Source organism: Musca domestica, unplaced genomic scaffold (genome assembly GCF_030504385.1).
Source record: "Musca domestica strain aabys unplaced genomic scaffold, Musca_domestica.polishedcontigs.V.1.1 69, whole genome shotgun sequence".
Taxonomy (NCBI): Eukaryota; Metazoa; Arthropoda; class Insecta; order Diptera; family Muscidae; genus Musca; species Musca domestica.
The window spans coordinates 224,207-296,295 of record NW_026712380.1 but is presented as its reverse complement, the minus strand read 5'-3'; the positions used below and the strand labels follow the sequence as shown (position 1 = coordinate 296,295).

The following is a 72,089-nucleotide window of genomic DNA, read 5'->3' as shown; positions in this document are numbered from 1 at the left end:
AAAAAAAACTGCGTTGATAGTTAGGAAATTATTTTTTTTTATTTTTTTCTGTTGTTTATTTATTGCTATTAGTTTTTTTTGTCACATACATACATTTAAATATAGTTAACAAAACAATTGAAAATGCATTGAAACATTCTGCTTACACGTGACATAATAAATAATCTAAAATAATTCCGATAATAAATGAGAAAAAAAATATTATTTCAAGACCAACCTATAAAAACTTAGTGCTAAGGTCAGATTCTGCAGGAATCCACCATAATACAATAAATAAAAATACTCAATAAGTACAAATGAATCTGTCAGTTCTGCCGAAATTATATATCGGAATACAAAGTGAAATGAAAAAACTGCAACCAACTTCAGACTGCTGTCATTTCTAAGCCCCTCCTCCGACAGCTGTTAAAATTATTCCAGTGACAGCTCGTTATATTGTTTACAAGCGAACAACAAGTTATTCGTGATGGAATTCAAGCGTGATATTGTGTTTTCTTTATATTTGGCTGGAAAACCACAAGTGGCTATCGTTGGAGCGATCCAACATGTAAATGTGAATAAGTCTTTTGTGTCTCGTACCATCGCTCGTTACCGTGATACTGGTAGCGTATCCCGACGTTAAGGAAGTGGACGGAAAAAACAACAACATCAGAAGAAATGGTTCGAAACGTAAAGAAGCGACTTGATCGAAAAACGCGTCGCAGTGGTCGAAAAATGGCTCGTGAGCTGAACATATCACAATATTTCATACGGTAAATATTGAAAAAAAGAGCTCGGAGTATAGCCATTGACATTCAAAAAAGTGCAAGAACTTACACCCCAACAGAAAGAAAATAGACTCAAAAGAGCTAAAGAGTTGCTTCGCTTAGCCGAAAGTGGTGAACTGCCGAATTTGGTTTTTTCCGTATCCGATGAGAAAACATTCGTTGTACAGCAGTTTGTAAGCAAACAAAATGATCGTGTATATTTGCCAAAGAGGTCAGCTGGCAATGTGCAACTTTGTTTAGCCACCAGAACTCAAGCGTCGGGCGGTCTCTGCTCGTATTAATCGAACGTGGCATCAGAATAAATGCCGAATATTATCGCAAAAATATTCTGGAGGGTGTACTAAAGCCCTGGGGACGCAAACATTTTGGCAGCAGACCTTGGACATTCCAATAGGACTCAGCACCATCGGACTCAGCACGTACCACCCAAGAAAGGTTACAAAATGAGGTTCCTCGTTTCATTTCCAGCACACAATGTCCACCAAAATCTCCGGATACCAATCCGTTGGACTATTGTGTCCAGAGTATTTTGGAATGCAAGGTTGGCACTAAAAAATACCAAAGTGTCGATCACCTCAAGCAAGCGCTTCGCCGGGAATGTGCCAAAATACCGCAGAGCAACATTCGGGCAGCGTGTGGCGATTTCATGGTCCATTTGAAGGACATAACTCTAAGGAGGACTTATTCTAAAATTTTATGCTATTTCCGACATTTTTTGCTTTCATTCAATTAAATTAAACAAAAAAAATTTAAAAATTATGGCGTTTGACTTTGTTGCAGTTTTTTTATCTCACCTCGCATAAATCGCAATATAATTGTTTTGAATAAAATCCATTATTTTTCAAAATGTTGGTCCTCTTTGGGAAGATACCAGAAATATTTTCGTACAAAACTTTCTAAGCCAAGACAGAGCAATTAAAATGGTCACCATAATTTGCGGTAAAATAACTCAGAATATCTTTAGACAAAAACCAAGGGAACTGATAAGGATTGGTGGCTCTTTCCGAAAAAAATGCATTCCCTCCATTACCCCCTGGTAAATACTACAATCTTTCACCGCTAATAAAAAAATTTGTTTTTATAAGCCTAACTATTTTACAATAAATAAATGTAATGTTGACCCCTTGTGGGTGAGGTTCCAGTAGAGGTTCGCAGATATATATCAACTTCACAGCAGATTTTGTGTTACCAAATATATTTGGATGTGTGAAATTTGAAGAGAGTTGGATGCTTATTTCCTTTCATTGAGAGTTTTGTTTTTCAAAATCTTGAACTATATGTGAGGGAGGTACCAGAAGAAATGGTGCGATCTCTACCATCTTTATAATAGATCTTGTGTTGAAGATGTACCAATTCTTAATGGAATCGGATGTTAATTTCGCGTTTGATGATCTTCATGGATATTCAAAATGTTGACCCTTTGTGGGGAAGGTACAAGAATGTGTAATCCGATATATTCCATCTTCACACCAGATCTTGTGTTAGTAGAATAATTGCGATGTGTGAAGTTTGAAAAACTTATTTCCCATTATTAGGACTTTTGTTATTAAAAATTTGATCCCTCTGGGGGGGGAGGGGGGAGGTACTAGAAGGAGTAGATCGATATATCTCATCTTCACGCAATATCTTGTGTTAATAGAAATATTGGGATGTGTGGAATTTAAAGAGAGTCGGATGCTTATTTAACATTTTATGAGAGAAATAATTATTCCAAATTTTAACCCGTTGTGGGGGAATTACCTGAAGGAGTGGTCCGAGAGCTACCCTATTTTTTACAGATCTTTTGTTGATGAAAATATTGAGATCTACAAACTTTGAATGGAATCGGATGTTAATTTCGGATTTTGTTCTTGTTCTTGTTATCGAAAATTTGGCGCTTTGTGGGGAGGTACCAAAAGCAGTGCACCGATATATTCCATCCTCACAGCAAATCTTGTTTTTGTAGAAATTATGGGATGTGCGAAATTTTAAGAGAGCCGGACCCTTTGTCCCTTTGTGTGGGAGGACCAGAAGAAATGATCAGGTGATGGAAATATTGAGATGTGCCAAGGCTGAATGGAACCGATTATTAATTCCGCGCTTTATGAACTTCATGAATATTCCAAATTTCGACCATTTTGTGGAGAAGGTACCAGAAGGAGTGGACCGATATATCCCATCCTCACACCAGACCTTGGGTTAATAAAAATATTGTTATGTGTGAAATTTGAAGATAATCGGACGCTTACATCAACAATTATTGAAAAGGTTCACCCTTTGTGGGGGAGGCTCTTCATGGAGTAGACCGATGTTATCCATTTTTGGACCTGACCTAGCACTGACGAAAATATTAGAATTTGCAAAGTTGGAGCAAAATCAGATTATCGTTTCTCTTTCTGCGCAGTAAATTATTTTCTTTGAAAATTTTGTCATTTTGTAGGGGATTCACCAGAAGGAGTGGACCGATATTGCCCATCCCCGAACTCGATCTAAGTGTGATAATAATATTACGATGCATCAAGTTTGGAACAAATCGGATAATACCTTCGAGAGTTATCGTTCGCACCAGCTAGCCAGACAGACGGACGGACGACAGACATCGCTATATCGACTCCAAATATCCTGAAACGGATTTGGTCCAAAGAGACCTAGAGTATTAAACCGTTATTTCTATGAGGCACATTTTGGCCGTATCAACTGATATATACCTTGAGGGTATACAAAAATTGGAAGAGGGGGAAAGTTGCCCCCCCTCAATTTGGGCTGTTTTCCGATGTAAATTTTCGAAGCGCCGATACGGATTGTCCATAATTTAAAGAAGGGAATTTTGTAGCACAGTGCTATTCTTGGCTATTCTTGACAGTTTAAAAATTAGCTTTTTTCCTATGACACGTCTATGTTAAAATAATTAGTTACTGGTGCCAAAATGTACTTAAGAAACTCATGATTTGGTCAACATATTGATTATTTCGAGTGGCGAGCACCTGCTAGGGTAATAGTTTGGTCAACCGCTAGGTTATGAGACTTTATGCTGAGAAGGTCCAAACGATGGGCACAAATCAAAATAATAGCTCCAAATCCAACCAGTAAGGGACTTGCGAATATGCATTAAGTAAAACCTCACACCAACAACTTTTCGCATCGCGGAGAGCTCGACATGTGGGATTACGTTATTATCATATTCATACTCATATTTCATGGTGTTATTCCGTAATTTACCCTCATCCATAAGGCTAGAGAGGGTATATATCATTTGATACGGCCAAAACGTGCATAGTCGAAATAACGGTTTTAGACCATTTGGACCAAATCCGTTTGAGGACATTTGGAGTCGATCTAGCGATGTCCGTCCGTCCATCTGTCTGTCTGACTGGTGCGCACGATAACCCTCGAAGGGAGTATCCGATTTGGTCCAAACTTAGTACATCGTAATATTATTATCAAACTTATATCGAGTTCGGATATAGGTATTATCGGTCCACTCCTTCTGATACCTCCCTACCCTTACAAAAGGTCGAAATTTTCAACAAAATATTTTCTGCACAGAAAGAAAAAGGATAATCCGAATTTGCTCCAACTTTGCAAACACTAATATTTGGGTGCTAGGTCTGATGCAAAAATGGACAGTATCCAAAAATTTATAAAATTTTCTAAAAATGATCGCATTTTAGATAAAAGTTGGTTACTTCTTTCTAGTCTTCTTCTAGTCCAAACCTGGTAGGTCGCAATATAAATATAATATTTATTTGGGACCGATACGAAATGTACAATATTGACCCATTCCTTCGGAACTTACTCCATAGAGAGCCAAAAATATGGATAATCATAACAGAAGTCCAAAAATACTTCAATAATCGAACTTTGGCTGAGGGTATACATCTGTCGGCAAATCCGACTGATACTTTTCAACTTGTTTCTTTATTTCCAAAAAATTTATTTGCCTTTAAAAAAAATTGACTTTTCGCCTCGAATACTTTTTACTACAATATTTACCATTGGCTGCTATAATTTTCACCCTCGCTGCCATCAACAAGTAGCTGCTCTCTTCTTACCAAAATTGAAATGATTGAGAACGATATGCCACAACTCATATTGATTAAATAGCTATCGCGTTGATGAGATACAACAAAACAAACCGGCATCCCCCGACAAAAATCACTTCAGTTCGTGTCAACGCTCAGAACACGGCGCAAATAATTGCGGAGAAATTGTGCCAAATTGAGAATCACAAAAATATAAATTCAAACTAAAAACACGTTACAAATATATAACAACAACAACAATAAATAATATATCTTAATCGGTAATAATAACATTGTTGTTTTTACAAATATTTGACGTCACAATTTCAAGAGCGGGTTGATAATAAATTAATGTATTTTCATTGTTTAATTATTATACGATTTTCTGTTATAAATAAATTTGTTGCTGTTTTTGTGTTGGGGACTTTTTTGTGGCGGGGGTGGTGGTGGTGTGGTGGAATTGCATAAATTGTGTAATTCAATTTAAATATTGCTCGAAAAAAAAATTAACTCATGAGACAATATAACGTTCCGCATATTTCACCATATCTGTGGCGGTAGATAATATCCGAGCAATTGTGAAATCATTATTTACCCCCTTTCCCTCGTCCACCACCGCCACCTTGTGAGGGCGGGATTGTGTTGTGCGGCTGAAGAGTTAATGATAAATCGAAACATTGTTCCCAGACAGCAATTCAGTGATCGGGAGATAACAAGTTTATTGTAAATTTTAAGACCTATAAAAAAAGTAATAAATCGTCGCTTGAATTTGAATTTGGCGCTATAACGTGTCTTAATAAAGATAAAATTATTAAAAAATCAAATTTCAATTTTAAAATATGTTACCTTTTCAGGGACGGGTAATCAGCTAAACATAAAAAAACAATAAATCCAAAAGATAATATTTTTATGGTAGGCGGCGGGAAATACACCCCACAAATCTTTATCATTTTTCATAATAAATATTAACTGTTCCCATTCAAAATTTGTTAATAATTTAAAAATTTTGAAAAAGTGACAATATTTTTGCCGCCTAGTTATCTAAAAACTACTTCAAGTTACACTCAAGTGTTTTATTTAATGAAAGTGCCATTGTTCTCTGTTTTACAGAATAACCCAATGCCAATGTCCAATAAAAATGTCCGAAGATAAATCTAAATTGAATGTAACCAACAATAACAACAACAACAACACATCAGTTATCTACAAACAGACAACAAAACCGAAAAAGTCAAAACATCGCGACAAAAGTAATTTAGGACCAAATTTTGTGGCGCCCGATGGCGGTTGGGGCTGGGTGGTTTGCATCGCTACTGGCTTAAGTAATGTAAGTATTAATATGTTAATATAAGAATAAGTAAAAATACATCGGCCGGACCGAACTTCTCCACCATTGGGTAAAGAAAACATTTTTATGCAAAAGTATCTGGATTCAAACGTGTTCCAATTTATACTAGAAATGTCAGTAAGATCGGTAAGGGAATGGTTGTAGCTGTTATAGACAATTTTATACTACAACGCTTGTAATCTATTGCGTGTCTTAAAAACCGAATTTGACACAATTTCGTGGGTAAATGTGATTACAATGACTAGGACCAATATGGATAATGTTTAGACACAGGTTGTAGAGTCCCCTATGAAGTACAAATACCAAATATCACACAAATCTATTGGAAAATGTGACTTAAATCGTCCAAATAGCGAATATGCGAAGGAACTGTTAGAAAAACGTAGAGCCAGATATTCGATGTCCTGCCACCGGAGCTAGGACCCACTGCGAACTACAAATATCAATTTTAAGACAAATCCGTGGGAAAAATATGGGTAAAATCATCAAAATACCGAATATGGGGAGGTATCGTTATACGTGAGCAAAAACTGTACCTCCAATGTTCCCTATCGGAGCTAGAACCCATTACGAACTACAAATAATCCTTTGTAAATGTTACCAAACTTGGGGTACTTAAAAATAAAAATACGATTTTTTATCGGTAGGAGGTACTGTTATACGGAAGCTATACGAAAACGTGAACATAGAACCCATAACGAACAACGAAAACCAGATTTTAGAAAAATTGGTGGAAATGTGTGGCTAAAAATATCAAAATACCGAATAGATATCGTTATATAGGGGCTATACCAAATGGTGGACCTTAATCGTGGACATACAATGTTTCGCCACCGGAGCTAGAACCCATTATGACCAACAAATACCAATTTTTAGACAAATCCGTGAAAACATGTTGAAAAATAATTAAAATACCGAATGTCGGGAAGTACCGTTATATGGGGGCTATAACAAAGCGTGGACCTATACATAGAATGTTTTGCCACACGAACTAGGACCCATTTTTATATGAATTTTCAGACAAATCCGTAAAAAAATGTGGCAAAAATCATCAAAATACCGAATATCGGAAGGTACCAAAACGTGGACCGATATATCTCATTTTCAATACCGTCCATCCTAGACACAATAAAAATTGTTCTGCTAAATTTTGACGAATATTTATATCCAATTTTATGCGAAATCATAAATAAATATGGAATATATTGGACCACTCCTTCTGTTACCTCCACCACAAAAAGGTCAACATTTTGAATAACCACGAAGCTCATAAATCGCGAAATTTACATCCGATTCCATTCAGACTTGGCACATCTCAATATTTCAATCAACACAAGATCAGTTATAAAGATGGTAGAGATCAGAAAATTCCTTCTGGTATCTCCCCACAAAGGGTCAAAATTTGGAATAACCAAAACGATAATAAACCCCGAAATAAGCACCCGTTTCTCTTCATATTTCACACACCCCATTATTTGTACTAACACAAGATCTACTATGAAGAAGGAATGTATATGCTCCCATGGTCTGATGTGAAGATGGAATGTATAGGTTCGCTTCTTCTGGTACCTCCCCCACAAAGAGTCAACCTTTTGAATATCAACGTTTGAAACTTGGCAAAATTCAATATTTCCATAAAGACAAGATCTGGTGTCAAGATGGAATGTATCGGACCACACCTTCTGATGCTCATAAAACGCGAAATTAACATCGGATTCCATTCAAACTTGGCGAAACTCAATATTTCCATCAACACAAGATATGGTATCAAGATGGAATGTATCGGACCACACCTTCTGGTACCTCCCCCACAACTGGTTAAAATTTTGAATAATTATATCTCTTATAAAAATAGACCTTCTTAAAATTACACACATCCCAATATTTCTACTAACACAAGATATGGTGTGAAGATGATAGGTGACGGCCTACCCCATGTGGTACCTCCTTCTTAAACGATCACAATTTTAAATTCCAAATCTCTCATAACATGCCGAACAAGGCAGCGATTCCATTCAAATCTGGTATGTCTTAATATTTCCCTCACTACCTCCTCCCCCACAAAAAGATAAAATTTTCATTTCCCATAATTCGATTAAATTGAAAATAAATGTTCGATTTTCTTTGCATTTCGCAGGTCTCAATATTTTTTTTAGTGTTCGCAGAATTTCAGAATTTTGGTAAATTGAGCGACATTTTTCACCCAAAATGTTTCAAATTTGCCATTTGAAGTTCATAATGGGTACTACAGCCTATGGCAGAAAATTGTGTGTGCAGGTCCACGCCTTAGCATAGCACCCATATAACGGTACCTCCACATATTCCGTATTTTGATGATTTTAGCTACAGTATTCACAGATTTTTTTCAAGTTTAGCTTTTGAATATTATAATGGCTAATGACAACAGTTGCCTATTCAGGTCCACGTCGTCGTATTGACCCTAATATAACGGCAAAATAAGATTTTAATATAATTTTTAACGGATTTTATTTCTTTGAATATTGCCAAATTCGCTCAAAATGTTAGAGAGTTTTTTACTTGTTACTTATACTCTATACAAAATATTGTACACAATTCCGCCGTATAGTATTCCAGCTCTGCATGTACACTCTATATGGAATATAGTACCGGTTAGTACTTTTCCAGTCGTTAACCTAATAACATATCGTACCAAATTTGGTACTTTTAGTACATTTACAGTTTCCAATAAAGCTTTAGTACATCTATTCTCCACCCCATCAGAGGCCATCATTTCAAATTTCAGATCCATGGTTTGCCCAATTTTTGTACTTTTTAGTACTTTTAGTAAACTTATGATTCGAAATTACAGAAACCTCCCTACACACCAACATTGACCCACATGAAAAATTTCAAGATTTTGGCTTCAGCCGTTTTGCCTGGGCATTGACGAATAAGTTAGTCAGTCACTGATATATTTTCAAGATACATGTCGCGAAGTTTGTTTACTAAAACAGTCGTAACTCATTAAACAACCGATCCATCCACCATTTATGCATATAAACCTTAATATTGATGTCACTCTTCAGATAAAGTTGGCGAAAACAAAATCGGTTCACGCATTCCAGAGAACATCAATGACTAACACATTAACCTCATTTTAATTTTATTTTTTTTTTTTTTTAATTAAATTTTTTTTAAATTTAATTTAAATTTTTTACCAGCTATCGCTATTCCCGCCACATCAGCAGTATGGCCTTATATATCGGCAGCGATTGGAAAACTTCGGTTTTGACGTCAAAGAAATCACGACAATTATTAATTCAGAATTTGCCATATCTTCGCTAGTGGGTCTCATAAATGGAGCCATGTTCCGGAGATTTTCCTTTCGACAGGTGGCCATGCTGAGAACTTTAATGGCATTCACGGGAATCTTTTTCTCGGCATTCTGTGAGAATTTCCTCGAGTATTTTGTGTGTTTCTCGACGATTTATGGTGAGTGGATTTAAATCCTTTAACTGAAATATTGAAGCAAAAAATCTATTTCCTTTATTAGGGTTTGGTCTGGGTTTAAGTAAATCCGCCAACTCATTGGCTGTCAATACATATTTCAAAAATCGGCGAAGAAGAGCCACGGGATTTGCCCTGACCATCACGGGTTTGGGGTCCGTTGTCTTTCCTCAAATTGCCATCCTGCTGCTGTCTCATTATGGGGCACAGGATTCGATTCTGATATTTGCAGCCTTGATGCTCAATGCATTTATGTGTTCGCTAACGCTGCAGCCGGTTTTATGGCATTCAACCACAAAGACGACTGAAGAAGAGACGGTAGAAGATACCAACACCTCTGCCAAAGAGGATATCAACTTCAAATGTAAATATTGCCAAAATAAGGAGAGAGAAAAAGACATGGAATTGGATGTGGGAGAATATGAGATAACAGAGCCCTGTGGCACCCCTCTCATAGCCCGTTCCAATGATGGCTGGTTTGGCTCGAAATTGTCGTTAAATAAGGAGGCGCGCTACTATCGCACTCGACAAATAAGTGAAAGTGGAGGAGGCTATGGCATGGAGGAAAATCGAGATAAATGCTTTCCCAAAATTGCCAGCAAGGCAAGTATATATTCCAAAGCTGACAGGGAGTTCCTTCCAAGCTGTACCTGTGCCGAGGAGAAATTGTTGCTGGAGAAAAACTTTGAGAACACTAAAAAGGGACAGGAGGCGAAGCAACCACATCCAAACTCGAAGGAGCAGGAACATGAAAAAGAAAATGCGGAAAGGGAACGTCTTTCCTTGTGCCAGAAGATTGTACTATTTTTCGATTTGGACCTCCTGCGAGACTTCACCTTCGTCAACTTGGCAGTCGGCATGGCCATAATGATGTTTGGCGAAATAAATTTCTCCGTTCTCACCCCGTTCATTTTAAACAGTTTCGGCTACAATGATCGGCAAATATCACTGGCCATGTCACTGCTGAGTGGCATGGATATAATTGTACGATTCTTTGGACCTTTCGCCTTGGAAAAGGTGAAACTATCGAACAGTGTTCTCTTTGCCATCGGCATTTTAATTGTCATGATTGGCCGTTTATTGGTTACGCTCACCAATTCCTTTGAAGTCGTCTTGATGCTATTCGTGGTAATTGGTTTTGGCAAAGGATTTCGAATGCTCTTTGCACCGCTCATCGTTCCCAGTTATGTGCCATTGAATCGTTTGCCAGCCGCATCGGGATTGCAGCTGATTATCACATCGATTACCTCATTTACATTGGGTCCTTTGTTGGGTAAGTTCGATCGGATTGTTTGGATTTTTTTAAAGATTTATTTGATATTTTCCTATTTTTCAGGATCCATTACCGATAAGTTTGGCTATGCAGTGACTATTCATTGCATGAATGCCCTGACCTGTTTGATGCTATTATTTTGGTTACTAGAGTATTTGATTAGGAGTAGAAGACCGAATATGAAAATAAATAGATAATAAATAAAAAAAATCTGAGTTTTTTTAACCAAGGCACGAGGTTCCCTCCGGAATGGATAATTATTAGAAATTTCATTTTAATCGAGAAATCCCATTTCTTTCTGTTTTTACCCTCCACCATACAATGGAGGGTACATTTAATTTGCCATTCCATTTGCAACACCTCGCAATATTCGTTGGAGACCCCAAATAGTATATACAGGGTGGCATGAAAAATCTGCAAACAACTTCAGACTGCTGTCATTTCTAAGTCACTCGTCCGACAGCTCTTAAAATTATTCCAGTGACAGCTCATTATATTGTTTATATTATCGCGAAGATATTCTGGAGGGTGTATTAAAGCCTTGGGCGCGCAAACATTTTGGCCGCAGACCTTGGTCATCCCAACAGAACTCAGAACCATTGCACACAGGGCGCCCTACCAAGAATGTTTACAAAATGAGATTCCTCCGTATACCAATCAGTAAGACTATTGCTATCGTTAGAGCACTCTAGCATTTAAATGCGAATTAAATCGTTTGTGTCTCGAACCATCTCTCGTTACCCTGGAACTGGTAGCGTAGCCCGACGTCAAAGAAGCGGACGGAAGAAAACAGCAACATCAGTAGAAATGGTTCGAAAAGTAAAGAAGCGACTTGATAGAAGCCCGCGTCGCAGTGGCCGAAAAATTGCTCGTGAGCTGAACATATCGCAATATTCCATTCGGCAAATATTGAAAAATGAGCTCGGCGTAAAGCCATTGAAATTCCAAAAGTGCAAGAACTTACCCGCAACAGAAAGAAAATAGACTCAAAAGAGCTAAAGAGTTGCTTCGCTTGGCCGAAAGTGGTGAACTGCCGAATTTGGTTTTCTCCGATGAGAAAACTTTCCTTGTCCGGCAGTTTGTAAACAAACAAAATGATCGTGTTTACATGCCAAAGAGGTCAGCTGACAATTGTGCACTATCGGTTGGCCACCAGATGGTGTAGGCCGTCATAACAGCCGATGATCGCTCTCCGCTCGTTTTAATCGACCTTTGCATCAGAATAAATGCCGAATATTATCTCGAAAATATTTTGGAGGATGCATAAAAGCCTTGGGCACGCAAACCTTTTGGCCGCAGACCTTGGACATCCCAACAGGACTCAGCACCATCGCACTCAGCACGCGCCACACAAGAATGGTTACAAAATGAGGTTCCTCCCTTCATATCAAACGCACAATGGCCACCAAAATCTCCGGATACCAATCCGTTGGACTATTGTGTCTGGAGTATTTTGGAAAGCAAGGTTGGCACTAAAAATACCAAAGTGTCGATCAACCCAAACAAGCGCTGCGCCGGGAATGGGCCAAAATACCGAAGAGTAACATTCGGGCAGCGTGTGACGTGACGGTTGCATTGGCCATTTGAAGGCCGTAGTTCGTGCCAAAAGTGACCAATTCGAACAAATCTACACTTATTCTAAAATTTGATGCTATTTCCGACATTTTTTGATTTCATTAAAAAAAATTTAAAAAAAAAATTAAATTATGGCGTTTGACTATTTTACGTTTTTTTTATCTCACCCTGTATAGTATTAATAAAAACCAAATTCTAATTCTCAAGTATGTTAACTTTGCAGAGACGGGAAACTTTTTCCCGTTCTCGTGTTATCAGCTAAACATAAAAAACAATAAATCCAAAAGATAATATCTTTATGGCAGGCGGCTGGAAACAAGCCACAAATCTTTGTCTTTCGTCGTTCATTTAGACAATAAATATAATATTAACCGATCCCACCCATTAAAAATTTGAAAATTTTAATAAAATTATTGCCTTCTATGGCATAACAGTTATCTACGAAGCTCTTTACGTTACACTCAAGTGTTCAATTTAATGAAAGTGCCATTGTTCTCTGTTTTACAGAATAACCCAATGCCAATGTCCAATAAAAATGTCCGAAGATAAATCTAAATTGAATGTAACCAACAATAATAACAACAACACATCAGTTATCTACAAACAGACAACAAAACAGAAAAAATCAAAACATCGAGATAAAAGTGATTTAGGACCAAATTTTGTGGCGCCCGATGGTGGTTGGGGTTGGGTTGTCTGCATCGGTACGGGCCTAAGTAATGTAAGTATAAATATGTTAATATAAAAACAAGCAAAAAACATTAAGTTCGGCCGGGCCGAACTTTTAATACCCTCCACCTTATGGTATAGGAAACATTAGAACCCATTATGACCCACAAATACCAATTTTTCATGGGAAAATGTGCCAAAAATCATCAAAATACCGAATATCGGGAGGTACCGTTATAAGGGGTCGTGGACCTATACATACAATGTTTCGCCACCGGAGCAAGAACCCATTATTTTAGACAAATCCGTGAAAAAATGTTGCAAAAATAATCAAAATATCGAATATCGGGAGGTACCGTTATATGGGGACTATACCAAAACGTGGACCGATAGATCTCATTTTCAATACCAACCATCCTAGACACAATACAAATTGTTCTGTTAAATTTTGACGAACATTTATATCCAATTTTATGCGAAAACATAAATTTCGATAAATTACATATTCATATCAGATTTCCGGTTAAGTGAAATATTTTTTATACCCTCTGCCATATGGCTACAGAGGGCAAATATCATTTTATACGGCCAAAACGTGCCTTATTGAAATAACGGTTTTAGACCCTAGGTCTGTTTTGACCAAATCCGTTTCGTACGTCTGCCTGTCTGGCTGGTGCGCACGATAACTCTCGAAGGAAGTACCCGATTTGTTCCAAACTTGCAACATCGTAAAATTATTTTCAAACTTAGATCAAGGTCGGAGATGGGCAATATCGGTCCACTCATTCTGGAATCCCCCACACAAAATGTCAAATTTTCCAAAGAAAATAATTTACTGTCCAGAAAGAGAAAGGATAATCCGATTTTTCTCCCACTTTGTGAATCCTACTATTTGCATCAGTGCTAGATCAGGTGCACAAATGAACAATATCGGTCCACTCCAACGAGTACCTCCCCCACAAACGGTAAAAATTTTAAATATTTACAACTCTTATAAAATGTGATGTAAGAGTCCGATTGTATCCAAATTACACACATCCCAATATTTTTATTAACCGAAGGCCTGGTGTTAAGATGAAATATATCGGTCCATTCAGACTTGGTACATCTCAATATTGCTATCAGCACAAGATCAGTTATAAAGAGTGTAAAGATCGGACCATTCCTTCTGGTACCTCCCCTACAAAGGGTCAAAATTTTCAATATCCATGAAAGTCATAAAACGCGAAATGAGCATCTGATTCTCTTTATATTTCACACACCCCATTATTTCTACTGACACGAGATCTGTTGTGAAGATGGAATATATCGAATATATCCACTCCTTCTTGTATCTCCACCACAAAAGGGTCAACATTTTGAATAACCATGAAGCTCATAAAACGCGAAATTAACATCCGATACCATTCAGACAAGGTATATTTCAATATTTCCATCAACACAAGGTATGATAAAAAGATACAAGATATCAGACCATTTCTTCTGGTATCTCCCCCACAAAGGGTCAAAATTTGGAATAACCAAAACGATCATAACATCAGAAATAAGCATCCCACGCTCTTCATATCTCACACATTCCATTATTTTTACTGACACAAGATCTGCTGTGAATATGGTCGGTTCACTCCTTCTGTTACCTCCACCACAAAAGGGTCAAAATTTTAAATATCCATTAAGCTCATAAAACGCGAAATTACGATTCCATTCAGACTTGGCACATCTCAATATTTCAATCAGAGATCAGAAAATTCCTTCTGGTATCTCCCCACAAAGGGTCAAAATTTGGAATAACCAAAACGATAATAAACTCCGAAATAAGCACCCGGTTCTCTTTATATTTCACACACACCATTATTTGTACTAGCACAAAATCTACTGTGAAGATGGAATGTATAGGCTCCCAAGGTCTGGTATGAAGATGGAATGTATAGGTTCTCTCCTTCTGGTACCTCCCCCACAAAGAGTCAACCTTTTCAATATCAACGGTGCTCATAAAACGCGAAATTAACATCCGATTCCATTCAAACTTGGCAAAATTCAATATTTCCATCAACACAAGATCTGGTGTCAAGGTGGAATGTATCGGACCATACCTTCTGGTACCTCCCCCACAACTGGTCAAAATTTTGAATAATTATATGTCTTACAAAATGAGAAGTAAGCATTCGACCTTCTTAAAATTTCTACTAACACAAGATATGATGTGAAGATGATAGATAACGGCCTACCACATGTGGTACCTCCTTTTTAAACCAACACAATTTTTAATACCTAAATCTTTCATAACTTGCGAAACAAGTCAGCGATTCCATTCAAACCTGGTAAATCTTAATATTTCCCTCACTACATCCTCCCCCCCCCCCCCAAAAAAAAAAACATAAAATTTTCATTTCCAATAATTCGCATAAAATTGAAAATAAATGTTCGATTTTCTTTGCATTTCGCAGGTCTCAATATTTTTATTAGCATACACAGTAATTATCTTATCGAATTTCAGAATTCCAGCTATACCACTAGACTCTAATAGGTACAGATATCCAAAAACATTGCCTAAATCCTTAGCTCTTCTACACTGGGCTCTTATATCAAAATCCATACTTCCCCCTTATTATACCCTCCACCCTTAGTGTGGAGTATATATATGACAGAAAATTGTATGTGCAGGTTCACGTCTTCGCATAGCCCCCATATAACGGTACCTCCCGATATTCGGCACTTTGATTATTATTTGATTATTTTATTCAAGTTTCGCATTTGAATATTGTAATGGCTTATGACAAAAGTTGCCTATGCAGGTCCACGCCGTCGTATAGACCCTAATATAACGGCTACATTCGGTATTTTTTTATGATTTTAACAGAATTTTTAACGGATTTTATTGTTTTTGAGAAGTGCCAAATTCGTTCCAAATGGTGGAGGGTATTCAAAGTTCGGACCGGCCGAACTAACAGCTCTTTTACTTGTTACTTATACTCTATACAAAATATAGTACACAATTACGCCGTATAGTCTAAATTCTACCTGTACGCCAAAACACCTAATTCCAGCTCTGCATGGACTTTAGTACCAGTTAGTACTTTTCGTACAGGTTACAGCACGACGAACATAAATCTAAAATTCACAAATCTTCTTCTTTTCCTACTCTTTATCCAAAATTTAGCACCATTTGGTACATTTCGAACCCAATAAACTTTACTCTCACAGTTATCTTAATACAATTATATTTCTATACTTTATACGACATTTAGTACCACTTTGTACCAAATTTACTAGAATTTGTCACGATTGGTATTCTTAAGTACTCATTTCCAAGACCACCTCCTTATATCAAAACTATTTTCCAAACTAAATTCTGATACCAAATGTAAGTATTTTAGTACCAAATACCAAATGGTACCAAATGTGGTACTTTTAGTACACTTACAGTTTCCAATAAAGCTTCAGTACATCTATTCTACACCCCATCAGAGGCCATCATTTCAAATTTCAGATCCATGGTTTTGCTCAATTTTTGTACTCATCTCCGCCCTACACACCAACATTGACTCACATGAAATTTCAAGATTCTGGCTTCAGCCGTTTTGCCTGGGCGTTGACGAATCAGTTAGTCAATTACTGATATATTTTCTAAATACATGTCGCAAAGTTTGTTTACTAAAATAGCTGTAACTCATAAAACAACCGATCAATCCATCAATTATGCATATAAACCTTAATATTGATGTCACCCTCCATATCCAGTTTGCGAAAACAAGATCGGTTCGCGTATTCCAGAGAACATCAATGACAAACACAATGCAACTCATTTTTATATAAAAGATTATTTATTATTTTAATTCAATTATTTTTTACCAGTTATCGCTATTCCCGCCACATCAGCAGTATGGCCTTATTTATCGCCAACGATTGGAGAACTTCGGTTTTGATGTCAAAGAAATCACGACAATAATTAATTCAGAATTTGCCATATCTTCGCTAGTGGGTCTCATAAATGGAGCCATGTTCCGGAGATTTTCCTTTCGACAGGTGGCCATGCTGGGAACTTTAATGGCATTCGCGGGAATCTTTTTCTCGGCATTCTGTGAGAATTTCCTCGAGTATTTTGTGTGTTTCTCGGCGATTTATGGTGAGTAGATTTAAATCCTTTAACTGAAATATTAAAGCAATAAATCTATTTCCTTTATTAGGTTTTGGTCTGGGTCTAAGTAAATCTGCCAACTCATTGGCTGTCAATACATATTTCAAAAATCGACGAAGAAGAGCCACGGGATTTGCCCTGACCATCACAGGTTTGGGGTCCGTTGTCTTTCCTCAAATTGCCATCCTACTGCTGTCGCATTATGGGGCTCAGGGTTCGATTCTGATATTTGCAGCCTTGATGCTGAATGCATTTATGTGTTCGCTAACGCTACAGCCGGTTTTATGGCATTCAACCACAAAGACGGCTGAAGAAGAGACGGTAGAAGATACCAACACCTCTGACAAGGAGAATATCAACTTCAAATGTAAATTTTGCCAAAACAAGGAGAGAGAAAAAGACATGGAATTGGATATGGGAGAATATGAGATAACCGAACCCTGTGGCACCCCTCTCATAGCCCGTTCCAATGATGGTTGGTTTGGCTCCAAATTGTCTTTAAATAAAGAGGCGCGCTACTATCGCACCCGACAAATAAGTGAAAGTGGAGGAGGCTATGGCATGGAAGATAGTCGAGAGAAATGCTTTCCCAAAATTGGCAGTAAGGCAAGTATTTATTCCAAAGCTGATAGGGAATTCCTTACCAGCTGTACCTGTGCCGAGGAGAAATTGTTGCTGGAGAAAAACTTTGAGAACACTAAAAAGGCAGAGGAGGCAAAGCAACCACATCCAAAGTCGAAGGAGCAGGAAAATGAAAAAGAAGATGCTGAAAGAGAACGACTTTCCTTATGCCAGAAGATTGTGCTATTTTTCGATTTGGATCTGCTGCGAGACTTCACCTTTGTCAATTTGGCAGTCGGCATGGCCATTATGATGTTTGGCGAAATAAATTTCTCCGTTCTCACGCCGTTCATTTTGAATAGTTTCGGTTACAATGATCGGCAAATATCACTGGCCATGTCACTGCTGAGTGGCATGGATATAATTGTACGATTCTTTGGACCTTTCGCCTTGGAAAAGGTGAAACTATCGAACAGTGTTCTCTTTGCCATCGGCATTTTAATTGTCATGATTGGCCGTTTATTGGTTACGCTCACCAATTCCTTTGAAGTCGTCTTGATGCTATTCGTGGTAATTGGTTTTGGCAAAGGATTTCGAATGCTCTTTGCACCGCTCATCGTTCCCAGTTATGTGCCATTGAATCGTTTGCCAGCCGCATCGGGATTGCAGCTGATTATCACATCGATTACCTCATTTACATTGGGTCCTTTGTTGGGTAAGTTCGATCGGATTGTTTGGATTTTTTTAAAGATTTATTTGATATTTTCCTATTTTTCAGGATCCATTACCGATAAGTTTGGCTATGCAGTGACTATTCATTGCATGAATGCCCTGACCTGTTTGATGCTATTATTTTGGTTACTAGAGTATTTGATTAGGAGTAGAAGACCGAATATGAAAATAAATAGATAATAAATAAAAAAAATCTGAGTTTTTTTAACCAAGGCACGAGGTTCCCTCCGGAATGGATAATTATTAGAAATTTCATTTTAATCGAGAAATCCCATTTCTTTCTGTTTTTACCCTCCACCATACAATGGAGGGTACATTTAATTTGCCATTCCATTTGCAACACCTCGCAATATTCGTTGGAGACCCCAAATAGTATATACAGGGTGGCATGAAAAATCTGCAAACAACTTCAGACTGCTGTCATTTCTAAGTCACTCGTCCGACAGCTCTTAAAATTATTCCAGTGACAGCTCATTATATTGTTTATATTATCGCGAAGATATTCTGGAGGGTGTATTAAAGCCTTGGGCGCGCAAACATTTTGGCCGCAGACCTTTGTCATCCCAACAGAACTCAGAACCATTGCACACAGGGCGCCCTACCAAGAATGTTTACAAAATGAGATTCCTCCGTATACCAATCAGTAAGACTATTGCTATCGTTAGAGCACTCTAGCATTTAAATGCGAATTAAATCGTTTGTGTCTCGAACCATCTCTCGTTACCCTGGAACTGGTAGCGTAGCCCGACGTCAAAGAAGCGGACGGAAGAAAACAGCAACATCAGTAGAAATGGTTCGAAAAGTAAAGAAGCGACTTGATAGAAGCCCGCGTCGCAGTGGCCGAAAAATTGCTCGTGAGCTGAACATATCGCAATATTCCATTCGGCAAATATTGAAAAATGAGCTCGGCGTAAAGCCATTGAAATTCCAAAAGTGCAAGAACTTACCCGCAACAGAAAGAAAATAGACTCAAAAGAGCTAAAGAGTTGCTTCGCTTGGCCGAAAGTGGTGAACTGCCGAATTTGGTTTTCTCCGATGAGAAAACTTTCCTTGTCCGGCAGTTTGTAAACAAACAAAATGATCGTGTTTACATGCCAAAGAGGTCAGCTGACAATTGTGCACTATCGGTTGGCCACCAGATGGTGTAGGCCGTCATAACAGCCGATGATCGCTCTCCGCTCGTTTTAATCGACCTTTGCATCAGAATAAATGCCGAATATTATCTCGAAAATATTTTGGAGGATGCATAAAAGCCTTGGGCACGCAAACCTTTTGGCCGCAGACCTTGGACATCCCAACAGGACTCAGCACCATCGCACTCAGCACGCGCCACACAAGAATGGTTACAAAATGAGGTTCCTCCCTTCATATCAAACGCACAATGGCCACCAAAATCTCCGGATACCAATCCGTTGGACTATTGTGTCTGGAGTATTTTGGAAAGCAAGGTTGGCACTAAAAATACCAAAGTGTCGATCAACCCAAACAAGCGCTGCGCCGGGAATGGGCCAAAATACCGAAGAGTAACATTCGGGCAGCGTGTGACGTGACGGTTGCATTGGCCATTTGAAGGCCGTAGTTCGTGCCAAAAGTGACCAATTCGAACAAATCTACACTTATTCTAAAATTTGATGCTATTTCCGACATTTTTTGATTTCATTAAAAAAATTTAAAAAAAAATTTAAATTATGGCGTTTGACTATTTTACGTTTTTTTTATCTCACCCTGTATAGTATTAATAAAAACCAAATTCTAATTCTCAAGTATGTTAACTTTGCAGAGACGGGAAACTTTTTCCCGTTCTCGTGTTATCAGCTAAACATAAAAAACAATAAATCCAAAAGATAATATCTTTATGGCAGGCGGCTGGAAACAAGCCACAAATCTTTGTCTTTCGTCGTTCATTTAGACAATAAATATAATATTAACCGATCCCACCCATTAAAAATTTGAAAATTTTAATAAAATTATTGCCTTCTATGGCATAACAGTTATCTACGAAGCTCTTTACGTTACACTCAAGTGTTCAATTTAATGAAAGTGCCATTGTTCTCTGTTTTACAGAATAACCCAATGCCAATGTCCAATAAAAATGTCCGAAGATAAATCTAAATTGAATGTAACCAACAATAATAACAACAACACATCAGTTATCTACAAACAGACAACAAAACAGAAAAAATCAAAACATCGAGATAAAAGTGATTTAGGACCAAATTTTGTGGCGCCCGATGGTGGTTGGGGTTGGGTTGTCTGCATCGGTACGGGCCTAAGTAATGTAAGTATAAATATGTTAATATAAAAACAAGCAAAAAACATTAAGTTCGGCCGGGCCGAACTTTTAATACCCTCCACCTTATGGTATAGGAAACATTAGAACCCATTATGACCCACAAATACCAATTTTTCATGGGAAAATGTGCCAAAAATCATCAAAATACCGAATATCGGGAGGTACCGTTATAAGGGGTCGTGGACCTATACATACAATGTTTCGCCACCGGAGCAAGAACCCATTATTTTAGACAAATCCGTGAAAAAATGTTGCAAAAATAATCAAAATATCGAATATCGGGAGGTACCGTTATATGGGGACTATACCAAAACGTGGACCGATAGATCTCATTTTCAATACCAACCATCCTAGACACAATACAAATTGTTCTGTTAAATTTTGACGAACATTTATATCCAATTTTATGCGAAAACATAAATTTCGATAAATTACATATTCATATCAGATTTCCGGTTAAGTGAAATATTTTTTATACCCTCTGCCATATGGCTACAGAGGGCAAATATCATTTTATACGGCCAAAACGTGCCTTATTGAAATAACGGTTTTAGACCCTAGGTCTGTTTTGACCAAATCCGTTTCGTACGTCTGCCTGTCTGGCTGGTGCGCACGATAACTCTCGAAGGAAGTACCCGATTTGTTCCAAACTTGCAACATCGTAAAATTATTTTCAAACTTAGATCAAGGTCGGAGATGGGCAATATCGGTCCACTCATTCTGGAATCCCCCACACAAAATGTCAAATTTTCCAAAGAAAATAATTTACTGTCCAGAAAGAGAAAGGATAATCCGATTTTTCTCCCACTTTGTGAATCCTACTATTTGCATCAGTGCTAGATCAGGTGCACAAATGAACAATATCGGTCCACTCCAACGAGTACCTCCCCCACAAACGGTAAAAATTTTAAATATTTACAACTCTTATAAAATGTGATGTAAGAGTCCGATTGTATCCAAATTACACACATCCCAATATTTTTATTAACCGAAGGCCTGGTGTTAAGATGAAATATATCGGTCCATTCAGACTTGGTACATCTCAATATTGCTATCAGCACAAGATCAGTTATAAAGAGTGTAAAGATCGGACCATTCCTTCTGGTACCTCCCCTACAAAGGGTCAAAATTTTCAATATCCATGAAAGTCATAAAACGCGAAATGAGCATCTGATTCTCTTTATATTTCACACACCCCATTATTTCTACTGACACGAGATCTGTTGTGAAGATGGAATATATCGAATATATCCACTCCTTCTTGTATCTCCACCACAAAAGGGTCAACATTTTGAATAACCATGAAGCTCATAAAACGCGAAATTAACATCCGATACCATTCAGACAAGGTATATTTCAATATTTCCATCAACACAAGGTATGATAAAAAGATACAAGATATCAGACCATTTCTTCTGGTATCTCCCCCACAAAGGGTCAAAATTTGGAATAACCAAAACGATCATAACATCAGAAATAAGCATCCCACGCTCTTCATATCTCACACATTCCATTATTTTTACTGACACAAGATCTGCTGTGAATATGGTCGGTTCACTCCTTCTGTTACCTCCACCACAAAAGGGTCAAAATTTTAAATATCCATTAAGCTCATAAAACGCGAAATTACGATTCCATTCAGACTTGGCACATCTCAATATTTCAATCAGAGATCAGAAAATTCCTTCTGGTATCTCCCCACAAAGGGTCAAAATTTGGAATAACCAAAACGATAATAAACTCCGAAATAAGCACCCGGTTCTCTTTATATTTCACACACACCATTATTTGTACTAGCACAAAATCTACTGTGAAGATGGAATGTATAGGCTCCCAAGGTCTGGTATGAAGATGGAATGTATAGGTTCTCTCCTTCTGGTACCTCCCCCACAAAGAGTCAACCTTTTCAATATCAACGGTGCTCATAAAACGCGAAATTAACATCCGATTCCATTCAAACTTGGCAAAATTCAATATTTCCATCAACACAAGATCTGGTGTCAAGGTGGAATGTATCGGACCATACCTTCTGGTACCTCCCCCACAACTGGTCAAAATTTTGAATAATTATATGTCTTACAAAATGAGAAGTAAGCATTCGACCTTCTTAAAATTTCTACTAACACAAGATATGATGTGAAGATGATAGATAACGGCCTACCACATGTGGTACCTCCTTTTTAAACCAACACAATTTTTAATACCTAAATCTTTCATAACTTGCGAAACAAGTCAGCGATTCCATTCAAACCTGGTAAATCTTAATATTTCCCTCACAACATCCTCCCCCCCCCCCAAAAAAAAAACATAAAATTTTCATTTCCAATAATTCGCATAAAATTGAAAATAAATGTTCGATTTTCTTTGCATTTCGCAGGTCTCAATATTTTTATTAGCATACACAGTAATTATCTTATCGAATTTCAGAATTCCAGCTATACCACTAGACTCTAATAGGTACAGATATCCAAAAACATTGCCTAAATCCTTAGCTCTTCTACACTGGGCTCTTATATCAAAATCCATACTTCCCCCTTATTATACCCTCCACCCTTAGTGTGGAGTATATATATGACAGAAAATTGTATGTGCAGGTTCACGTCTTCGCATAGCCCCCATATAACGGTACCTCCCGATATTCGGCACTTTGATTATTATTTGATTATTTTATTCAAGTTTCGCATTTGAATATTGTAATGGCTTATGACAAAAGTTGCCTATGCAGGTCCACGCCGTCGTATAGACCCTAATATAACGGCTACATTCGGTATTTTTTTATGATTTTAACAGAATTTTTAACGGATTTTATTGTTTTTGAGAAGTGCCAAATTCGTTCCAAATGGTGGAGGGTATTCAAAGTTCGGACCGGCCGAACTAACAGCTCTTTTACTTGTTACTTATACTCTATACAAAATATAGTACACAATTACGCCGTATAGTCTAAATTCTACCTGTACGCCAAAACACCTAATTCCAGCTCTGCATGGACTTTAGTACCAGTTAGTACTTTTCGTACAGGTTACAGCACGACGAACATAAATCTAAAATTCACAAATCTTCTTCTTTTCCTACTCTTTATCCAAAATTTAGCACCATTTGGTACATTTCGAACCCAATAAACTTTACTCTCACAGTTATCTTAATACAATTATATTTCTATACTTTATACGACATTTAGTACCACTTTGTACCAAATTTACTAGAATTTGTCACGATTGGTATTCTTAAGTACTCATTTCCAAGACCACCTCCTTATATCAAAACTATTTTCCAAACTAAATTCTGATACCAAATGTAAGTATTTTAGTACCAAATACCAAATGGTACCAAATGTGGTACTTTTAGTACACTTACAGTTTCCAATAAAGCTTCAGTACATCTATTCTACACCCCATCAGAGGCCATCATTTCAAATTTCAGATCCATGGTTTTGCTCAATTTTTGTACTCATCTCCGCCCTACACACCAACATTGACTCACATGAAATTTCAAGATTCTGGCTTCAGCCGTTTTGCCTGGGCGTTGACGAATCAGTTAGTCAATTACTGATATATTTTCTAAATACATGTCGCAAAGTTTGTTTACTAAAATAGCTGTAACTCATAAAACAACCGATCAATCCATCAATTATGCATATAAACCTTAATATTGATGTCACCCTCCATATCCAGTTTGCGAAAACAAGATCGGTTCGCGTATTCCAGAGAACATCAATGACAAACACAATGCAACTCATTTTTATATAAAAGATTATTTATTATTTTAATTCAATTATTTTTTACCAGTTATCGCTATTCCCGCCACATCAGCAGTATGGCCTTATTTATCGCCAACGATTGGAGAACTTCGGTTTTGATGTCAAAGAAATCACGACAATAATTAATTCAGAATTTGCCATATCTTCGCTAGTGGGTCTCATAAATGGAGCCATGTTCCGGAGATTTTCCTTTCGACAGGTGGCCATGCTGGGAACTTTAATGGCATTCGCGGGGATCTTTTTCTCGGCATTCTGTGAGAATTTCCTCGAGTATTTTGTGTGTTTCTCGGCGATTTATGGTGAGTAGATTTAAATCCTTTAACTGAAATATTAAAGCAATAAATCTATTTCCTTTATTAGGTTTTGGTCTGGGTCTAAGTAAATCTGCCAACTCATTGGCTGTCAATACATATTTCAAAAATCGACGAAGAAGAGCCACGGGATTTGCCCTGACCATCACAGGTTTGGGGTCCGTTGTCTTTCCTCAAATTGCCATCCTACTGCTGTCGCATTATGGGGCTCAGGGTTCGATTCTGATATTTGCAGCCTTGATGCTGAATGCATTTATGTGTTCGCTAACGCTACAGCCGGTTTTATGGCATTCAACCACAAAGACGGCTGAAGAAGAGACGGTAGAAGATACCAACACCTCTGACAAGGAGAATATCAACTTCAAATGTAAATTTTGCCAAAACAAGGAGAGAGAAAAAGACATGGAATTGGATATGGGAGAATATGAGATAACCGAACCCTGTGGCACCCCTCTCATAGCCCGTTCCAATGATGGTTGGTTTGGCTCCAAATTGTCTTTAAATAAAGAGGCGCGCTACTATCGCACCCGACAAATAAGTGAAAGTGGAGGAGGCTATGGCATGGAAGATAGTCGAGAGAAATGCTTTCCCAAAACTGGCAGTAAGGCAAGTATTTATTCCAAAGCTGATAGGGAATTCCTTACCAGCTGTACCTGTGCCGAGGAGAAATTGTTGCTGGAGAAAAACTTTGAGAACACTAAAAAGGCAGAGGAGGCAAAGCAACCACATCCAAAGTCGAAGGAGCAGGAAAATGAAAAAGAAGATGCTGAAAGAGAACGACTTTCCTTATGCCAGAAGATTGTGCTATTTTTCGATTTGGATCTGCTGCGAGACTTCACCTTTGTCAATTTGGCAGTCGGCATGGCCATTATGATGTTTGGCGAAATAAATTTCTCCGTTCTCACGCCGTTCATTTTGAATAGTTTCGGTTACAATGATCGGCAAATATCACTGGCCATGTCACTGCTGAGTGGCATGGATATAATTGTACGATTCTTTGGACCTTTCGCCTTGGAAAAGGTGAAACTATCGAACAGTGTTCTCTTTGCCATCGGCATTTTAATTGTCATGATTGGCCGTTTATTGGTTACGCTCACCAATTCCTTTGAAGTCGTCTTGATGCTATTCGTGGTAATTGGTTTTGGCAAAGGATTTCGAATGCTCTTTGCACCGCTCATCGTTCCCAGTTATGTGCCATTGAATCGTTTGCCAGCCGCATCGGGATTGCAGCTGATTATCACATCGATTACCTCATTTACATTGGGTCCTTTGTTGGGTAAGTTCGATCGGATTGTTTGGATTTTTTTAAAGATTTATTTGATATTTTCCTATTTTTCAGGATCCATTACCGATAAGTTTGGCTATGCAGTGACTATTCATTGCATGAATGCCCTGACCTGTTTGATGCTATTATTTTGGTTACTAGAGTATTTGATTAGGAGTAGAAGACCGAATATGAAAATAAATAGATAATAAATAAAAAAAATCTGAGTTTTTTTAACCAAGGCACGAGGTTCCCTCCGGAATGGATAATTATTAGAAATTTCATTTTAATCGAGAAATCCCATTTCTTTCTGTTTTTACCCTCCACCATACAATGGAGGGTACATTTAATTTGCCATTCCATTTGCAACACCTCGCAATATTCGTTGGAGACCCCAAATAGTATATACAGGGTGGCATGAAAAATCTGCAAACAACTTCAGACTGCTGTCATTTCTAAGTCACTCGTCCGACAGCTCTTAAAATTATTCCAGTGACAGCTCATTATATTGTTTATATTATCGCGAAGATATTCTGGAGGGTGTATTAAAGCCTTGGGCGCGCAAACATTTTGGCCGCAGACCTTGGTCATCCCAACAGAACTCAGAACCATTGCACACAGGGCGCCCTACCAAGAATGTTTACAAAATGAGATTCCTCCGTATACCAATCAGTAAGACTATTGCTATCGTTAGAGCACTCTAGCATTTAAATGCGAATTAAATCGTTTGTGTCTCGAACCATCTCTCGTTACCCTGGAACTGGTAGCGTAGCCCGACGTCAAAGAAGCGGACGGAAGAAAACAGCAACATCAGTAGAAATGGTTCGAAAAGTAAAGAAGCGACTTGATAGAAGCCCGCGTCGCAGTGGCCGAAAAATTGCTCGTGAGCTGAACATATCGCAATATTCCATTCGGCAAATATTGAAAAATGAGCTCGGCGTAAAGCCATTGAAATTCCAAAAGTGCAAGAACTTACCCGCAACAGAAAGAAAATAGACTCAAAAGAGCTAAAGAGTTGCTTCGCTTGGCCGAAAGTGGTGAACTGCCGAATTTCGTTCTCTCCGATGAGAAAACATTCGCTGTCCAGCAGTTTATAAAAAAACAAAATGATGGTGTTTACTTGCCAAAGAGGTCAGCTGAAAATGTGCACCTTCGGTTGGCCACCAGAACTCAAGCGACAGCCATGGTGATGGTGTGGGCCGCCATAACAGCAGATGGTCGCTCTCCGCTCGTATTAATCGACCGTGGCATCAGAATAAATTCCGAATATTATAGCGAAAATATTCTGGAGGGTGTATTGCCTTGGACACGCAAACCTTGGACATTCCACGCGCACGCACGCTACACCCAAGAATGGTTACAAATTGAGGTTCCTCGCTTCATTTCCAGCGAACAATGGACACCAAAATCTCCGGATACCAATCCATTGGACTATTGTGTCTGGAGTATTTTGGAAAGTAAGGTTGGCACTAAAAAATACCAAAATGTCGATCACCTCAAGCAAGCGCTTCGTTTCGGAATGGGCCAAAATACCGCAGAGCAACATTCGGGCAGTGTGTGACGGTTTCATTAGCCGTTTGAAGGCCATAATTCGTGTCAAAGGTGACCAATTCGAACACTTCTAAACTTATACAAAAAGTTGATGCTATTTCCGACATCTCTTGCTTTCATTCAATAAAATTTAAAAAAAAATGTAAAAATTAAGGCGTTTGACTTTGTTGCAGTTTGTTGTATCTCACACCTCATTTTCAGACCAAACGCACATCTGAGTAAAATTTTATCAACCTACTTCGATTCGTTCAGACGCTAAGGTGATTTATTCAGGCACATAGGCGAACAGACGGACGGACATTGCTTAATCGACATAGAATTTGTAGGGTCTAAAATGTATATAAATGACAAGCCTCCATACTATAGTGAAGGTTATAAAATGTCGACTATATCTGGTACCCCACGCACATTTTAACCTTTTCTAAAAATTATCACATGTCTCATAAAAACTGAAGGAAGTAGTCGATATAGCCCGAACCTAGTCATAGTCGATAAAGCCAAATAATATTCATATCGTTCCGAAATGGACAACATTGGCCCATTTCTTCGGAACCTACTCCATAGAGGGTCAACAATTTGAAAAAAAATAAAAGATGTCAAAATATAGTTCAATAATCGAACATTGGCTGAGGGTATACATCTGTCGGCAAAACCGAGTGATACTATTTAACCTGTTCAAAAAAAAACATTTGACTTAAATATATTAGATACTTCAGAAGTTATGATCACTAGGGATAGATTGTGCAAAAATGGAAATTTTTCCAAATCCAAAAATATTTTCTGTTTTAATCCAAAATTTCAAGTGTGATATTCTAAAGTATACTGATTTTCTAAACAAGGATCACGAAAAAGTGAATAGGGACGTGGCAATTCCCATTTATTGGCTGTGAGATATGTACCTTATAATTTTTTCACGAAGAATTTTTCAAATCATTTTGGGGTGAAAATTTCATCTACAAGAAATCTTCATTCTTTTTGACTGAAATCATGTTTTCTCATATTTGAGCTGGGTAACTGGAAAGCAAATCTCTCACGCCCCGCATTTTGCTGACCATATTAATATTCTTCAACTGTTTTGGATTAATTAGATATTTTAAAAAAATTGATATTCATTCACGTGAACTATTCTTGCATACTTTAAGGCTGAAAACAAAATATGAATGAAAAATACATTTGATAACTTACCATGCTGAAAAAAGAAGAAAAAAAACAAATATTAATTTTAATATCAAAACAATTTAATTATAGTATTGGAATATAGCAACAAAGTTCAGTTCATGAGTTTCAAAAATGAAAGATTACATTTCACATCAACTGCAGTGGAATTCTCTAACTCATTTTTTGAGTTACCGACAAAAGTCGGTAAAATTAAAATGCTTATAATTTCGGTAATTAGCAAAATTTATCGGTAAGTTAGCGACGAAATCTAAGTAGTCGCTAAGACCTACCGATAGATACCAGTCGTTTCAACCCCATCTTATTTTTTATATCAAAATTTTGGCTTTAAAAGTTACCGATTTTTGTCCGTAACTCAAAAAATGAGTTAGAGAATCAATCCTACTACTGATTTAGAAAAATAAATTAATTTTATTTCAAAACTTTTCTATCGAAAATCAACTGAATAAAACTGGATTGAATTTTAATGAAAGTGGCGATCCTTAAACACAGCAATACATAATTGCATTTTTTTATAGCGGCTTTTAAATATATTAATGACATTTACAGGGTGAGATAAAAAAACTGCAACAAAGTCAAACGCCATAATTTTTAATTTTTTTTTAATTTTATTGAATGAGAGCAAAAAATTTCGGAAATAGAATTAAATTTCACACACTGCCCGAATGTAGCTCTGTGGTATTTTTGCCCAATTCTGGCGAAGCACTTGCTTAATGTGTTCGACACTTCGGTATTTTTTAGTGCCAACCTTGCTTTTCAGACAATAGTCTAACGGATTGGTATCCGGAGATTTTGGCGGCCATTTTGCGCTGGAAATGAAGCGAGGAACCTCATTTTGTAACCATTCTTGGGTGGCGCGTACTGAATCATGTAGGAATATCCAAGGTTTGCGGCCAAAATGTTTGCGTGCCTAAGGCTTAAACACGCCCTCCAGAATATTTCCACGATAATATTCGGTCGATTAACACGAGCGGAGAGCGACCATCGACTGTTATGGCAGCCCACACCATCACCATGGCCGGCGCTTGAGATCTGGTGGCCAACCGAAGGTGCACATTTTCAGCTGACCTCTTTGGCAAGTAAACACGATCATTTTGTTTGTTTATAAACTGCTAGACAACGAATGTATTCTCATGGGAGAAAGCCAAATTCAGCAATTCGCCAATTTCGGCCAAGCGAAGCAACTCTTTAGCTATGTTGAGTCTACTTTATTTCTGTTGTGGTGTAAGTTCTTCCACTTTATGGAATTACAATGCCTTTACCCCGAGCTCATTTTTCAATATTTGCCGAATGGAATATTGCAATATGTTCAGCTCACGATCTATACTTCGGTTACTGTGACGCGGATTTCGATCAAGTCGTTTCTTTACTTTTCGAACAATTTCCGTCCACTTCCTAGATGTCGGGCTACGCTACCAGTATCACGGTAACGAGCGATGGTACGAGACATAAACGATTTATTCACATTTAAATGCTGGAGTGCTCTAACGATAGCCACTGGTGGTTTTCCAGCCAAATATAAAGAAATCACACTATCACGCTTGAATTAAATCACGAATAACTTTCTTTCTGGAAAATTTTCACCAAAATGCTTAATGAGCTGTCACTGGAATAATTTTAACAGCTGTCGGACGAGTGGCTTAGAAATTATAGCAGTCTGAAGTTGGTTGCAGTTTTTTTTTCATCTCACCCTGTACTAATAAATAAAACAATGATAAAAATGATAAAAAAATAACTAAAGAGTCGACAAGAGTAGCATTTGCTCGATTTCGAGAGAATTTTACTCCCACGAGAGAACGAGCAGTCGACAAGAGTATCATTTGCTCGATTACGAGAGAATTTTACTCCCACGAGAGAACGAGCAATGCGTTGGTAATCTTATTTATATATACTCGCTTTTTAATATTTCCACTTAAATCTAGTAGAAAGTGGATCTCGCTTTGAGCTCTGATTAAAAATTGTGCGTCAAAACAGTAGGTATTACTGTTTTCCTTGGTTGCCGATCCTAAAACTCGCAATTTTCGATTTTGTACCAACGTTACTTGTAATGAGGAAAATAAGTTCGATTGCTTGAATTTTTTTTACGAATATAACCCATTATTGGTAATCCAGAAAATAGTTTTTTACATATCGTTTTAAAGGGTTATTCGGGTTATACAACTCCCATATTGTTACTCCCAATGTCAAAAAAAAGTAAAAATCGATTCAGATTAATACATAGCTCTCATATATTTGTTCCATTCGTAATCCACATAATGATTATATCAATGACAAATCACAATATAGACGTATATTTGTTACGTGAGGTAGTGTAGGTCCTCGTTTTACCCTTGTGTTTTCCTTACTAAATGTTCCGCTATCCAAATGTAATGTTTGAAGGTTATATCATCTGTAATACCATCATGATAATTTAAGTCGAAATCAACTTCTAATTTTTTCCTATTTTTATCAACTAAGATACCACCTGCTACTGGTACGATCAGATACTATCAAGTTTCAAAATAATAATGTATTTAAATATAAAGAGCACAACAACAACAATTAGACAAATAAATCAAGGTTAATGACCATTGTTATCGATAGTAAATATCAGGGAATTTCCTTAATGATAAAGCCATAATTCCATGATGGAATGATAACAATTGCTTGGTGGGAATGCGTTTTGAACCAAAAAACATATTCGGAAATTCGATACGAAGTTTATATACCCTATTTGGAAATAACTCTAAATTAATAAAAACTCTCGGCATTTTATTTTTTTTTACGAATCGAACCCGGATAATTTACACGAAAGTCCGGACTCAACAACCGGGCTAGAAACGGATCTACGAAACCGATATAGACAATTTATGTATCATTTGAAAGCCTACCCAACAAGTTGTCACAGAATGGAATTTTTATAACAGTTTTATCTAAATTGTCGATTTCTTAAACCCATTTTTTATAAAACACCACAACCGGTCATCTTGTTTTTATACCCTCAGTCATATGGCTAGAGAAGGTATATATCTTTTGATAAGGCCAAAGCATGCCTCATCGAAATAACGGTTTTAGACCCTAGGTCTTTTTGGACAAAATCCGTTTTAGGACATTTAGAGTCGATCTAGCGATGTCCGTCCGTCCGTCTGTCTATCAGTTTGGCTGGTGAGCACAATAACTCTCGAAAGGAGTATCCGACTTGACCCCAACTTGGTACATCGTAATATTATTGTTAAACTTAGATCGAGTTCGGAGATGGGTAATATCGATCCACTCCTTCTGGTAACTCCCCCAACAGAAGGTCAAAATGTGAAAAAAAAAAAAAAAATTATTTACTGAACTGAAAGGATACTCCGATTGTGTTTCAAATTTGCAAATCTTAATTTTTACATCAGTGCTAGGTCAGGTGCGAATATTGACAATTTCGGTCTACTCCATCAAGTGCTTCCCTCACAATGGGTCCAAATTTTAAATAATTATAATTTTTATAAAATGTGATCTAAATGTCCGATTGTCTTCAAATTACACACATCACAATATTTTTATTAACCCAAGGTCTGGAATGAAGATGGAATATATCGGTCCACTCTTTCAGGTGCCTCCTCCACAAAATGTCAACATTTTCAAAGAAAAAAGTTTGCTACACAGAAAGGGAAAAAATAATCTGATTTTGCTCCAACTTTGCATATCCTAATATTTGCATTAGTACTAGATCGGGTGAGAAAATTGACAATATCGGTCCACTCCATCAAGTACCTCCATCACAAAGGATCGAAATTTTGAATAATATATGACTCTTATAAAATGTGATGTAAAGTCCGATTGTCTTCAAATTACACACATCACAATATTTTTATTAATCCAAGGTCTGGTGTGAAGATGGAATATATCGATGCACTCCTTCTGGTACCTCCCCCATAAAGGGTCAAAATTTTGAATATCAATAAAGCTTATAAAAAAGCGAATTTAACATCCGATTCCATTCAGACTTGGCATATCTCAATATTTACATCAACACAAGATATGTTATAAAGATGGTAGAGATCGTACCATTTCTTCTGATAGCACCCCACAAAGAGTCAACATTTCGAATAACCAAAACGATCATAAAATCCGAAATAAGTATCCGGTTCTCTTCGTATTTAACACATACCATTATTTCTACTAACAGAAGATCTGGTGTGAAAATGGAATCTATCGGTTCACTCCTTCTGGTACCTGCCCCACAGAGGGCTAAAATTTTGAATATTAATGAAGCTCATAAAACACGAAGTTAAATTCCGATTCCATTCAGACTTGGCGTATCTCAATATTTACATCAACACAAGATATGTTGTAAAGATGGTAGAGGTCGGACCATTGCTTCCCCCCAAAGGATAAAAGTTTTGAATAACCAAAACGTTTTATAAAATCCGAAATAAGCATCAGGTTCTCTTTATATTTCACACATACTAACATTTTTGCTAACCCAAGATCTGTTGTGAAGATGGGATATATCGGCACACTCCTTCTGGTACCTCCCCACAAAGGGTCAAAATTTTGAATATCCATGAGGCTCATAAAACGCGAAATCAACATCCGATTCCATTCAGACTAAATTCTAAATTTTGCTATCAACACAAGATTTGTGGTGAAGATGGTAGAGATCGGACCATTTATTTTGCTACTTGCCCCATATATGGTTCTGTACCTGTATTAAATGATGTATGAATATGGAATACTTCGGTAAAGTGGAGGAAGTGTGTCAATATAGTCCAAATCTGGCACGTCGCAATATTTATATTATATTTATTTAGGTCCAATACGAAATGGTAGATATTGGTCCATTCCTTCGGAACCTACTCCATAGAGGGTCAACAATTTGAATAATTTTATCGCAAGTCAAAATATATTTAAATAATCGAACATTGGCTAAGGTTTCATATCTGTTTGTCCGGGTCCATATATCGATATTACCACTTGTCGGAGATACATTTTCTTAAAGTTTCCAAACTATAGCCATAGTCGATGCGAGTCTATCCCGGATCTAGGACCCTGACTCTCAGGTCAAATAACTGGAACACGGATTATTCCCCCAAGAAAAAAAAACTTTTCCAGGGAAGTTACCTCCTTACTTATCTAACATAGTAAATAATAGAAATTTCGGATAAAAATCGTGGTTAGGAACTTTGTAGCATCTCAAATCTATAGAATCGCTTCATGTTGTTCGTGCTAAAACGGAAACCAATATTTGGCGTTTTCTGTTAAAATGTTATATCTTTTGAGAACATGAGATTGTGTCTCAAACATTCCAAGTTTGTGCGACAAATTTTAATTCCAAACTTTCTAACAAATTTTTTTCGAAAAATTTCATCTCAACCAGACAATAAATGTGACAACAATACATGAACGCATGGGCGGTCATGCAAAAATCGACTCAGAATGCGATTGGAAGAAACTCATCAAAGGGAACTATGGGTATATTTCGTTTCCTTCTGCATGTTACAAACAAATGCTCGAAAACATAATACCCTGTACCACAGTGTGACGTAAGGTACACAGATGGCACCCCGTATTGTTTTTAAGGTGTATGAAAAAATTACCAGTCGCCAAGCAAGCTGAGTGTTGGCCTATCGCCGACACTAATTTTATTATCATTACATGATAAAAAAGCACAAATGAAAACAAATATCATTCATCTTCAATTTCAAAACTTTGTATTGAAAGTATTAGGCACACGCACGTACACCCATGCAAATACAAAAACAAAATAAGTTAAAATTAAAAAATTATATCGAAATAATTATGAAATATTACATCAGATTTTTTTTGCGTCACAACAACAATAACAACTAAAATAAAACACTTCTGCTACTTTTTTGACCACCAGTGGTCCCCAACAATGATGTGCAGCCCACCATATTAAAGGAATCAATGGATGATTCACAGGCTGACCAGGGTTGCCGCTTTATACTTGTTTTTCAATGACGATATTTGAGAAAATTGTTTTGAATTGGTCGCTTTGTTATAAATGTTAAATGTATGTATTTATTTAATGTGGAACGCTGTTGAAAAATATGAAATGGCAAAAAAGCTTTTTGGTGACTGCGTTTTATTACCTGGCAATACAATAGACGTACAGGGTGAGATGAAAAAACTGCAACCAAATTCAGACTGCTATCATTATAAGCCACTCGTCCAACAGCTGTTAATACATAAATGCCGAATAATATCACGAAAATATTCTGGAGGGTGTATTAAAGCCTTGGGCTCGCAAACATTTTGGCAGCAGACCTCAGATATTTCAACAGGACTCAGCGCCATTGCACTCAGCACGCGATACACAAGAATGGTTACAAAATGAGGTTCCTCGCTTCATTTCCAGCCCACAATGGCCACCAAAATCTCCGGATACCAATCTTCGTCGGACTATTGGTTGGCACTAAAAAATACCAAAGTGTCGATCACCTCAAGTAAGCACTTCGCCAGGAATGGGCCAAAATACCGCAGAGCAACATTCGGGCAGCGTGCGACGATTTCATTGGCCATCAAACATCATCAAAATACCGAAACCTGCAAATACCGACCTGCACAGACAATTTTCTGTCATTGGCTGTAGTATCACTACGAACTACAAATACCCAATTTGAAACATTTCCGGTGAATATTTTGGCTAAAATCATGAAAATACCGAATATTGGGAGGTACCGTCGTTATATGGGGGCCATACGAAGACGTGGACCTGCACAGACAATTTTCTGTCATAAGCTGTAGTATCCATTACAAACTTCAAATACTAAATTTAAAACATTTCCGGTGAATAATGTCGCTAAAATCATCAAAATACCGAATATTGGGAGATACCGTTATATGGGGGCTATACGAAGACATGGACCTGCACAGACAATTTTCTGTCTTAGGCTGTAGTACCCATTACGATCTTCAAATACCAAATTTAAAACATTTCCGATAAATAATGTTGATCAAATCACCAAAATACCGAGAAAAGGGAGGTACCGTTATATGGGGGCTATACCAAAACGTGGACCTACATGGCCCAAAAGTCCTGCAGACATAATACACATTTGAGTAACATTTTATCAACCTACTTCATTTCGTTCGGAAGCTAGAGTGATTTCCACAGACGGACGGACATCGCCAAATCGACATAGAATTTTATGCTCAATCAAGATCGAGATTATATTTACTTTGTGGGGTCTAAAATGTATATTTCGAGGTGTTACAAACGGAATGACAAACTTAATATACCCTCCATACTATGATGGAGATTATAAAAAAAATTGATTGCAACAAAGTTTTTGGGTCAAAACCAATAGTAGTTTGTGGGTTTTAAAGACACAAATGGCAACACTACCAGTAAGGTATGCTTGTACGTATATTTGTGTACACAAAGTGTTTTTTTTTTTTTTAATTCTATTTTGTATTGATATTTAATGAAATGTACAAACAAACAGCCATTCGACATTTAGTTGTTCTCTTGGCTTGGTATGGTCAACAACAAGCACGGAAGAATTTTTTCAACTTTTTTATGAATAAAGGAAATTTTTTTATTTTTTTTTTTTTCTAATTATTTAACCATTAAAAGAAAAGTATGTCGCTTGATATTGAACTGATTTTTTTTTTTTTCACTACTGCATTAGAAGAAGATAAGAATTTTTTCCTGACTCATATTGGGAGGCCAAACTAATTTATATACATGCTTTGATATCATTGATAGCAAATTCATTACAGCATTATGAAATATATATGAATCATTTCACACATATAGTTCGGAGATTTACTTTAGAGAAAATTTTTTATTCAAATTTAGGTTTAGGTTTAATTAGGTTGGAGGATGGAGGATCTTTTTTTTCAGGTTATTATTAACTTTTATCCTTTAAGGATATTTATAATTTAATTTAAAATTTCTTGTAATTTTATTTACACCACAATTCCCTTTTTTGCCATTGATTGTCTCTTATGTTTTCATTTCTGATATTTTCCTGTTCTTGCGCAGTGGCTCAATTTTTCTTCTATAAATTCTCTGTAACAATACTTTGTCTCTCGGCTCTCTTTTCACATTTTCAATGTCAAAGAAATGAAAACAAAACAATTTACCGCTCAATTACAATGTACCAAAGCAACAGGCCATATATTTGTTAGAAAATAAAGTAATATATATATTTTTTTAAAAATAACTATTTTTATATTATTAATATTATATTTATTAATAATAATTAATTGTTAATTATTATTTTTTATATTTTCCAGAATTTCATAATTTTTACTCCAAAATGACTGAGGAGAAATCTAAATTGAGCGATGCCAACAATACACTAGTCTACAAACCGACAACGCTGCCGAACAAATCCAAATCGAAACATCGCGACAAAAGTGATTTGGGTGCAAATTTTGTGGCACCCGACGGAGGTTGGGGCTGGGTTGTGTGCATAGCTGCTGGTTTCAGTAATGTGAGTATTGAAAAGAGAATATAAGTATGTAAGGTGTCTGAAGAAGTTCGAAAATTCAGTGAATTTTATCAAATCTCAGCGTTAATGTAAAAAGTGTTTATTTTGTGTTTCTTACGACCAAAAGTATCGAAATTTTAAATTTTTGCGGTCTTAGTGCATTCGATACTGACTGTGTACTCATCCGACTTCGATTTCAAAAATAAAGAATAAAAATCTGTATAAAATTAAAGACAAAAACGTGAAGTGTTGACCGTTAACATATAAAGAAAATATCAAGGACAAAATTAACCTTTTTTATGCGGCACAAAGTGTTCTTAGGCAGTCGAATATAAAAATTATAAAAAAAATATTATGATTGCATTTTCGAAAGAAATATTTTATATTATATCGGTTTAAACGAACGTATTTATCGACCTTTGATGGCCGGTTCCCTCCTTCTGCCAACTCCTCCATAACTCAACATTTTCAAATTCACCTCATAGAAAGAGAAAGGATTATTCGATTTTGGGCAAACTTTGCAAATTCCAATATTTGCGTCAGTGCTATGTCCGGTGTAAATATGGACAATATCGTCCAACTCCTCCCACAAATGTTCAAAATTTTGAATAATTGCGACTTATAAAAAATGTGAAATAAAAGTCTTCAAATTTTGCACATTCCAATGTTTCTACCAACACGCGATCTTGTGTGAAGACGATATATATCGGCCCACTCCGTCAGTTTCCTCTCCCACAAAGGTACGCATTTTGAATAATTGTATCTCTTATAACATGTGAAATAAAGGTCCGATTGTCTTCAAATTTCGCACATCCCAATTCATTTACAAATCTAGCATCAAAAACGTATAGAACGGACCTTTCCTACAGATACCTCACACACAACAGGGTTATAATTTTGAATAACCTTACTTCCACCAACACAAGATCTAGTATGGAGATGGGATACATCTGCCTACTGTTTCTGGTACCTCTCCCACAAAGGGTCAACATTTTAAATAATTATATGTATCATAAAATGCGAAATAATTATCTGATTCTTTCTAAACTTCCCACATTCCAATATTTCTACTAACACAAGATCTGATGTGTATATAATTGATATCGGTCCACCCCTTTTGTTACCTACCCCAAAATTTTGAATAATTAAAAATCTTGTAAAATGTGAAATTATGATCCGATTCTCTTCAAATTTCAAAAATTCCAATATTTTTTTAACAAAATATCTGTTGTGGGATATGTCGACCCACAGCTTCTGGCACGTCCCTTACAAGTCAGCGATTCTTTTTAAATTTGTTATATCTAATTATATTTCTCTTGATGTGAATAAGAAATCTATGGGCCACTCATTGTCGTACCATGTCGACCCACAGCTTCTGGCACGTCCCTTACAAGTCAGCGATTCTTTTTAAATTTGTTATATCTAATTATATTTCTCTTGATGTGAATAAGAAATCTATGGGCCACTCATTGTCGTACCTTCCCACAAAAAAACTTGAACATTTTGAATATCAATTTTCGCATGGAATTCGAAATAAATGTTCGATTTCCTTTCAATTTTACACAAACTAACATTTTTATCAGATTTAGATGAAGTGAAATATGTCTGTCTGCTATATATGGTACCAACCGTATATTTCAAAATTTTCCAAAAACTATCTCATACCTCATAACATGTAAAGAAAGTAGTCGATATATCCGAAATCTAGTACGTTGTAATATTTATATCAGACTTATGTCATATATGAAATGAATCACTTCTTTGGAACCTCCCCCATAAAGGGTCACCAGTTTGAATAATTATTGCGCAAATCTCGGGGTATGCCTCTGTCGGCAAAACCAAGTGATACTATTTAACTTGTTTAAGCATATTTGGATTTTTATACCCTCAGCCATATGGCTACAGAGGGTATATATCATTTGATACGGCCAAATCGTGCCTCATCGAAATAACGGTTTTAGACCCTAGGTCTCTTTGGACCAAATCCGTTTCAGGACATTTGGAGTCGATCTAGCGATGTCCTTCCGTCCGTCTGCCAGTCTCGCTGGTGCGCACAATAACTCTCGAAGGGATTATCCGATTTGGTCCAAACTTGGTACTTCGTAACATAATTGTCAAACTTTCTGGTGACTCCCCAAAAAAAAAGATCGAAATTTTCAAATAAAAATTCTAAGGAACCCATCTCAAATAAAAATTCAAAGGATCTCCCAAGGTCTGGAGAGAAATAGAATATATCGGTCCACTATTTTTCGTACATCCCCCACAAAGGGTCAAAACTGAAAATTGAATACCCATGAAGCTCATAAAACGCGAAATTAACATCCGATTCCATTCAGATATATCTCAATATTTCCATCAAAACGAGGTCTGTTATCTTTATGACAGAGATCGGACCATTCCTTCTGATACCTCCCGCACAACGGGTAAATGTTTTGAATAAGCAAAACGATTATAAAAGCCGAAATAAGAATCCGGTTGTCTTAATTCTTCACATATCCCATTATTGCCACTGCCACAAGATTTGCTATAGAGATGGGATATATCGGTCCACTCCTTCTGGTACATCCCCCACATAGGGTTCAAGATTTTGAAATACAAAACGCTCAAATAAAGCAAAATAAACATCTAACTCTCTTCAAATTTCAAAGACTCAAACATTTTTGCTCGGTCGACTGTACCTGGCACCTCACGCAATTTTAACATTTTCTAAAAATTATCACATGTATGATGTAAAGTAAAGGAAGTTACCAACCTGCTTCCAAGTTGCCCCATATTTATATCGTAATTATTAGACACTAAATAGAGAATATTGGCCCATTCCCTCAAAACCCATTCCATAGAGGGTCAACAGTCTGAGTAATCCTAACAGAAGTCAAAATATATTCAAATAATCGAACTATGGCTGAGGGTATACGTCTGTCGGCAGAACCGATTGATACTTTTTAAACTGTTTTTTTTTTTTTTTTGTTTTTGAAAATTTTAACCTTTTGTGGGAGATGTACTAGAAGAAGTGGACCGACATTGCCCATCTCCGAACTCAATCTAAGTTTGATAATAATATTACGATGTACCAAGTTTGAACCAAATCGGATACATCTTCGAGAGTTATCGTTGGCACCAGCCTGCAGACAGACGGACTGACATCGCTAGATCGACTTCAAATGTCCTTAAATGGATTTGGTCCAAAGAGACGTAGGATCTAAAACCGTTATTTCGATGAGACACGTTTTGGCCGTATCAAATGATATATACCCTCTACCGCCATGTGGTTCACCCTTCGTGGAGGTGAGGAGGTGTGTTGACTCGTTGTTGAGGAGAAAGAAATCAGAAGAAATTGTCCATGCTATTCTATCTTCATAGCAGATCTAGAGCTGAAAGAAATATTAAAGGCAATAGGACTATTATTTCACATTTTAAAAGGTTTATATTTGTTCAAACTTTTAACCCTATGTGCGAGAGGAACTAGATAAAATGGGGCAATGTTGTCCGTCCCCCATACCTTATCTAACATAGATATAAATATTAGAATTTGGAAAATTTGAACAAAATCGGATGATTCTTGCCCGTTCTAGGAATTAAATTATTTTCTATGAAAGTTTGGACTTTTTGTGGCGGAGGTTCCAGAAGGATTGGACCGATATTGCCCACCTCCGAACTCGACCTAAGTTTATTATAAGTGTTACGATGTACGGAACAAATTCGATGTTCTTTCAAGAGTTATCATGCTAACAAGCCAGCAGGCGGACATAGGGACACTGCTATATCGATCCAAATGTCTTGGAACGGATTTCGAGCAAAGAAAAGTAGGGTATAAAACTGTCATTTCGACGAGGCATATTTTGGCCACATTAATCTCATATATAGTCATACAATTGAGGGTATTTTTTTATACACTCCACCATAGTATGGAGGGTATATTAAGTTTGTCATTCCGTTTGTAACACCTCGAAAAAATACATTTTAGACCCCGCAAATAAATATATATTCTTGATCAGCATAAAATTCTATGTCGATTTAGCGATGTCCGTCCGTTTGTCCGTCACTCTAGCTTCTAAACGAAATTAAGTAGATTGATAAAAGTTTACTCAAATGTATATTATGTCTGCAGGACTTTTGGTATTGAAAATGAGCCACGTAGGTCCACGATTTGGTATAGCCCCCATATAACGATACCTCCCGATATTCGGTATTTTGATGGTTTTAGCGACATTATTCACCGGAATTGTTTGAAATTTAGCATTTGAAGTTCGTAATGGATACTACAGCCTAAGACAGAAAATTGTCTGTGTAGGTCCACGACTTCATATTGCCCCCATATAACGATACCTCCCGATATTCGGTATTTTGATGGGTTTTATCGACATTATTCACCGGAATTGTTTCAAATTTGGTATTTGAAGTTCGTAGTGGATACTACAGCCTATGACAGAAAATAGTCTGTGCAGCTCCACATTTTGAAGTAGCCCCAATATAATAGTAATAGTACGATTTTAGCTACATTATTCACCGATTTTTTTTCAAGTTTAGCATTTAAATATTTTTATGGCTTATGACAGAAATTGCCTATGCAGGTCCACGTCGTCGCTTAGACCCTAATATGACGTCTACATTTGATATTTTTAAGATTTTAACAGAAATTTTTAACGGATTTTATTTTATTTTTTTTTATAGGCCAAATTCGTTCCAAATGGTAGGCGGTATTCAAAGTTTGGCCCAGCCGAACTTACAGCTTTTTTACCTGTTTTTTGTTATTTTTTTTTTTTTTTTTTGATTTTTATAGACCCTCTTTGCATTGCATCTGAATTCATTTTTCCCATGTCAATAAATCATTTGATTTTTATCTATTCTCTAGCTATCAATATTCCCGCCACTACAACAATATGGCCTTATCTACCGGCAACGCATGGAAAATTCCAAATTCGATGCTCAACAAATTACAACAATCATTAATGCGGAAATGGCTTTATCGGCAATTATTGGCCTTGTCAATGGGGCTATGTTTCGGCGATTCACCTTCCGGCAGGTGGGTATGGTGGGAAGTCTTCTGGCGTTTACGGGGATCTTTTGTACGGCATTTTGTGAAAATTTCATAGAATATTTGGTGTGTTTTTCGTCGATTTATGGTGAGTGGAAATCAGAAAAAAAAATAATTTCATAAATTTTGAAAATAATTTAGAAATTTTGAAATTAAATTTAAAATTTTGTTTCTTAACATTCAGGTATTGGTCGAGGTCTTATTACGGCCTCAAATTCCTTGGCTGTAAATACTTACTTCAAAAACAAACGGCGACGGGCAACGGGTTTTACATGGACCATTACAGGTTTAGGTGCCGTTATATTCCCTCATGTTTCGACCCTATTGTTGGGCGTGTATGGAGCCCAGGGTTCAATTCTAATCTATTCGGCCATAATGTTAAATGCCTTTATGTGTTCTCTGACATTGCAGCCGGTTTTGTGGCATTCTCCCAAACCCGATGCAGCAGAGGCGGTGGCAGAGCAGGAGCATGGAAAGGACAATGAAATTCCAATCAAATGTGAATATTGTCTGAAACGAGAAAAAGAAGAGCAGGAGGAGCAATTGGAAAAGTCGGAATATGAAATAACCGTGCCTGGTACACCCATGGTAGCCCGGGCCAATGATGGTTGGTTTGGTTCAAAATTGTCACTGAACAAAGAGACGAGGCCCTCTCACAATCGTAGGTGTCAGGTGTCCCAGCAAAATAGTTGTGAGAGTGGCTACGAGTTGGAGGAAAGAAAATCGTCCGAAAAGCAGTATGGTCCACAAAGTTTACACTGCACTTGTGCCGAGAAAAAAGCCCTCTTGGAGCAGAATAGTAAAAACAAACAAGAAGAGGAGAAGGAAGCCCAACGAAAAGCTCTTCTACAAGAAGAAGAGGAGCAAGAGACCTTACGTAGACGTCATCTCTCTGTGGCCCAGAAAATCATTCTCTTTTTCGATTTGGATCTCCTCAAAGATTTCACCTTTGTCAACCTGGCCGTTGGCATGACCATCATGATGTTTGGCGAAGTTAATTTTTCAGTTTTGACCCCCTTTATTTTAAATAGTTTCGGTTACAATGACGCGCAAATATCTGTGGCCATGTCCTGCTTGGCTGGCATGGATATTGGGGTGCGGTTTTTGGCCCCACTGCTATTGGAGAGAGTTAAACTTTCCAATAGCGTATTGTTTGCTTTCGGCATTGTTGCCGTTTCAATTGGCCGTTTTATTGTCACCCAAACCGATTCGTATCATGTCGTATTGGCGGTATTTGTTTTAATCGGTTTCGGCAAAGGGTTTCGTACAATTTTCTCACCCCTGATAATACCCAGTTGTGTGCCACTGAAGCGTTTACCAGCCGCTGCGGGGCTGCAGCTTATTTTCAGTTCAATTGTATCATTTTCGCTTGGTCCTCTATTGGGTAAGTTTTGGGAATGAAATTATTTGTTGATCTAATTTAAATTTTTTTTATTTTTTTTTTTTTCAAATTTCGTTTCAGGTTCAATTACCGATAGATTTGGTTATGCAGTAACCATTCATTGTATTAATGCCCTCACCGGGCTGATGTTATTATTTTGGATATTTGAATCCTTTATTCGAAAGAGTTTTAAGAAGAAATCACCCACAAGTGATTCATGAAATATTTTATTAACTATTTTAGGTTTTGATTTTCTATATTTTAGGCTGTATCGGAAATCTCTTTTTTTTGCAGGGTTTTCAAAACGTATGGAAGACATGCTGATGTTTTACGGATCCCTAAAGAAAAACGTACATACGCAAAGGATATGAGACGAGAATTGAATTTCGGTGTTGTATTTTCGTGTCCACACACGGCAATTTCTATAAAAATTATTTATTAGGAAAGTCGCCATAATGAAAGTACTCCTTTGTGGATACTGAAATGAACCCTAGGAATCCTATAGCCGTTTAAGGCTTAGACAACAAAAGTGTATTCTTTTAAGGAGTTCTTCACTGTGAAATTTCCATTTAAGATTCTAATTTTTTTAACTATGATTTAATTGAAAAAAAAAAGAAGTTTGCAAGGTGAGGACCGCCTCATATTTGAAATTTTTAGAATTTTCTGGAAAACGGTTGAAATTGATGTAGAAAATTGTAAACATATCCCTCCCCTTAAAATTCTAAACCTCACTTTTAATATATAACGTCGTTCTGGTATCCTTTTAATACCCTCAGTCATGTGGCTATAGAGAGTATATATCATTTGATACGGCTAAAACGTACCTCATCGAAAAAACGGCTTCAGACCGTGGGTCTCTTTGGACCAAATCCCTTTCAGGACATTTGGAGTCGATCTAGGGATGTCCGTCCATCCGGCTGTCTGGCTGGCTGGTGCGCACCACAACTCTCGAAGGGAGTATCCCATTTGGTCCTAAGTTGGTATATCGTAATATTATTGTCAAATATAGCTCGAGTTCGGAGATGGGCAAAATCGGTCCACTCCTTCTGGTACCTCCCCCACAAAAGGTCAAAATTTTTAAAGAAAATAATTTACCTCATAGAAATAGAAAAAATCATTCGACTTTGTGCAAACTTTACATATCCCAATATTTTTGCCAGAGATAAGTCAGGCGCGAAAGTGGACAATATCGGCCTACTAAATCATGTAACTCCCCCACAAAGGGTACTAATTCGAATAATTGTAACTCTTATAAGTTTGAAATAGAATTTTACACATCCCAATATTTTTGTTATGAAAATATCTGGTGTGAAGATGAGATACATCGGTATACTCCGTATGGTACTTTCCCCACAACGGGTCAAAAATTTTGAATAACCTTGGAGATCGTAAAACGCGAAATGAGCATCCGATTCTTTTCAAATTTCACGCATTCCAATACTTTTACTTAAGCAATAGCTGGTGTGAAGATGGTAGATATCGGACCACTCCTTCTGGTACCTCCCTCACAATTATTTTTATATTTTCGCGATAATATTCGGCATTTATTCCGATGCCACGGTCGATCAATACGAGCGGAGGGCGACCATCGGCTGTTATGGCGGCCCACACCACCACAATAGCCGGACCTTGAGTTCTGGTGGCCAACTGAAAGTGCACATAAACTGCAACCAACTTCAGACTGCTGTCATTTCTAAGCCAATCGTCTGACAGCTGTTGAAATTATTCAAGTGACATCTCATGATATAGTTTACAAGCATACAAAAGCATTTTGGTGAGAATTTTCCAGAAAAAAAGTTATTCATGATGGAAGTCATGAGTCTCGTACCATCGCTCGTTGCCGTGATACTTGTAGCGTAGCTCGACGTGAAGGAAGTGGACGGAAGAAGACAGCAACATCGGAAAAAATAGTTCGAAAAGTAATGGAGCGACTTGATCGAAACCCACGTCGCAGTAGCCGAAAAATGGTAAATATTAAAAAATGAGCTCGGGGTTAAGCCATGGAAATTCCAAAAAGTGCAGGAACTTACACCGCAACAGAAAGAAAAAAAAAACTCAAAAGAGCTAAAGAGTTGCTTCGCTTGGGCGAAAGTGGTGAACTGCCGAATTTGGTTTTCTCCGATGAGAAAACGTTTGTCGTCCAGCAGTTTCTAAACAAACAAATTTATCGTGTTTACTTGCCAAAGAGATCAGCTACAAATGTGCACCTTCGGTTGGCCAATAGAACTCAAGCGCCGACCATGGTGATGGTGTGGGCCGCCATAACAGCCGATGGTTGCTCTCTGCTCGTATCATGGCATCAGAATAAATGCCGAATATTATCCGAAAATATTCTGGAGGGGGTATTAAAGCCTTGGGCACGCAAACATTTTGGCAGCAGACCTTGGACATTCCAACAGGACTCAGCACATGCCACCCAAGAATGGTTACAAAATAAGATTCCTCGCTTCATTTCCAGCGCACAATGCCCACCAAAATCTCCAGATGCCAATCCGTTGGACTATTGTGTCTGGAGTATTTTGAAAAGCATGACTGGCACTAAAAAAACCAAAGTGTCGATCACCTCAAGCAAGCGCTTCGCCGGGAATGAGCCAAAATACCGCAGAGCAACATTCATTGACCGTTTGAAGATCATAATTCGTGGTAAAGCTGACCAATTCGAACAAATCTAAACTTATTCTAAAAGTTGATGCTATATCGTTTGACTTTGTTGCAGTTTTTATCTCACCCTTTACAGATCCACGTTTTCGTATGACCCGCATATGACGGTAACTCCCCACTCAATGGGTTCACTTTTTCGTATAGTGCCAATTAAAATTTGCCTTCAGATATTAGATATTTTGAAGGTTTGTTCTCATCAAACCTCAAAAATCAAATCAGATAGGGTCCCTATTTAGTATATCATTCTCATATAAATACTCTCTTATTTTAGATAATTAGAATCCCTACTTAAGGGCCTTTCTCGGCAAAGGCGGTTCTTTGCGCTTCAATTCAGGCACATATATTTTCAGGGGTTTTTCACCTTAGAATTTGTGAGTATGAGTATGGAAAACATGTGAATCATATTCCTAAAGATATAATGATGAATAGGTATGCGCCTACGTAAGTATAACACGAAAACGAGCACAATATTTGAACAAAAAAAAAATGTTTTATCACAAAATTGACTTAATTATAAACATATTTGAAAAAAAAGGCTTTCAGATAAGGGTAAGTATAACAAGCCGCTGGAAGTAGATTGGTTCTTACCACGACAAAAATCATACCGCTGACATTGAGCAATTAGATTTCTATCGTAGATAATATTCATTAATGAAACATGAAGTAGAATAAATATGAGATCTTCTTAACGCTTTCAAAAACAAAATGTTCAAATATTCCTATGAAATTGGGGAAATCTGAATTTAAAAAAAATGATGGGTTATCCATAAAAGTCATTTTATTTGTCTTCTACAGAAAACGAATGGTAAGACCATGAACAAATATATTTATGGACGGTGAAATACTCGAATTAAGTTAGCCGATCGCGTTGCTAATTTTCCAATGCCAAAGAATAGGGAATTTTTACTAATTAATAAACAAAAGCTCGCATGTGGTTAGTTTTAATCGGAAGTTTTCCCAAAAATCATCTTCGAATAAATCTGTTTTTTTTTTTTTTGAGTCACTTAACCGTGGTGCTGGTGGGTTTTTCCTTGTCAATACATTTTTTTGTCTATGGTAAAACTTTCTAAAATTTTCGAGTATAACGGAGAGAAAATATTTTCCAGGCCTCTTCCTTGCAAAATACCTTCTTGAGATCTTGGGCAATTTCTCTAAAACATCTATATTAAGGTAACTCTTTATCTTGTGTTGATGCAAGCCAACCCCTTTATAGATATTCTACAAGATTTTACAAATTTACTGTATAGAAATCTGAACATCTTTTTTAGACTTTTTATAGGTTTTCTAAGATAGGTTGCCTATAACTGATCTGATCACTAGGCTGAGAACTTAGACAAACGCTTTCAATGCTAACAGACTTTTTTTGAGTTTTCAATTAGTCAATAACTTATTTTTATAAAAAATCTTTCAAAAATGGCGTGTAGAACGTTTTTAATCTAAAGAGACCCCTCAGGAAGTCTTCGGTCCATGCTGGGGGTTCGAGAGATCCTCTTTGTGTAAAAGTCGTTCAATAAGCCTTGTAACTATTTAATTTCTCCAAGAGGCCTTCCATATAAAAATTCTTCTCAGGGGGTCTTACATAGAGAAGGTTTGGAAAATCCCTAGAGATCTTTCAAAAGCCTTGTAAATATTCAAGACCTTCAATAGGCCTCCCATATAAATTTTTTTTTCAGAGGGACTTCAATATATTTAAGTTCTTCGAAGCCCTAGAGTATTTTTTTAGATGGAAGGAATAAAATATTTGAAAAGCGTTTAAAAGATCTCTGTAGATTAAACCCTTCTGGAGACCTGATGATATGATGATGTCTTCTATCTGTGGAAAGCTCACTGCAGATTTCCTACAGATAGAAGACATCCTAAAGGTTTATTGTAGATAAAAAAAAACTTTGGAAGGACATCTGTGGACAGATGACCACTCGAAATCCTTCCATGGATGTAAGACCTCCAGAAGAGAATCTATAGATGGAAGATCTTCTAAAAACATTTTTTATGTATAAGACCTTCTACAGGTGACTTTTATGGGAACTTCCATGTATACATCTGAAAGAAAATAATGTTTTAGGAAAACTTATATGAATAAAAGATATTAGGATATCGTCCATCTATAGAAGTTTATAAGAGATCGTTATAAGAGATATTCTCTATAAAGATCTACATAGGATCTATAAACTGATAGAGTCGATTAGTGTGGCTATTTTTTACCAAGACCGTTTTTGTATCGACAAAAAATTGGCCTAACTTTTAATCCACCATTTGGAAAGAACTTGAAAAATTAATAAAAAAATCGTAGAAAAATACCGTTATGAAACCAGTTATTTTAGGGGCTATACGAAGACGAGGACTTGCATTAGCATTTTTTTTGTCATAGGTTGTAGTAAAGATTCCGAGCTTCTAATAATAAATTCAAAACAATTCCGGTGAATAGTGTCGGCAATACCATCAAAATACCGAATAAAGGAAGGTCCGTTATATGTGGGCTTTAAGGAGGCGTGGATCTGCATAGACAATTTTCTCTCTTAGGTTAAGTACCCATTACGCCCTTCAAATACGAAATTTGGAATAATTACGGGAAATTATGTCGCTGAAATCATCAAAATACCGAATATCGGGAAGTATCATTATGAGGGGGCTATACGAAGACGTGGACCTGCATATGCAATTTTTTTTTTGTCAGAGGCTGTAGTACCCATTAGGAGCTTTAAATATGAAATTTTAAACCATTACGGTATATAATGTCGCTAAAATCATAAAAATGCCGAATATCGGGAAGTATCGTTATATGGATGCCATGAGAAAACGTGAGCCTACATTTCCCATTTAAAACTATGCCGTCTACTAACAAAATACTCATATTTTGATAATTTTAGCCTCTTATCTTAATTTGTTCGATTGACAGACAGAAAGACAGTATTGAATAATAATTTCTTTGTGGATATTTATTTTGAGATCTAAAACTGCTACAAGTTTGACATTTCTTGTGAAACTATGTACCATTTGCCAAATCTAAGCATGTCTTCCAATACCACTATATACTTATAAACTTTTTGAAAAAAAAAAACGTGCAAAACATTAAAACCTAATAAGATTTTCGATACCGCCTACAATATATATTAAATGCTTAAGTAACTAATATATGTATGTATTTATAAAGTAATATGTAAATATAATTTTGTATATATGCGTTATGCATAGATTTTAATAAAAATAAATTGAATTGTTTTTATAAAAAATCAAAAATGAACTAATGTGTAATTACCCTTCATATCTGAATTCACACCAATGAAAATGGTAAGTATGGTTTATGTATTTTAATATTTATTTATTTCAATAAATTGTTATTAAAAAGCCTATAACCAACAGGGTAAGCATAAAAATCTGGTGGGGCTTTTCTACAACTTCAATACACAAGATGTTTGATTGCGCCCTAAAGTATGCACTGTCCATTCATCCTAAACAACTAGAATCTATCTATATAAAAGAGTAGTAAAATAACTGACTGACCGAGAATCAACGCCCAGGCGAAACGGCTGCAGCCAGAATCTAGAAATTTTGCATGGCGATCAATCTTAGTGCGTAGACTTGTGATAAGGCTGGATTTTGGAAAATTCGTACCAAAAAGGGTACAAAAAGTACAAAAATATAATTTAAATGGAATACTTTGTATTGAACAAACCAAATGAGCTAAAATTGGGATGAGAGACACTGATGGAATGCAGGAGAGACGTAGCAATTGATTTGTGGAAACTCGTAGTTTAACGTTACGAAAAGCTCTAAAATGGTACACTTTGGTATTATGTAAGCGGATTGAGCAAAAAACTTGAAATTTTGTATGAGAATCAGGTTAGAAAGTAGGTTTGATATAAGAAGGTGCTTTTGGAAATGTGTGCTAAGTGGTACTAGTGGGGCTAAATTTGGAACAGTTTACTTTAGGGTAAATAGATAAAGCTGGCATTTCGAAATTTTGTACAGTGGCCCCGATTGGTGGTAGGTTTTGTAATAAGAAGATGGTTTTGGAAGTATGTTCCATTAGTGCATGAAAAAAAGTAATTGGTACTATATTTGGTACAATTTGTTATTGGGTGAACATATAGTATTTGAAATCTGAACTTTAGTATTAGGATCGCTGCTCATGTGGAGCCTGGACATATGAAGATGGTTTTGGAAGCATGTATAATAATTGTACGACAAGTACTGAATGATACTATATTTGGTATTGATTGAAAGGATAAAAATAAAATTCTGAAATTTTATATTAAGATCACAGTTGGTTTCTGAGGTTGAGTTAAGGAGGTGGGTTTGAAAATAGGACCTATATTTGTTCGAAAAGTACTAAATGATGCTAAATTAATATTTACTGAATGGATAGGGCTGGAATCCACAAATTTGATATTGAGGTCTCTATTGGTGAGATTTGGTGGAGCTTTGGAAATGCGCCCTATATTTTAATGTACGAAAAGAACGAAATACTACTAAATTTGGAATTGGGTGAAGGGATGGAACTGAAATTCTGAAATTTGATATTTAAATAACTGTTGGTATCCGAGGATGAGATTTGGAGGTGGATTTGGAAAAGTACTAAATTTAACGAAATTTCGAAAACTACTTAATTGATTGACTGAAGGATAGATCTGAAACCCTGAAATTTTGTATTGCGCTAACTGTTAGTGTCTAGGATTGGCATACGGAAATGGTTTGGAAAATTCGAACTTTAAATGTACGAAAAGAACAAAATTCTACTAAATTTCGAATTGGGTAAAGGGATGGAACTGAAATTCTAAAATCTGATATTAAAATTATAGATGTTATCTGAGGTTGAGATTTGGTGGTCAGTTTAGACATGTTTGAAGGGATAGGGCTGGAATCCTCAAATTTGATATTGGTATCTGGTGTTGAAATGTGATTGTGGCTTTGCAAATGCAAACGAAGGTTTGAGATATGAAGGTGGTTATGCAAATGTGTACTATAATTGTTCGAAAAGTACTAAATAGTACTCCATCACCCATTACCAAGGTAAAGGAATAGAACTGAAATCCGGAAATTTGATATTAAGATCACTGTTGGTATCTGAGGTTGACATATGAATGTGGGTTTGGAAATGTTTGAAGGGATATCGTGTAGCAATGGTACTAACTGGAATTACGTTTGGTATATAGTGTACAAAAATATCTAGAATTCGGAAATGGTACAAAATTCGTTATGGAGTTGAGGAATAAAGCTGTAATCCTTAATTTTGATATTAAGATCCCTGTGAGTGTGCAGCTTTGAGACAAGTTAATTGATGATTATGGAAATTCGTACTACATAATGTACGAAAAGTACAAAAAGTTACTGAAATTTGCACAATTGGTCCAGAGTGCTTGGAAAGAGCTAAGCTGAGATTTTGTGTATACATTGTTGATTATTTTAGACATACAGGGTGAGATAAAAAAACTGCAGAAAAGTTAAACGCCATAATTTTTACATTTTTTTCTTAAATTTTATTGAATAAAAGCAAAACATGTCGAAAATAATATAAAATTTTAGAATAAGTTTAGATTTGTTTGAATTGGTCACCTTTGCCACGAATTATGGCCTTCAAACGGCCAATGAAACCGTCACACGCTGCCCAAATGTTTCTCTGCAATATTTTTGGCCCATTCCCGGCGAAAAGTTTGCTTGAGGTGATCGACACTTGGGTATTTTTAGAGCCAACCTTGCTTTCCAAAATACTCCAGACACAATAGTTTAAAGGATTGGTATCCGGTGATTTTGGTGGGCGTTGTGGGCTGAAAATGAAGCGAAGAACCTCAATTTGTAACTATTCATGGGTGGCGCATGCTGAGCGCGATGGTGCTGAGTCCTGTTGGAATGTCCAAGGATTGCGTCCAAAATGTTTGCGTGCACAAAGTTTTAATACACCCTCCAGAATATTTTCCCGATAATATTCGGGATTTATTCTGATGCCACGGTCGATTTATACGAGCGGAGAGCGACCTTGAGGCGCTTGAGTTCTGGAGGCCAACCGAAGTTGCACATTTTCAGCTGACCTCTTTTGCAATTAAACGCGATCATTTTGTTTGTTTACAAATTGCCGAACAGCGAATGTTTTTCATCGGAGAAAACCAAATTCGGCCAAGCGAAGCAACTCTTTAGCTCTTTTGAGTCTATTTTCCTTCTGTTGCGGTGTTAGTTCTTGCACTTTTTGGAATTTTAATGGATTTACCCCGAGCTCATTGTTCAATATTTGGCGAATGGAATATTGCGATATGGAGAAATGTAGATCATTTTGGATATGGGCACTGCATGGGTCTACATTTGGTATTGGGTGAAGGGACATATATGTATAAAATACTGAAATTTCATACTTAGATTATTAATCGTACCTAAGGTTGAGATTTGGTTTGGAAAAGGGTCGTATAATTGTATGAAAAGTACTAAATGGTACTAAATTTCATATTTTGTGAAAGGATGGGTCTTATGCACCACCTTTTTCATGCATATGTACTTGACAGACATTCCGATGTTTTTTTTTTTTTTTTTTGCCTGTAAATAAGACATTCGGGGCCAATCGTAAAGTTTATAGGAGGATTACATTTGAGCCTTAGCCTTATGAATACAGAGGGTATATATAATTTCATACGGTCGCAATCCAAATAACAGATAAGACCTTGGGTTTCTATTTCAGAACATTTAAAGTCGTCCGTGCGTTCGTGTATATGCCTGCGCGAAGACAGCATCCGATTTGGTCTAAACTTAGAACATCGTAATATTTTTTATCAATCTTTGATAGAGTTTGAATATGGGTACATCTGCACATCTGAATATTTCTATTAACACAAGAAGTAGCGTGAAGATGGATTATATCGGCCCACTTCATATACCTCCCCCACAAACGATCAGAATTTTCAATAAGCATGACGCTCATAAAATACCAAATAAGTATGTGATTCTCTTCATATTTCACACATTAAAATATATTTACTAACGCAAGATTTGGTGAGAAGTTTCTATATATTGCCCTCCGCTGCGGATACCGCCGCCTAAAATGGACATAATTTTTAATATTTGTGTGTTTCATTCTTTCCAAACTTGTTATATTTATATATTTCTCTCAAATAGAAATCTGATATGAATTTTTGAATTAAACGCACCACTGCATCTAGTACCTCCCCCACAACAGGTTAACATTCTTATGAAAAATTATCCGCATACAATTGGAAATAAATGTTCGAATCTCGTTAAATTTGGCACAACCAAATATTTTTTATCAGTATCATTATGAGGTGGAATACGTCGGTTCAGTACATCAGGTACCTCACGCACATTTCGGCCATTTCAATGAGTCACTTGAGTTTCAATCTGAATTTCACATAGATTCCACTTTATTACACCAGAAGAACAATTCTCCAATCATAGAAGTGCTATTATTTCACGCACACACACCACTGATACTAGTAATTCTCGTTCTCTTGTAAATCTCCCAATCAACCCAGGGAATGAGAGAGAGAGAGCAGTGGTGAGAGATTTCCAAGAAGTACCTTTCTAATGTTTTGCGATATTTGTTATGAATTCGTTTTTTTGACCAAACCAAACAAACCGGCATCAACATTTCAGTTATTGTTGTTGCCCAGAGTATTCTTCACACACCGCCCGGAGTAAATAAAAATATATTTGTAGTTTGTGAATGAGAACGAAAACGAAAACGTCCGGCACGTGAAGATTAATTACCAAAACAAACATATTGTAAAATACGGAAAAGTTTTATTTTTTACATAAATCCGACGTCATCGAATACCAAGGGGATTGTTTATGAAACCGAGCCCTTTCTCTAAATTATTTCCAAGTAAATAGTTTTTTGGTTGATTAGAAAGTTGTTGAATGTGTCTTTTAATGTTTAATTGTAAACAAAGATAATCATAATAAATTACACTGTGCGACAGCAAAAAGACACACACTTGCTTCAATGCTCCGATTCTGGTGGCCACAGATGACGAATATGACTTTGGGTTTTCTGAATGACTTTGAAAATTGATTTTATATAGGGTAAATATAGAGAAAATCGGAATTTCTTGGATTTTTAACTTTAAACGGGCATTACTTCTATGTTTAAGAACGGATTTTTAACTTTCAAACAAATCAAAGTTACAGTGGTTAACGTGCGAAAAATCTAGTTAAAAATTATCAGTCGATTATATCTGCCGATGTATACCCTCAGCCAATGTTCGACTATTTGAATATATGTTGACTTCTGTTATGATTATTCAAATTGTTGACCCTCTCTGGAGTAGCTTCCGAAGGAATGGGCCAATGCTTTCATTTCGTATCGGACCTAAATAAATATGATATAAATATTGTGACGTGACAGGTTTGGCTTATATAGGTAACTTCCTTCACTTTATATGAGATATGTGATAATTTTTAGAAAATGTTAAAATGTGCGGTACCTCACATATGGTCGACCGAAGTATTACATTTTCATGCTTCATCGAAAACAGATATAAATATTGGTATGGACAAAATTGCAAGAAAATCGAACATTTATATCCAATTTTATGCGATATCATAAATTCCATATTCATCTCAGGTTTCTGGATGAAAGAAATATTTGGATACAGCAAGTTGTAAAGAATAGCTGACTTGTTTCGCAAGTTATGACGGATAAAAGTATTGAAAAGTGTGACCCTTTCTTAGTGAGGTTCCAGAAGGGGTTCGCAGATATATATCATCTTCACACCAGATCTTGTGTTAGCAAAAATGTTTGGATGTGTGAAATTTGAAAATAGTTTGATGCCTTTTCGCGTTTTATGGGTGTTTTGTTTTTCAAAATCTTGAACCCTATGCGGAGGAGATACCAGAAGGAGTGCGCCATCTCCACAGCAGATTTTGTGTTAGTAGAAATAATGGGATGTGTGAAATTTGAAGAGAACCGGTATATCCCATCTTCACAGCAGTCCTTGTGTTAATAAAAACAATGGGATGTCCGAAATTGTAAGAGAATCGGATGTTTATTTCGCATTTTATGATCGATTTGGCTATTCAAAATTTTGACCCTTTGTGGAGGAGGTACCAGAAGGAATGATCCGATCTCCACCACATTTATAACATTTCTTGTGTTGATGGAAATTTTGGGATGTACAAAGCTTAATTGGAATCGGAAGTTAATTTCGTGTTTTATCAGCTTAATGGTTATTCAAAATGTTGACCCTTTGTGGGGGAGGTACCAGAAGGAGTGGACCACCTTCACAGCAGATTTTGTGTTAGTAGTAATAATAGGAAATGTGAAATATGAAGAGCACCGGATGCTAACTTCGGATTTTATAAACGTTTTGGTTATTCAAAACTTCGACACTTTTTGGGCGTAGGTACCAGAAGAAATGGTCCGACCTCTACAATCTTTATATCTTGTGTTATCGAAAATGTTGAGATGTTTTAAATATGAAGAGAGAGAGGTTATTCAAAACTTTGATCCTTTGTGGGGGAGGTACCAGAAGAAATGTTCCGATCTTTACCATTTTAATAACAGATCTTGTGTTGATGGAAATATTGAGATGTGCCAAGTCTGAATGGAATCGGATGTTAATTGCGCGTTATATCAGGTTCGTGATTATTCAAAATTTTGACCCTTTGTGGGGGAGGTACCAGAAGTATTAGACCGATATATTCCAACGTCACACCAGAACCTGGATTAATAAAAATATTGTGGTGTGTAATTTGAAGACAATCGGAAACTCACATCACATCTTAGACGAGTTATAAGTATTCAAAATGTTGACCCTTCTTGGTTTAGGTAGCAAAAGAAATGGTCCGATCTCTACCATTTTTATAACAGATCTTGTGTTGATTGTAATATTGCGATGTGCCAAGTCTGAATGGAGTCGGATGTTAATTTCACGTTTTATCAGCTTCATGTATATTCAAAATGTTGACCCTTTGTGGGGTAGGTACCAGAAGGAATGGACCGATATTTTCCATTTTCACACTAGACCTTGGGTTAATAAATACATTGTGATGTGTGTAATTTGAAGATAATCGGACGCTTACATTACATTTTATATGAGTTATAATCATTCAAAATTTTGTCCCTTTGTGGGGTGGAACGATATTGTCGATATGTTGAAGCAAAATCGGAATGTCCTTTCTCTTTCTGTGCAAAAAAATATATTTTTTGAAAATTTCGACCATTTGTGGGGGAGGTACCAGAAGGAGTGGGCCGATATTGTCCATCTTAACACCAGACCTTGGGTTAATATAAATATTGGGATGTTTCAAATTTGAAGACAATCGAACTCTTACATCACATTATATGAGAGTTGTAATTATTCAAAATTTTGTGTACCAGAAGGAATGGTGCGATATTGCCCATCTCCGAACACGATCTAAGCTTGACAATAATATTACTTCGTACCTAGTTTGGACCAAATCGGATACTCCCTTCGAGAGTTACCTTGCGCACCTGCCAGATAGAGGGACGGACGGATTAATGGACATCGCTAAATCGACTCCAAATGTCCTGAAACGAATTTGGTCCAAAGAGAGAGAGAGAGAGAGAGAGAGAGAAAGAGAGAGAGTCTAACACTGTTATTTCGAATAGGTACCTTTTGGCCTTATGACTGAGGGTATAAAACCAAAGGCATACCCGTCATCTGTGGGCTACCACAAACCAGAATTGGAACCTTAGAGCAAGCGTGTATTTATACTGTCGCACAGTGTTATTAATTGTGTCCAGCATACGCACACACACACACACACAATTATAACAATGTTAATGCTAACATTATTTTTACGAAGTAATTTAGTTTTATTCCAGTTATTTGACCATCATCACCTCTTGTTTGTGGCTGGTGGCTGGACACGCTGTAAACACATGATCTGAATGAAGATATTCATAAAATGTGAACAAACAAACATTTTTTTTATTCTCAAAATTATTTTAGGATTAAAAATTGTATTCTTTGCATAAATATATGTAGGAATATAAAATATTCGAACAAGAATAAGAAAGGACATGCTAGTTATTGTCGCCTCCTTCGTTGTAAGAAATCTACATTCAGCTTGAAATATATTTCAATTGAACACGGATTTGGCATGACTTTGAAGTGAACCCCTATTTGTTTACTCCTACACAATTCACATTCGCTTGATGCTCGCTTCTAGCTCCCGCTTGAGTATATCATATGTTTACATAGATATGTAGGTAATACCCACAGCTAGGGTGTGTGTGTGTGTGAATATATCATTCAATTCAGACTTGTTTTATCAAAAAAATTGGTTGCAGAACCCATGTTTTTTGCACAAAATCCGTTTCAAAAAATCTGAGAAAAATAATTTTTGTGTCCGTTCGCCTCTATGTCTAACTAACTGCTCCTTACAATGACACTCGAACAGAGTATGCGATTTGATCAACTCTTGTCACATTGTTGCTGAAAATCATGATAATGATAGGTAATAGGCAATAAGTTGTGCGCATAACAACGCATAATTTTCAACATTGTTGTTGTTGTATGATTTTACACAGCCTCCACCATCTGGAAGAAACTTGAAAATTTTCAAAAAAAAAAAAAAAATCCGCCGGAAAATAGGCTGTAGTAACTGTGTCATAGGCTGTAGTAACTGTTCCGAACTTTATATACGAAATTTGAAACAATTCCGGTGAATAATGTCGCAAAAATCATGAAAATACCGAATATCTATTTAGATAATTCTCTTCTGAGAGAAAATTACTCAAAAGGAACCCCTTTTGTGGATTTATAGACAATTCCATTAAAATTGCCTGAAATCATCAAAATACCGAATATCGGGTGGTACCGTTATATGGGGATATACGATATAGTGGACCTATATAGACAATTCTCTTCTAGGGACTGAAGTACTCCTTGTAAGGATTTCAGACAATGACGTTGACGTTGAAATGATATCGTGGACCAATGTAGAAAATTATCTTCCAGAGGTTAATGTACTCACAAAGACATACTTTTGTGGATTTAAGAGAATTCCATTGAAAAATGTGAATTAAATCATGAAAATACCGAATATCGGGGGGTGCCGTTATATGGGGGCTATACGATATCATGGATAGATAATACTCTTCTACGGGATATGGTACTCACAAGGAGATCCTCGTGTGAATTTTCAGAATTATTATTTCGAGGAGTTACAAACGGAATGACGAGCTTAATATATCATCCATACTACGCATGGTGGAGGGTATACAAAGTGTTTAAATCCTTACACATTTGGATTTACGAGTTTGTATTGCGATTTTAGACATTCTATTTCGATTATCCAAATTTTTGTGTGTAATTGTCAGTATAATTACGCAACTATGAATGCATTTAATAAAATTAATGTTAATTGAGGGAGAAAATTATTTTATTGAAATAAAAATTAACACATTTCATATAAATATAAGAGAGATACAAGGTGGCGCAAAAGTAAACTTCCGAAGTTTTTTTTAGCTGTAATTAAAAAAAACAAGTAAAATAGTATACCCCCAGCCTTGAGATATGATTATTCAAAGTGTTGACCCTTATGCGGGAGGTTCATGAGCTTCATGGATACTCAAAAAAATTGACCTTTTGTGGGGGGGGGGGGGTGGTTCCAAAAGGAGTGGACCAATATATTCCATCTTTACACCAGACCTTGAACTAATAAAAATATTGTGATGTGTGTAATTAGAAGACCATCAGACACTTACATCACATTTAATAAGAGTTTTTATTACTCAAAATGTTGACCCCTTGTAGAGGAGGTACCAGAAGAAGTGGACCCACCTTTAAAGCAGATCTTGTGTTATTAGAAATAATGAGATTTGTGAAATATGAAGAGAATCGGATGATTATTCAGGATTTTTTCTTTTGGTTATTCAAATCTTTCATCCTTTGTAGGGGTGGTACCAGACGGAATGGTCCGATCTCTACCATCTTTATTACTGGTTGATAGAAATATTAAGATGTGCCAATGACTTTTATGAGGTTATTCAAAAATTTGAACCTTTGTAAAGGAGGTACTAAGATGAGTGGGCCGATGTTCTCCATTTTCAAGCCATACCTCGATGGTTAAAAATGATTAAAAATATTGTGATGTGTGTAATTTGAAGACAATCAGACCCTTACATCACATTTTATAAGAGTTTTAATTACTCAAAATGTTGACCCCTTGTAGAGGAGGTACCAGAAGATGTGGACCCACCTTTACAGCAGATCTTGTGTTATTAGAAATAATGGGATTTGTGAAATATGAAGAGAATCGGATGATTATTCAGGATTTTTTTCTTTTGGTTATTCAAATCTTTCATCCTTTGTAGGGGAGGTACCAGACGGAGTGGTTTGATCTCTACCATCTTTATTACTGGTTGACAGAAATATGAATGAATGAAATAATGAATTTTTTGAGATTCATGGTTATTCAAAAATTTGAACCTTTGTAAAGGAGGTACCAAGAGGAGTGGGCCGATGTTCTCCATTTTCAAGCCATACCTTGATGGTGAAAAATGATTAAAAATGTTGTGATGAGTGTAATTTGAAGATAATCGGACACTTACATCAAATTTTATAAGAGTTATAATTATTCAAAAGTTCAACCCTTTGTGGGAGAGGCACTGGATGGAGTGGACCGATGTGCACCTGACGTAGCCAAATATTAGAATTTGAAAAGTTGAAGCACAATCGGATTATCCTTTCTCTTTCTGTGCAGCAAATTAATTTCTTTGACAATGTTGAGATTTTGTGGGGGAGGTACTAGAAGGAGTGGACCGATCTCCGAACTCGATCTAAGTTTGGAAATAATATTACTAAATAATATTACTTCCTTCGAGAGTTATCGGTCCACTCCTTCTGGTACCTCTCCCACAGAGGCTCAAACTTTTGAATATCCATGAAGTTCATAAAATGCAAAATTAACATCCGATTCCATTCCGAATTGGCACATCTCAATATTTCTATCAACACAAGATCTGTTATGAAGATAGAAGAGATCGGACCATTTCTTCTGGTACCACACCCACAAAGGGTCAAAGTTTTGAATAACCAATACGATTATAAAACCCAGTATAAGTATCCGTTTCTCTTCATATTTTATACATCCCATAATTTTTACTGGCACAAGATCTGCTGTGAAGATGGAATATCTCGGTCCACTCCTTCTGGACTGATACTTTGTACCTTGTTTTACGCAAATTTCGGTTGTTGATTCCATTCCCTCAAAATTTCTAGATTTTCCTATCATAGCTCAATTTAAAACCTGTATATATCCTGTTCTTCCCTGTATTTCTTGCAGGAATTCTACATCATGCCTTTAGAAACGAGAAAACTAAATCAGCCAATTAACACAAGCATCTACAAAGAAACAACAATACTCCGGAAGAAGAAAAAACATCGCGACAAAAGTGATTTGGGTCCGAATTTTGTGGCACCCGATGGAGGTTGGGGCTGGATCGTCTGCATAGCAGCCGGTCTAAGTAATGTAAGTTTGTATAAAAAAATATATGTTCAAATAGAAGTGAATTTTCTTTTTAATTGTATTTTTTTCAAATAGCTATGCCTTTTCCTTCCCCAGCATCAGTATGGCCTGATCTATAGACAGCGCATGGAAAAATCCGGCTTTGATGCCAAGGAAATTTCAACGATTGTCAATGCCGAATTTGCAATCTCTTCATTGGTGGGTCTTGTCAATGGGGCCATGTTTAGGCGATTTACCTTTCGTCAGGTGGGGCTGGTGGGTAGCCTACTGGCATTCGTTGGAATATTTTGTACGACATTTTGTGAGAACTTTTTGCAATACATAGTGTGTTTTGCAAGCATCTATGGTAAGGAGAAGAAAACCGAATATGATTATTTCTCGCTTTTCATCCCTCTCTCTTTCCATATTTAGGTATTGGCTTAGGATTATGTCGACAAGCCAATTCCCTGGCCCTCAACACATATTTCAAGACAAAACGCCGCAAAGCAACCGGATTCTCGTGGACAATAACAGGATTGGGTTTTGTGGTATTTCCCCAACTTACCATACTTATGTTTTCGCTCTATGTAGTTCAGGGTACAATTTCAATTTATTCTGCCATAATGCTCCATGCCTTTATGTGTTCCCTAACTCTACAGCCAGTTTTGTGGCACTCTCCAAAGACGAAGAAGGTTCCGATGATTGCTCCTCAGGAAACACATGGAGATAATGAGAACCTTAAATGTTCATATTGTCGAAATCAAGAAGAAGATAAAACCTTAGAAATTTCAGAGAAAAACGATTGGAGACCTTCAAATAACTATAAAAATTCAGACAATGGAAAGGAGAGTCATAAATTGCTGAAAAGAAGGGAGGAAGCTTTTCCCAATGCACAAAGCAAATGTGATATTTATTCTAAATCTGGGAACGATATTCATCTCCACTGCACCTGCACGGAGGAAAAACTTCTCCTAGAAAAGACCCCAGGAAATCTCCCCAAGACCACATCAGAAACAGAGGAAGTGGAGGAAATTACACCCCAACGAAAACGCCCCTCCCTCATGCAGAAAATTATCGAATTTTTCGATTTGGATCTCCTAAAAGATTTCACTTTTGTCAACTTAGCCTTGGGAATGGCCATAATGATGTTCGGTGACATGAATTTCACAGTTCTAACGCCATTCATTCTGAATAGTTTCGGTTACACGGACAAGCAGATATCCATTGGCATGTCTTGCCTGGCTGGCGTGGATATTGGTGTCCGCTTTCTATCACCATTTGTCTTGGAGAACGTGAAACTCTCCAACAGTGTTCTATTTGCCATTGGCATAATTATCGTCTCGATTGGACGTTGGATTGTGACCATAACTAGTTCGTACAATGTGATTTTGGCATCGTTTATTTTGCTAGGTTTTGGAAAGGGTTTCCGCATTATATTTTCACCTCTGATCATACCCAGTTATGTGCCCTTGAAGAGACTGCCAGCAGCATCGGGATTGCAAATGATTTTTAGTTCGATAACCTCGTTTACATTGGGTCCATTGTTGGGTGAGTTTTGAATTGTGGGGAATTATTCGGAAATAATGTTATTGGTTCTTATTTCAGGTATGATGACAGATAGCTTCGGCTATGCCGTCACCATTCATTGTATAAATGCTTTGAGCTTCCTGATGCTATTATTTTGGTTAATGGAGTACCTGATAAGAAGGAGACTGTCGAAACATTCCATTACCTCAAGCAATTTATGATCTATTTTTATCGGTGTGGAAAAGTGTTCTAAATTGAACAAATTAAAAAGTATTAGTCGGTTTAGATGACAGATGTATACCCTCAGACTATGTCCACTTATAAGTCCGATATAAATATTGCGACGTGCCAGGTCCGGACCATATCGACTACTCCTCCATTTTATATGAGATAGCTCTGAACACAGTGCGTTTTTCTGCCCCTTTTGCTTTTTATATGCATTAACAATTTTATATTCGAATATTTTATTTTGTTTCTAAATAAAACGTATCCAAAAATTAAAAAATATATATATATATATATATTTTTTTTTTCTAAACATGCCACGTACAGCCGACCATGAGAAAAGCAGAAACATGCTAAATTCAGCTTACACGAAGAGTTTGTCCTTCGGATTTATAAATTTAATAGCAAATATCCCTTACTTCGTATGCGGAAAAATTCATTTATACTAAGTGAATATATGTGAAATTGTAAAAAAAAAAATTAGTAAAAAAGCATCTAAGTTCGAATGGGCCAAACTTTTTATACCGCCTCCACCATTTTGAAGCAATTTGAAAAATGTCCAAAAAATTCCGTCCAAAAACACCACTCAAAGGAAACACCTTATATAGGGGGCTATACGAAGATGTGGTATGTTTTTGTCATCGTAGTACCCATTACGGACTTTAAAAACAAAAATTGAAAAAATTCCGGTGTACAATGTCCCCACCATCATCAAAATAACGAATAAAAGGAGATATCGTTGAGCGATTTCGTGGACCTATATAGATAATACTTCCAGGGGGTAAAGTGCCCAGAAGGAACTCCTTGTGTGAATTTTCAGATAAGTCTATATCAAAATTTAAAAATTGTGGCTTAAATCATCAAAATACCGAATATCGGGAGGCACGGTTATATGGGGCCTATAATACATCGTGAACCTATATAGACAATTATCTTTCAGAGCGTAAAGTAGTTAGAAAGAATTCATTGTGTGTATTTTCAGACAATTTCATTGAAAATGAAAAAAATACCTAATATCGGGGGTACCCGTGTATCGGGACTGTACTATATTCTCTTCCAGGGGGTAAAGTGCTCCAAAGGAGTTCCTTGTGTGGATTTTCAAACAATTTCATTCGAAAATATGACTAAAATCATCAAAATACCGAATATTGGAAGGTACCGTTGCCTTGGGGCTATACTATATCCCTCACCTAAACAGACAATTCTCTTCAGGGGGTAAAGTGCTCCGAAGGAACTCCTTGTGTAGAGTTTCAAACAATTCCATTGAAAATGTGGCTAAAATCATGAAAATACCGAATATCGGGGGGTACCATTGTATGGGGACTATACTATATCCTGGACCTATATAGACAATTCTCTTCTAGGAGGTAAAGTACTCAGAAGGAACTCCTTGAGTAGAATTTCAGACAATTCCGTTGAAAAATATGTCTAAAATCATTAAAATACCGAATATCGGGAAGTACGGTTATATGGGGGATATATGATATAGTGGACCTATATAGACAATTCTCTTTCAGGGGGTGAAGTTCTCCGAAGGAACCCCTTGTGTGGATTTTGAGACAATTCCGAAAAAAATGTGGCTAAACTCATCAAAATACAGACTATCGGTAGGTATCGTTATATCGGGGATATACGATATCGTGGACCTATATGAACGATTCCCTTCCACTCCTTTGGTACCTCACCCACACGAGGTCGAAATTTCCAAAAAAAAATATTTTACTACACCGAAAGAGAAAGAATAATACGATTTTGCTCCAACTTTGTAAATCCAAATATTTGCATCAGTGCTAGGTCAGGTGCGAAAATGGACAATATCGGTCCACTCCATCAAGTACCACCCCCCACAAAGGATCAGAATTTTGAATAACCAAAGCGATCATAAAATCCAAAATAAGTTTCTGGTTCTCTTCATATTTCACATATCAGAATATTAATATTAGCCCTGGTGTTAGGATGGGATATATCGGTCCACTCCTTCTGGTACCTCCCCCACAAAGGGTCAACATTTTGAATATTCATGAAGCTCATAAAACGCGAAATTAACATCCGCTTCCATTCAGACTTGGCACATCTGAATATGTCTATCAACACAAGATCCCTTATAAAGAAGGTAGAGATCGGAAAATTTCTTCTAGTACCTCCCCCAAAAATGGTCGAAGTTTTAAATAATTCAAACGATCATAAAATACGAAATAAGCATCCGGTTCTCTCTTTCAAAAATTCCTTTATTTCTACTAACACAACATCTGTTGTGAAAATGTGATATATCGGTCCACTCTTTCTGGTACCTTAACAACGAAGGGTCAACATTTTGAATAACAATGAAGCATATAAAACGCAAAAGTAACATCAGATTCCCATATATATTGTTCATCCGATTTGTTATTTTTGTCCTGCGCAGCCGTAATATGCACTCTGTAACAACAATATTTGGGGAAATATAGCTCAGAAATACATTTGCTAAATTTTATCGAGATCGGTTCAGATTTGAACATAGCTCCCATATATAACTTCGTCCGATTTACTTTTTATTGAGCACCAAACGTCTAATATTTATTGTTCATTCGGTTTGTTATATTTGTTACCCACAGCTGTAATATGCACTCCGTAACAAAGATATTCAGGGAAATATATCAAATACAGCTCAGAAATATCTTTGCTAAATTTTATCGAGATCGGTTCAGATTTGGATATAGCTCCCACATATATATTTATCCGATTTCAAATTAATTGTGCACCAAATGAGCAATACAAGTCCGAATTTAAAAGATACAAATTCTTTGGCATATTTAGTCCGTTGAGCTTTATATTATAATTATAATCATAGCGTGTATGATTGAATTCTCCCATAAAAACTTTAAATTGTTTTGCGAAGCTCTACTAAATTAGCAAAGTGGTGTAGGGTTTCATAAAATCGGCCCGGCCCGAATTTAGGACTTTCTTTACTGTTTTTTTTTTTTTTTTTTTTTTTTTAGCATTATCCAAACGGTCTTACTAGTATTTGTAGTTTAAAGAGGAACACGTTTAAATTCAGATAATTTTATGTAAAAGTGTTTTTTTTTACCCAATGGTGGAGGATATTAAAAGTTCGACCTGGTCGAACTTAATGTTTTTTATTTTTTTTAAATGGGTTTCTTGCATAGGTCGGTTATTGAGTTTCCATGATTTAATCGGGATTTAATTCAATGCTTCAATCTTAATTTTATTACACTAGAAACACGATTTTCCAATCATTGAAATGCTATTATTTTACACACAACTGATACCACTAACGCACGTTCTCTTGTAAATCTCCCAATCAAACCACATAAAGAGAATATGATAGGGAGAGAGAGAGAGAGTACTGGAGAGAGATTTCCAATCACTAACTAACTTTCTATTGTTTTGCGATATTTGTTATGAATTCGTTTCTTAACCAAACCAAACAAACCGGCATCAACAGTTCAGTTATTGTTTTTGCTCAGAGAGTATTCTACAGCACACGCCGCACGCGGAGTAAATAAAAATCTATTCGTAGTTTGTGAATGAGAACGAAAACATTAGACATGTGAAAAGTAATTACAATAACAAACGTATTCTAAAAAATATTTAAAAGTTCTGTTTTACATTAATTCGACGTCATCGAATTTAAAGTGAGGCACCTTCTTCTTGTTATTTCCGCGTAAATTGATTTTGTTTTGATTTTTGGTTTTTGGTTGATTAAAATGTTTTGAAAGTATCTTTTTGAGTTTGTAAACAAAGATAATTATAATAAATTATTTAATTGATTATTAATTGTGTCCAACAGACTCACACACACCCACATAATTATAACACACAACGTTAGTTCTAACATTTTATTTACAAAGTGATTTAGTTTTGTTCGAGTTACGAGTATTTGACCATCAGCAACTGTCATTTGTGGCTGGACACGCAGTACACTCATGATCTGAATAAAAATGCAATTTTTTTTAAATACGAAAAGCAATTATTTTTTTATGTTTGAAAGTTTATTTCAGAACTGAAAACTTTATTCCCTACATAAATGTGTTAAAATAATAAAATATTCGGACTAGAGTTAAAAATGATATATCAACCCTATGCTTTTACATTTTGAATGACGGCACAGATATCAATTTAATACCATCTACAATAGAATATATAATTTCATGTATCCCCCAAAGTGCTTCGAAGAAATAATTTTGTTAGAGGCCCTGCATGTTTGAACGAAATCCATTTTTAGAATAGATTTTGCAATATACGTCCGTCTACCTTGCCGCTTCGTACGATAACTCTAAAAGAGAGCATCAAATTTGATAAAATCTAGCCATATCGTAATATATCATCATATTTAGACGGAGAATAATAGCTAAATTGACCCACTTTTTGGATGAGGTTCAAGAAGCTGTGTGCCAATAATTTACCATATTCCTTCCTTGATATAACTATAATTACGGACACGTTTAGACCATACAGGGTTAGATGAAAAAACTGCAACCAATTTCAGACTGCTGTCATTTCTAAACCACTTGTCCGACAGCTGTTAAAATTATTCCAGTGACAGCTCATTATATTGTTTACAAGCGTACAAAAGCATTTTGATGAGAATTTTCCAAAAAAAGTTATTCGTGATGGAATTCAAGCGTGATAGTGTGATTTCTTAATAGTTGGCTTGAAAACCACAAGTGGCTATCGTTAGAACACTCCAGCATTTAAATGTGAATAAATTTTTGTGTCTCGTACCATCGCTCGTTACCGTGTTACTGGTAGCATAGCCCGACGTCAAGGAAGTGGACTAAAGAAAACAGCAACATCAGCAGAAATGGTTTGAAAAGTAAAGAAGATCGATCGAAGAAAAATACTTCATCGAAACCCGCGTCGCAGGGGCAGAAAAATAGCTCGTGAGTTGAACATATCGCAATATTCCATTCGGTAAAAATTTAAAGATGAGCTCGGGGTAAAGCCATTGAAAATCCAAAAAGTGCAAGAACTTACACCGCAACGGAAAGAAAAAAGTCTCAAAAGAGCTAAAGAGTTGCTTCGCTTGGCCGAAAGTGGTGAACTGCCGAATTTGGTTTTCTCCGATGAGCAAACATTCGTTGTCCGGCAGTTTGTAAACAAACAAAATGATCGTGTTTACTTGCCAAAGAGGTCAGAGGTCTGAAAATGTGCACCTTCGGTTAGCCACCAGAACTCAAGCCTCGGCCATGGTGATGGTGTGGGCCGCCATAACAGCCGGTAGTCGCTCTCCGCTCGTATTAATCGACCGTGACATCAGAATAAATGCCGAATATTATCGCGAAAATATTCTGAAGGGTGTATTAAAGCCTTGGGCACGCAAAAATTTTGGCCGCAGACCTTGGACTTTCCACTCAGCACCATCGCACTCAGAGGTTACTAAGGTTCCTCGCTTCATTTCCAGCGCACAATGGCCACCAAAATCTCTGGATACCAATCCGTTGGCCTATTGTGTCTGGAGTATTTTGGAAAGCAAGGTTGGCACTAAAAAATACCAAAGTGTCGATCACCTCAAGCAAGCACTTCGTCGGGAATGGACCAAAATACCGCAGAACAACATTTAGGCAGCGTGTGATGGTTTCATGGGCCTTTTGAAGGTCATAATTCGTGCCAAAGGTGACCAATTCGAACAAATCTAAACTTATTCTAAAATTTGATGCTACTTCCGACATTTTTTACTTTCATTCAATAAAATTGAAAAAAAAAAAATTTAAAAATAATGACCTTTGACTTTGAGGCAGTTTTTTTATCTCACCCTTTAGTTCTCAGGTTTCTGGTTAAAAGAAATATTTAGATGTGCAAGTGGTAAAGGATCGCTGTCCTGTTTGAAAGTTATAACAGATAAAAGTATTGAAAATTGTGACCCTTTGTAAATCAGGTACATGAAGGGGTTCCCAGATATTTATCATCTTCAAAAGAAGAAGACGTACCATAAGAAGTGGACCAATATACCCCATCTTCACAGCAAATCTTGTATCAGTAAAAATAATGGGATGTGTGAAATATGAGGAGATCCGGATACATATATCGGATTTTATAATTATTTTGGTTATTCAAAACATTGACCCTTTGTGGGAGAGTTACCAGAAGGAATGATCCGATCTCTATCATCTTCATAACAGATCTGGCGTTGATAGAAATATTCAGATGTACCGAGTCTGAATGGAATCGGGTGTTAATTTGGCGTTTTATGAGCTTCATTGATGTTGACAATTTTGATGCTTTGTGGGAGATGTATCAGAAGGAGTGGACCGATATTGCCCATCTCCGAACTCGATCTAAATTTGATAATAATATTGAGATGTACCAAGTTTGGACCCTTCCAGAATTATTTTGAGCACAAGTCAGCCAGCCAGACGGACATCGCTAGATCGTCTCCGAATGTCCTTAAACGGATTTGGTCCAAAGATACCTAGAATCTTAAACCGTTACTTCGATGAGGCACGTTTTGGACCGTATCAAATGATTTAAACCCTCTGGAACCATATGGGTGAGGGTATAAATAAAATGTGCCATAAATTGGACACTCCTTTCGAGTGTTATCGTAGGTACTGACAGATAACCCTATTTTCCCTAGCAACGCATACCTCTCTAGCCATCCTGCTGTGGTATAAAAATCATGTCAAATAAAGGAGATTTGAGCGGAACTCTGCACATCGAAATAGTTGTGTCGCATATAGGTGAGGTGCAGGACTAGGCAAAATCAGCCCATTGCTTGAGTCATGGTGGAAGTTTGATAAGTACTTACTGCTATGATAGGGGTATGTTAAAATAAGGGGTTAGAATACTTTTTTGTAAATAGTTATCGGTGTCAAAGTATACTTATTATACCCATTTTTGGTAATGAGATTTTTTCCCATTGGAGGAAATCCATTTCACGATATTTGAAGTCGATCTAGCCATGTTCGACCATCTAAGTACACGATATCTCTCGGAGATAGTGTCCGAATTGGTCTAAACTTAATACACGTTATATGTTTACCAAGTTTAGATCAAGTTCGAAGATGGTCAATATCAGTTCGCTGGTTGATTCTATTCCCTAGATTTTTGATAAGGAAAATGTGAATGGCTGTGCATCATATTCCGACATAAAACCAATATGTTGAAAAAAAATATTTCATGTTCTTCCCTGTATTTCTTGCAGACTTCATGCCTGTCATCATGCCTGCAGATAAGTCTAAATTAAATAAACCCATTAACACAAGCATCTACAAAGAAACAACAATACCCCAGAAGAGGAAAAAACATCGCGACAAAAGTGATTTGGGTCCAAATTTTGTGGCACCCGATGGAGGTTGGGGCTGGATCGTCTGTATAGCAGCCGGTCTAAGTAATGTAAGTATGTATGCAAACATTTCCAAAAAAAATTAAATTTAAATAAAAAATCTAAAAATTATTATTTGAATTTATTTTTCAATAGCTTTCCCTTTTCCCTCCCCAACATCAATATGGCCTCATCTACAGACAGCGTATGGAAACATCCGGCTTCGATGCCAAGGAAATTTCCACAATTGTCAATACCGAATTGGCAATATCTTCATTGGTGGGTCTTGTCAATGGGGCTATGTTTCGGAGATTTACCTTTCGTCAGGTGGGGCTGATAGGTAGCCTCTTGGCATTCGTTGGAATATTTTGTACGACATTTTGTGAGAACTTTTTGCAATATATACTAAGTTTTGCAGCCATCTATGGTAAGGAGAAGAAATCCGAACATAATTATTTTTCGATTTTTTATCCCTCTCTCTTTCTATCTGTAGGTATTGGCTTAGGCTTATGCCGACAAGCCAATTCACTGGCCCTCAACCGGATTCTCGTGGACAATCACGGGATTGGGTTCGGTGGTATTTCCTCAACTGACCATACTTTTATTTTCCCTCTACGGAGTTCAGGGTACAATTTCAATTTATTCTGCCATAATGCTTCATGCCTTTATGTGTTCCCTTACTCTGCAGCCAGTTTTGTGGCATTCTCCAAAGACGAAGGACGTTCCGATGGTAGCTCCTCAAGAAACACAGGGAGAGAATGAGAACTTTAAATGTTTATATTGTCGAAATCAAGAAGAAGATAAAACCTTAGAAATTTCAGATGAAAATGAGGGGAGACCTTCAAATAACTATAAAAATCCAGACAATGGAAAGGAGGGTCATGAATTGCTGAAAAGAAGGGAGGAAGCTTTTAACAATGCAAAAGGCAAAAGTGATATTTATTCTAAATCTGGGAACGATATTCATCCCCACTGCACCTGCACGGAGGAAAAACTTCTCCTAGAAAAGAGCCCAGGAAATCTCCCCAAGTCTAACTCAGAAATAGAGGAAGTGGAGGAAATTCCAATCCAACAAAAACGCTCCTCCTTTATGCAGAAAATTATAGCATTCTTCGATTTGGATCTCCTAAAAGATTTCACTTTTGTCAACCTAGCCTTGGGAATGGCCATAATGATGTTTGGCGAAATTAATTTCTCAGTTCTCACACCATTCATTCTGAATAGTTTCGGTTATACGGACAAGCAGATATCCATGGCAATGTCTTGTCTGGCTGGCATGGACATTGGTGTTCGCTTTCTATCACCATTTGTCTTGGAGAAAGTTAAACTGTCGAACAGTGTTCTATTTGCCATTGGCATAATTATCGTTTCGATTGGACGTTGGATTGTGACCATAACTAGTTCGTACAATGTGATTCTGGCAGTGTTTATTTTGGTGGGCTTCGGAAAGGGTTTCCGCATTATATTTTCACCCCTGATCATACCAAGTTATGTGCCCCTGAAGAGACTGCCAGCAGCATCGGGATTGCAATTGATTTTCAGTTCGATAACCTCGTTTACATTGGGTCCATTGTTGGGTGAGTTTGGAAATGTAATGGGTTTTGGGTTTGAAATAATTTTTGGCTTTCTATTTCAGGTATGATTACTGATAGCTTTGGCTATGCTGTCACCATTCATTGTATAAATGCATTGAGCTTCCTGATGTTAATATTTTGGTTAATGGAGTATCTGATAAGAAGCAGACTGCCGAAAAATACCATTACATCAAGTAATTTGTGATATTTTTATCTTTGTGGAAAAATAATGATGATGTTAATAAAAATTGTACATAAAACAAAATGGGAAGAAGTGAGGAAGGGCTATAGGGCTGCAGAACCGGATTTGCAATTTCCTACAACAATTAAGAAAAATGGCTACATTTTCCTATTTTGCTCCTCTTTCTCCAATGAGTGTTCCGAATAATATTGGAAGTATCTGTCGGTTTTGCCGACAGATGTATACTCACAGACAATGTTCGATTACTTAAATATATTTTGACTTCTGTTATGATTATTTTAATTGCTGACCCTCTATGGAGTAGTTACCAAAAGAATGGACCAACATTGTCCATTTCGTATCGGACCTAAATAAATATGGTATCAATATTGCGATGTGCCAGGTTTGAACCATATTGGTTACTTCCTTCACTTTATATGAGATGTGTGCTATTTTTTATAAAATATTGAAATATGCATGAGGTACCACATATAGTCGACCGAAGTATTCCAATTT

The 72,089-nt window shown here is 36.7% G+C and overlaps 6 protein-coding genes across 7 annotated transcripts; all 6 read left to right on the top strand.

The window, feature by feature from the left end:
* The first annotated feature begins 4,921 nt into the window (after positions 1-4,921).
* LOC131805985 (monocarboxylate transporter 9-like) lies at positions 4,922-11,054 on the top strand. Its single transcript, XM_059129822.1, has 5 exons — positions 4,922-5,049; positions 5,879-6,095; positions 9,299-9,569; positions 9,631-10,857; positions 10,921-11,054. The coding sequence occupies exons 2-5, from the start codon at positions 5,907-5,909 to the stop codon at positions 11,052-11,054; spliced, it is 1,821 nt and encodes a 606-aa protein (XP_058985805.1). The 5' UTR covers positions 4,922-5,049; positions 5,879-5,906.
* Positions 11,055-12,891: 1,837 nt separating this feature from the next.
* LOC131805984 (monocarboxylate transporter 9-like) lies at positions 12,892-18,712 on the top strand. Its single transcript, XM_059129821.1, has 4 exons — positions 12,892-13,153; positions 16,957-17,227; positions 17,289-18,515; positions 18,579-18,712. Exons 1-4 carry the CDS (start codon positions 12,968-12,970, stop codon positions 18,710-18,712), a joined length of 1,818 nt encoding a protein of 605 aa, XP_058985804.1. The 5' UTR covers positions 12,892-12,967.
* A 1,833-nt stretch (positions 18,713-20,545) lies between these two features.
* Positions 20,546-26,366, top strand: LOC131805983 (monocarboxylate transporter 9-like). The gene is made up of 4 exons (XM_059129820.1): positions 20,546-20,810; positions 24,611-24,881; positions 24,943-26,169; positions 26,233-26,366. The coding sequence occupies exons 1-4, from the start codon at positions 20,625-20,627 to the stop codon at positions 26,364-26,366; spliced, it is 1,818 nt and encodes a 605-aa protein (XP_058985803.1). The 5' UTR covers positions 20,546-20,624.
* A 10,770-nt stretch (positions 26,367-37,136) lies between these two features.
* On the top strand, positions 37,137-44,041 carry LOC131805998 (monocarboxylate transporter 9-like). Its single transcript, XM_059129843.1, has 4 exons — positions 37,137-37,313; positions 42,163-42,433; positions 42,530-43,729; positions 43,808-44,041. The coding sequence occupies exons 1-4, from the start codon at positions 37,137-37,139 to the stop codon at positions 43,945-43,947; spliced, it is 1,788 nt and encodes a 595-aa protein (XP_058985826.1). The 3' UTR covers positions 43,948-44,041.
* A 16,611-nt stretch (positions 44,042-60,652) lies between these two features.
* Positions 60,653-62,624, top strand: LOC131805982 (monocarboxylate transporter 9-like). The gene is made up of 4 exons (XM_059129819.1): positions 60,653-60,826; positions 60,899-61,169; positions 61,235-62,350; positions 62,408-62,624. The coding sequence occupies exons 1-4, from the start codon at positions 60,653-60,655 to the stop codon at positions 62,548-62,550; spliced, it is 1,704 nt and encodes a 567-aa protein (XP_058985802.1). The 3' UTR covers positions 62,551-62,624.
* Positions 62,625-70,338: 7,714 nt separating this feature from the next.
* On the top strand, positions 70,339-71,636 carry LOC131805991 (monocarboxylate transporter 6-like). 2 transcript variants are annotated; one of them, XM_059129832.1, is made up of 3 exons: positions 70,346-70,444; positions 70,507-71,395; positions 71,455-71,636. In XM_059129832.1, the coding sequence occupies exons 2-3, from the start codon at positions 70,546-70,548 to the stop codon at positions 71,595-71,597; spliced, it is 993 nt and encodes a 330-aa protein (XP_058985815.1). In that variant the 5' UTR covers positions 70,346-70,444; positions 70,507-70,545; the 3' UTR covers positions 71,598-71,636. The 2 variants fall into 2 exon arrangements, with proteins under 2 accessions (XP_058985814.1, XP_058985815.1); XM_059129831.1 differs by having other exon boundaries at positions 70,339-71,395; positions 71,455-71,634.
* The last annotated feature ends 453 nt before the right edge of the window (positions 71,637-72,089 follow it).

What these genes read in the sequence shown, in the direction of transcription:
- LOC131805983 (XM_059129820.1), top strand. Translation starts at nt 20,625, where the DNA reads ATGTCCGAAGATAAATCTAAATTGAATGTAACCAACAATAATAACAAC. An exon ending in GTGTTTCTCGGCGATTTATG is followed by an intron (nt 24,882 to 24,942) that starts GTGAGTAGATTT and finishes TTCCTTTATTAG; the next exon opens with GTTTTGGTCTGGGTCTAAGT. An exon ending in TACATTGGGTCCTTTGTTGG is followed by an intron (nt 26,170 to 26,232) that starts GTAAGTTCGATC and finishes CCTATTTTTCAG; the next exon opens with GATCCATTACCGATAAGTTT.
- LOC131805991 (XM_059129831.1), top strand. Translation starts at nt 70,471, where the DNA reads ATGCTTCATGCCTTTATGTGTTCCCTTACTCTGCAGCCAGTTTTGTGG. An exon ending in TACATTGGGTCCATTGTTGG is followed by an intron (nt 71,396 to 71,454) that starts GTGAGTTTGGAA and finishes TTTCTATTTCAG; the next exon opens with GTATGATTACTGATAGCTTT.
- LOC131805984 (XM_059129821.1), top strand. Translation starts at nt 12,968, where the DNA reads ATGTCCGAAGATAAATCTAAATTGAATGTAACCAACAATAATAACAAC. An exon ending in GTGTTTCTCGGCGATTTATG is followed by an intron (nt 17,228 to 17,288) that starts GTGAGTAGATTT and finishes TTCCTTTATTAG; the next exon opens with GTTTTGGTCTGGGTCTAAGT. An exon ending in TACATTGGGTCCTTTGTTGG is followed by an intron (nt 18,516 to 18,578) that starts GTAAGTTCGATC and finishes CCTATTTTTCAG; the next exon opens with GATCCATTACCGATAAGTTT.
- LOC131805985 (XM_059129822.1), top strand. Translation starts at nt 5,907, where the DNA reads ATGTCCGAAGATAAATCTAAATTGAATGTAACCAACAATAACAACAAC. An exon ending in GTGTTTCTCGACGATTTATG is followed by an intron (nt 9,570 to 9,630) that starts GTGAGTGGATTT and finishes TTCCTTTATTAG; the next exon opens with GGTTTGGTCTGGGTTTAAGT. An exon ending in TACATTGGGTCCTTTGTTGG is followed by an intron (nt 10,858 to 10,920) that starts GTAAGTTCGATC and finishes CCTATTTTTCAG; the next exon opens with GATCCATTACCGATAAGTTT.
- LOC131805998 (XM_059129843.1), top strand. Translation starts at nt 37,137, where the DNA reads ATGACTGAGGAGAAATCTAAATTGAGCGATGCCAACAATACACTAGTC. An exon ending in TAGCTGCTGGTTTCAGTAAT is followed by an intron (nt 37,314 to 42,162) that starts GTGAGTATTGAA and finishes TCTATTCTCTAG; the next exon opens with CTATCAATATTCCCGCCACT. An exon ending in TTCGCTTGGTCCTCTATTGG is followed by an intron (nt 43,730 to 43,807) that starts GTAAGTTTTGGG and finishes ATTTCGTTTCAG; the next exon opens with GTTCAATTACCGATAGATTT.
- LOC131805982 (XM_059129819.1), top strand. Translation starts at nt 60,653, where the DNA reads ATGCCTTTAGAAACGAGAAAACTAAATCAGCCAATTAACACAAGCATC. An exon ending in TAGCAGCCGGTCTAAGTAAT is followed by an intron (nt 60,827 to 60,898) that starts GTAAGTTTGTAT and finishes TTTTTCAAATAG; the next exon opens with CTATGCCTTTTCCTTCCCCA. An exon ending in GTGTTTTGCAAGCATCTATG is followed by an intron (nt 61,170 to 61,234) that starts GTAAGGAGAAGA and finishes TTCCATATTTAG; the next exon opens with GTATTGGCTTAGGATTATGT.